Genomic DNA, 72,089 nt, shown 5'->3' on the forward strand with positions numbered 1-72,089 from the left:
TGGAAGCTTCGAATGTGAACTGCACGCTGGCACATCGTAGGATCCATGTTTTCTTCATTTGTTGCCGGAATTTCGAAGTTCCAATCGGGAATTCTACCATGCAACAACAAGTACCATCACCTCGCTTCCACCATCACCGGCAACAACAACATGCCACCTACACGCTCCTGACCTCCTCGCACACCAGATGCTCGCTTCAACTGAAACGGAAACACTTCAGGGATGGCCTTTTACTCATGACCGTTTGACCTGAGTGAACCTCGTTTCTGATGCTACAAACGTTACAAGTTGACGAACACTACCCGCTTCCTGTTAATGAGCCCGATCGCGTTACCTGTAACAGGAAAATCGTGCCTGATGGGGCTGCCCAGATTGGTAAATGGACAAACAAACCGAAGTTCTCACGCAGCACAAAGGGACTGGACCTTGCAGGTGCATTTAGGCGGCCTCAGCTGCTACCAATGAAAGGAAAAAGGCTCTCACTGGGGAGTCATTCATTGGGAAACACGAACTGAATTTACAGACTATTGAACAAGAGAGCAAAACTCTCATGTGCATCTTGTTTATAAAAACTGTGTATCCATACTTCTCGAATAGGTCTTTTTGGACTTTTCTGGATACTCATTGACTATCAGTCAAACGTGAACGAATGCCACAGAGCGATTCCACAATTTTTGTAATAAATCTCACTTTTCAAATGACGCGAAGTGGACTTACGAGAAAACCACATATTACTGGCATGCCTCATCAATAGTATGCACCGTTATACCAGGTGTCGTAATCTGTGACCTTTTGTGTGCTGATGTAGCACATAGGAGATGACTTCAAAGAGTATCTTCGGGTCCACAGTGTTGATCAGACTTTCAGTTACCGTTGTTTACGAACCATTCCTCTACTGCGCTTTAATCATCAGCACGTAACAAAGTTCCTTGTGTTCTCCAGAAAAGAAGTCCCGGGGTTCAACCAAGCACCCATCGTCACAGTCATTGGTTTTAATTCCTATGGGCAGAAGTTTCTGTTGATAAACCCACCGGAATTATTGTCCCGTTAACTGATCGCTTTCAGAGATATCGGCTCACATTCAGTTGAGTCGGAGGAACGTATCCTACCGGATTTCAATGAAAGACACCCGAATGGATTGTTTGCCTTGAAAAGGAAATATCATCATCATCATCATCACCATCATCATCGACAGCATGACAAAAGCATCGGTGTTCAACACCGATGCTTTGATGCTGTGACAAACAGAATGGACCTTATCATGATGTGACAGTTTGCGCACTTCGGTGACCCAGTGAGCTATACTTGGGGCGTCCGCTCGACACTTTTTAATTTGTCTATAAATATGTTAGCGAGTAATGAACCAGTGTGTGAACCCATTGGACATGAACTCTGAGTTCGTGGCGCCTCGAAGCATTGACTCCTTCAGCTTTCCGACTGGACTTCTCGTTTCCTATCTATTACTCTTACGTGAAAAGGTCCTTTTTTAGAAGCAGAACGTTCAAGAACCAGGATGAAACAATGAATGAAAACAATTGTCTGATGATTATAACGGCATTCTTGATTATGTCAACAAACTGGAAAGTAGCACAAAGGCCATTTGGACTGATTCCAAAAGACTGGATAGTCATTGCTCATGGGGTTGCTGGAGTCCGACTCAAATTGCTGTTATAAGCTTATTTGCTAGTTCTGGGCCGTGAACTTCCTTTAGGTAGTGCCACTGAGATTTTTGAAACATTTGAGAAGTTCTCTCTCACTCTCTTTAAGCATCTCTTTAAACTTGGTGGTGTAATCTATTAACCTGATGAACCATGTCAAGCCTGATTTATCTTTTTGGTTGTATCTGCGCGTCCACATTTGTGGACGGAATTGCGAGGCACGTCGAAACTTGGATCGGCACAACCATATATCGTCAGTCGTGGGAGCTATTGGCACCAAGATGCGCTCACATGCACGTCAAATGTTTGCATTGATCTTGTTTGGATTTTTTGTTTGTAAAAGGTATCAACAATCTATTGTTTTTTGTTGTCCTCCACAACCTTTCTGGTTTATATTCGAAACGCGGATCATGCTAATCTGCACGTCTATGATCTATCGATCTTTTGAAACTGGCACAGCTGTTTATTGATTCCACGTTGCCTCTTTTTCTTGCTGTCTTGTGTACATTGTGAAGCTGCTTCCACTTGGCATGTACTATTGGATGTCCACCGTTCACTGTTTAGCGTATAATTTTTGCTTTTGAAATCACGGGAGCCAGCACAGAGTTATGATCAAGATGTCAAAGCCTCAGATATAGTACACTACAATATTGGACCTTTACAGCAATCCAAAAAGCATTTTGTGAGTTTTCTCCTACTTAGCTCAGTGAGTACGCTGAAAAATCAAACAATGAACCAAACGAGGGTATGTTCTGAATCAGCTTGTTTACTTTACAGTGATTGGCAGTTAAGGGCAGATCGTTGTTACTGGTTGCTGACGGCCTTGAAAACTAAAGGGCTCGAAGGTTCCCTAGCTGCGGTGAACCTTAAGTAGAAAACTCTCGGGTTCGCTGTTTCTGGACCCCGTACTACTGAGAAACAATGATGTTCGGTAGAAAATTGTGAAAGGCGCGCACCAACACAAAGAAGTATCCTAGTTGAATAGATGCGTCCCACTGCTGCGTTGAAATCACCAATTATTACGGCCAGAAATGAACTTCGTTTTACAAAAGTTTCTCGAATTTTGAAAGCTTTGGATGATGACAGTGGAAAAAACTAAGCCGTTGTAAATAGATGCGTTTCATCTCATTAGGTTTCTACGACATGAATTCCTGACCAATACGTCCACAGATGCATACCATATTAAGGCGTTGAATATGATTGGATTTGTCTCTTTAGAGGCTAGCGAATGCAATATTATGCAACTCCACAGAATCGTACGTTTCTAGAGCCAGCTGTTGTCTCTTTGAGGCTAGCGAATGCAATATTAAGCCAACCCCCAGAATCGTACGTTTCTAGAGCCAGCTGGGTATGCCATCGTTTTGCGAGTATAATTTTGCCCACTGTTCTGCCATCAACATTCCCGACTTTAAAGGCTGAGATAAAAACAGGAGAACGATGCCTGAACGGCGGACTCAAGGTGCTTATATGAGCGGTCACCTTCCGGCTGTCTGGCTAACGTACTTGAAACTGAGATCTGTAGAAGAGCGATTAATAAGTAGGGACAGCGGTGAGCAATGAATCAACGTGCGAGATGTCTTCAAGCGTATGCTATCTGTCATCCGCTCTGCCGTGAGCAGCACTGCGGCCGATATGGCATAAAGATACGGTTGATGGCGTACTTCACGCGTGTTCCTGAGTTGCGATAGTACCACTGCATCCAGTCTTATACGGGAAAAAGTTCGGAGTCCTGGCTATAAGTTAACGGTTGTTGATCCGGTATGTGGCCATCCGGGTAGCCCAAATTTCAGGGACTGAGTTGTCACACCTTGAAGTCAGAGGACTGTGTTCAGGACTGTGAAGTCAGGACTGTGTTCGTCAGATCTCTATGCGTAAAACACTCCGATATTGGAGACTACGTGGACCCTGTACGGGCATCTATCAGTATAGGTTAGTGGGTGCCCACTGTCTTCGCCGAGCAGCCGAAAAGCACTGTAAAAGCCTTTGTCCTAACTGGGAACCGCTATTCAAAATCGAAACCAACACCTCACGATAGTGAAACTTTCGAACGTGTCACTGCTTCCGGACATTCAGATGCGGTCAGATAAATAGATCGGGACCATGAATTATGGTGCCATTCGGTCAGCGGTTCCTCATCAAGGATGTTTAGGTTGTGTAATCTACTCTTGACCCATCTGGGTGGTCTGTGTCCTAGTTATTATCCAAAATGTGTTTGGCTGTCAGGGCTGAGGTTAATGAGGTTTAGGTTAACCTGATTCATTGGTCGAACAGCTACACACACATCCGGATGATCTTAATGCTGAAACTTGGTTCTCATCCTAAAACGTTTTGTCCAAGGTGCCATGCGGTACTGTATCTGAATGTAAACAATACGACTGATGCATTGTCATCATCCACATCATCCTCCTCCTCCTCCTCTTCATCATCATCCTCATCGTCATCACCATCATCATCATCGTCATCATCATCATCACCATCATCATCATCAACCTCACGATAGTGAAACTTTCGAACGTGTCACTGCTTCCGGACATTCAGATGCGGTCAGATAAATAGATCGGGACCATGAATTATGGTGCCATTCGGTCAGCGGTTCCTCATCAAGGATGTTTAGGTTGTGTAATCTACTCTTGACCCATCTGGGTGGTCTGTGTCCTAGTTATTATCCAAAATGTGTTTGGCTGTCAGGGCTGAGGTTAGTGAGGTTTAGGTTAACCTGATTCATTGGTCGAACAGCTACACACACATCCGGATGATCTTAATGGTGAAACTTGGTTCTCATCCTAAAACGTTTTGTCCAAGGTGCCATGCGGTACTGTATCTGAATGTAAACAATACGACTGATGCATTGTCATCATCCACATCATCCTCCTCCTCCTCCTCTTCATCATCATCCTCATCGTCATCACCATCATCATCATCGTCATCAGCATCACCACCATCATCATCATCATCATCATCACCGTGGTCGTCATCATCATCATCGTCGTCGTCACGCACTGGAATAACCAGTTTCTTCACTAGTTGGTATGGCGGATACTCACCACTTTTGCCCATTCATGACCGGGATCCACCGGAACAACGTAGCAAAATGGTGTAATATTCCCCAGTCTCTGTCACTTTGAGACCTGACATAGTGTTCCGGACATTCGTGTCTAAAGTTACCGGTCAGGAGGTTTTAGCCTCCGCCCCACTACCATGTCATACTGAACCAAAATCAACAATTACAGAACTAGAGCGCTGCCGGATTTTGTAGCTGCCTCAGGAGAACCCGGAAGACCGTCGGGTTACAGTACTATTGTAAGCTTGCTTGCCACCTTTTTCAACGGTCAAGTTGCATTGGCAAGAATCCGTCATTTGACTTCACAGATCACATGAACAACCGACTTCTTCAGCCTGAGCTAAGAATGTCTTGTGTGTCAAGCAGACTTTCACGTAGCCACCTATTTTGTATGTTTGTCTCAGACGAATGCCTGCTATTTTTTATCCAGAATGATCCACTGATGTGACAAAATGACTTTCCAGCAGGCTTCATTATACAAGTCATTGATGGTGGTATGTCGGTAATAGATTTGAGTTAAAGACATATGGCCCTCAGGTTGTGGGAGTGAACAAGTCATCTGCGATCCTGAGAGGACTGTTTCCTCAGAAAAGAATGCCAAGTTGGCGTAAATGACCTAGATTTCTTGGCTTCTTTTTTGGGAATGTCCTTGAGTGGAGGAAGCGTTTGCGAAAGCGCGGCATGCACTTTTGGACCTGAATAATCTTTCCCCCTCCCTGTGTGCTGAAGAACCTTGTGTTTGCTATCCTGATAATTTTTTTCTAACGGGCTGGTGATCTCCTGATCCTGACTTTATTTCGTAAGAACTGCCTTTCTACTTGCGAAGGGAATCGAGGCAACCTCGATTGTATGTAGGAACTATCCGATATATGGAGGCTTGATAAACTATGCAGTTCATCAATTAGCCATTTCACGTTAGTTGTCATGGTGTAGGTTCTGAACCAGTGGTTGACAAGCTTAGCTATGAGAAATGAACACGGTCTCGTCAATTGGCAAGTCGTCATGTGTGGTACCCAGCTTCATTTTTTTTTCGTCATGGGGGTACCCAGCTTCATTTTTTTTCCTGTAAAACAGACCGGCCACCGAATCACCTTGGCGCCAAATTTAGATATTCATTCATATGACCTCGCACATGTGCGGTTGGTTTGCAACCTGGCTGAATAAAAATGACGGGACAACATATTGCTAATCTCCTGTGAATACATGTAAACAGGACCTTTAGGAATGTTGATTTTGCTGATGGACTGGAGTAAGGTTCTTAACTTTGAGGTTTATATGTTTGAATCAGTAACTGACACAATCTTTATGCCCGAGTCAATCGCAGTCTGGTTACAAACTGACCTTTTGAACCATGTTAAATATTCTATCTGCGTGTCAAGCCAACCAAGAAACTGGGGATGGATGTGAGGAGAAGTAAAAGATTTCAAGTGGTTATCAAAAGGACGGGTGATGATTGCCATTCGATTTAGAACTCACAGTGTTTGCATGAAAGAAGAGCGTTTGCGGATTTGTGGCATCATTGGCCTGTGAGCAGACCTACTCAGTAATGCCAGTCGGAGCATGTGGTTTGATCCTCGGTCGCGCAAATGGGAGAGACGATATCAGTTACAGCACTTTCTCTCATGAAAATCATCCTTGGGGGATTGTCAAAATTGGTGGTTGCCTTGGTGTTTGTGGACATCATAGTTGTCCAAGTTTTGTGTGATCTTGTGTCCCTGTTGGTTTGGCTACTTGTTTTGTAGTAAAACCCATGGATTCAGTGTCGTTTATTGGCATTTTTTGCGCGACTGCATTGTTCTTTTCCTCCGATTAAATAAGACCTCTTTACAAGGTGTTCTTCTTCGACAATACTTCGAGAACTGTTTGCTTATTTTATTACAAACCCCTCATTTCCGAGGCCAGTAAATCCATTGGCAAAGACAAAAATATCTTTGATTCATGGGGTTTGACTAATTCGGTTAGAGATGGAGCCTCAAAACCGAAAAAGTCCAGATTCTTTCACCAACAGGACGGTATTCATAGACTCCCCTCCTGATTGAAACGTTTTCCAATAACGTTCTGATGGGATCTTTCGTGCTGGTGGTATTCAGAGCTCAGGTTTTGCGGATTTTTCAACAAGCTGGAACAAACATACCTGCTTTGTTTTTTCGTCTGTCTCAGTGATCCTCACATCGTTTTCCACTGAAAACAAAAATCGTTCTTTTTTCTGCCAGGTATTGGACAGCTGCGATTCCAATTCGTAAGCATCGCGCGTAATTTATTGCGGAAACTGAGTGCCACACAATAAGGGTAATCCCAGGGTCATAGTTCTTCCTGAAAGATTTTTACTCTGGGCACCGTAAGCTTTCTCGCGACCGCAACCAATTGGTGACAACTGGTGTAACGGTGATACTACTGATGGGGAGGCACGCGAGTGGTTGTTGTTAGTGGAATTTTGCTTTGTGTCTTTTGAAAAGGAGAGATCTGTTGCGGAATTCGAGGAGTCACTTTGTGACATTTGCTTGGTTTTGAGCGAGGAATGATTGGAGTCAATGAATCTCCAGGAAAGTTAAATTGAAAAGGAAGATCTGTTGCGGAATTCGAGGAGTCACTTTGTGACATTTGCTTGGTTTTGAGCGAGGAATGATTGGAGTCAATGAATCTCCAGGAAAGTTCAAGAAGTTGCCCCCAGGAGAAGATGGATATCCAGTTTTTGTTAATAAGATACAAATTAGAGTTTTGCTTCCCTGTCCAGTGGTCTTCAACCGGTCAGTTGTCATTTCCTAATAAATAACTACGCAGCGAAGGCTTTTGTAACGCATTTGAAACTCGAATGTATCTGCTTGCCCGTTTCTCATATGACCTTATACGTGCCCCTCCCTTTCTCTCTTCCCCCATTGCAGGTACCACGGACGAATCACCACGGGCCCTGGACAGGGAAGAGTACCCCACTTGTACACCCCCTAACTGACCTTGACCCGACCCTGGACACACCCCCCGCTTCCGGGTTCGGTTCGGGTTAATACACGTGCGTTGTTGCTACACTCCGGTCTTCTTCCCTGTACCACCCGACCTGTGCGCATGTGTGCTGTGTATACTGTGTGGATTCATTAATACCAGCCCGTATATCTGCACATTTCAGAACTGACGTGTGCCGTCCTCTCGAACGTCGAATACCGCTGACTTCCTGACATCCCGCGCTACATTGGTGACAGAGGTGGGATACAGTCAGTCCCGTGACTTGAGTGGCTACCTTTGAGACAGGTCCTTTCAATTGGTAGTGATGGCTGATCACCCTCAAGATTTACAAATGGATCACAACTGGTCTGCGTTTGTGTATTGGAAAACAGTGCGGTTGACAACTCATTGAATCGCAACTACTCCAGCTAACTATAGAAGCTGTTTCGCAAACTCCGTCCGCTAATTGATTAAATCCATGAACAACGATAGTCTTGGCGAAACACACTAATTTTTCGAACCAATTTGGTTTTGACGGAAGACCTACCTGGAACTCAGCTGAATCTCTCATTTATTACGTTTGTGAGCAGCTGAATGTACTGCGCCAGACCGCCTTATGTTTCAGTTGGTACGATATTCGAGATATCGCGATACGTGTACAGACATAACACACTACTCATAAGATTGCTAAAAACTGTGGTCTTGGTTATTAACCCAGTGGTCGATGGCTTACCAGCTGGCTCGCAAACGTTTTGGCATTAGTCTAGGAGTTATCATCGGTGAGGAGCTGAGTGAGTGACACGCCAAATCCACATCCATCCACTCCTCGCAAAACAAAATCTTTGTCGCTCTAGCCTTGGTCGACCGAAACCGGCGTGGCATAGGCAGGGGTGACGACCATTACAAAGCTTTTAAGGCCGATTGTTCAAGCAGCTGTTCAAAGGTGTGTACTGACCATGGAGATTTATGGACTGTTTCATTGTCATGACTTGTTCCAAAATCTGGAGATGGACCGGTGCGCACGAGGTGAGCCAATATGTGCGTAATACTGTAATACCGAGGCGTCACAAGTGATATTATGTTCTGTCATCTCATTCGAAAAAAGGAGTTTACAAATAATGCGACCATATTTTGCGCATGAGAATCAGTGGATACACCAGAATTGACAGTCTTAGTTCGATCTCTCAACCATGTGGTGAGCCCTGTTCTAGAACCTCTTTGTGGATTGTGAAAATGCGAAATATATACTACTCATGAGTAGGTTAGAATCGATATAAAACTTCGATGTAAGTAAGCACTCATCCATTGGATGGTCAAGTGAGTGCAGTGAATAAGACGACGGAGCAAGACAACTGATTGTTTGAAATTTCAGGCACAATTTCAGACCATGTTTGCACTGCCCTTATGAGAATAACTAAACCATTTCTAGCGGACTAAGAATTATTCACCCACTCGTAAGGTACTTCAAAAAGATATGAAAAATTTCCGGTTGGATGTCAGCTGATATCACTCTCAAATTCTTTCACTAATTACTGTGTGCCCATTAGGTCTACCTTCCATTTCATTGATTCATTCTGCTCGCGAACCGAAGCAATTCATATATGTACTCTAGGTGGCCATCATTTGGATGGCAACGTTCTTTGTCGCTTCTCTCCTTCAACCGCCAACGCATTTCCAAACCACATACATTGCCGAGCGCAGAAATTTAAGGTTACATCGCGGTGCCGACGCGTTATTGATCGACACTCAGGCGACCAGCGTAACTTTGCTCGCTGGTACACGTCTTGTCGTTCCGAGGTTTTAGCAACTTATAAAAAGAATCACTTGAGCCAGATTTAAAAGGTTGGGAAGATCTCACGGCACTAAACGAGATTATGTCGTCATATTTCGCGTTGCCACTCCCTATCCTGCAGCCTCAGCAGGGGTTTCGTAATTGAAAATTAGGCTTACTTTGGTAGGTAGTGGTTGAGCATGTGTGGGGCTCCTGAATTTTTGTTCCTGGAAAATGTACGACAGTTTAACAGCAAAGAGTTTCAGCAATTCACTCAAAGTTGTTGATTCGAGCACCGTTTGGAAGTCGGTCATAGAGCCATTCAAAAGATGATAGAAAGTCTGCCGTGAAAAAGAGCGAGACTTATCTTGACGATCGCGGAAGATGTCGAAGAGGACCATTATCCGGTGCCATAGAAGCACCAACCACAGTGAATGGACGCTCACCTGCGCAGTGGATACTTTGCCGCAGAACGCGCACATCACTGGCGATCGCTTTGTTGCCGAGTCATTTTGGACTCCCAAGCGCCAGCTTAAAAGAACATGGCTTCAAAAAGGCTGTTACGAACGGAAAGCCCAGCAGTTACCTGAGCCACAGGAACTGGATAAGGAATCAGTTACACATGTTCCGAAAATCCTGGATCGACGGTGACAAGAAGGTCGATAGATGTATGACCACAGTCCATATAACGTAGATGTAGACGGGACGAACAGGCACATGATAAGATGTATCTCATAGAAGACTGTGATGAGCCAGCAAACCCGGAACTTGCCAAGGGGTGGAACATTTTTTCGGGAGCCGAAGGATGTGGGAGTATAGGCCTATGGTCGGGCCAGCTTACAACCTTCCTCCGGTAAATCAGCGGAGCCTTTTCACTGCAAGCCAGCGCGGGCTTCAGCTGTTCAATTAGCACCACCAATTTGCTTTTTTTTAAATCATTACTAAAGTTTAAGCTAATTAGCGTCTTTGAACAAACGAGGGTCAACCGACTCCAACTGCCACGGTGCCGTTCAGATGGTGGACCGACCACGATCGAGCATCACTGGACATCCGACGAAAGGTGTAAAGAATGGCGAATAATGCCGATACAATCCTCAGGTTTTGGACTGATAACTGTGATTCCCCCGGAATGGAGAGAGCATTTTTGAGCGGTTTCTGAGACTAGCACGTTGATCACCGTGCAATCTTCTGCCGGCTTTCTAAAGCAACCCACAAAACAGCCTACAAGCGGGATCTCGGCGACCGAACACGATCGGCTACACTCCCGCTAGATTCCGTTATTTCTGCTGAGCTTGGTCTTTTTACTTTCACTTCGGGCACTTAAACACGCGATTTACTGGGTAATGGCACTTTACTTCTTCCGAGTATCCAAACAAGACAGTGGAGACAAATGCCCATTACAGACACGCAACATCAGGCTTTTTGTTTGCCTCAAATCTACTTGATTGGTTTATCTTCGTACTGAGCACTCCGGCTGAGCACTTGACCATGTTTGCAAGCTTCACTCGGTTCATACTCTTCCACTAGATCAGCCGCATAGAGCACCTATCCATCCAACAGTGTTCTGCACGCCACTGGCAGTCGTGACATATCCGCCGACCAGTTGCTTCGAAAATAACTGAACTATTCCGTTGCGATGTAACCAGCAAGATAGTGATCAGCGGTTTGCACCCGGAATAGTGCAAGAGAGTTAAACATGACAATCACCCAAACAAATGCTAATTATGGCAAAAGCTATAATCCTTACTTTCACACCACTCATCTTAGGCCAAAGTATGAGCATTAACGGTCATGCAAAGTGTTGATAAGAGGCGAATGTGGATAGTCACTGTACGTGTCTAATCACCTTGTCTGAAGAGCCCCAGGGAAGTGACACGAGAAACATACAGACCAAACGCGTAAAAAGCCCCAGCGATGACATGTTCCAACTGAGCAGCCAAATGCACTCCTTTGAATCTCTATTTGATTTTCACAGGGGGTCCAAATAACTATCTGCTTTATAATTTCAGCAACTTTATGAGTAGTGTGTCACGTTTTCTAACTGAACAGATTTCTGTCTGTGCGCTGGCGTGTTTATGCATCGCACATCATCCTTCCGGCCGAACGAATGTTAGTCAAGCGCGCGCACACACACAATAGCCGAAAATTTTAAGCACGAAAAAGACAAACAGACGATTCTATTCCGAAATGGAAGTGAACTCAGCTTTCTCTGCCTCCTTCCGCCTTCTATCACACCTTCACTTGCCGTGAAAGTGAACCGCATATTGCAACTTAGCCCATGGATAAATGAACTTGATGTTATAGCGACTGCATACGCATGCATGTCTGTAAAAGAGGCGAAGATCCTATGAACCAGTTGAATCTTGCCTATGCACGTGCTGCGTGTAAGGTTTAGATAATTGTGGAACGGAGGTTTATCCCTAAACACAATTGAGTATTTGGCAGACGGTTTTGTGTGGATGGGAATTATCTGTAAGAAATTGAAGCCAAGTCACTGGACGTTCAGTACAAGGAATAAGCATTGGTATTGTTGACAGTAGTGATCAAAAGTAGTGATCTATGCAGTGCAAATGGAGGATTGACTCCAACTAACGTATGCATTAACAAAATTCGAAATGTCGTTGCTGATAGTCAGAAGGCTGCGTTAACGTCGTTAGGTGTTCCGGATACCGTATACCTTTTTTTTAAAATCAAATAACGGTGTAGTACCGCCTGATTTAACTTAAATATACCTGCAGGTGGGTGGAAAACTCTCATTTAGACAGAGACTGTCGTAAATAAGGGCGTAAGTCTAAGCCAGTCAACGAATATGTTTTTGCGTAATCAAAAGTGTCATATCAAAGTGTCATATCAGGTAGTACAAGAATCGGATACATGTTATTACAGGCTGGGTAGGGAATCGGAGTGTCTGAAGCCAGGTAGTGAATAAGAGTCTTCAGGGCCGACTGACTGGCCTTGAGCTGTTCCTTGATTAATCAGCACAGGGTTGAACTGGTTAGATCACAGTGAGCACGGAACTTGGTCAGTCGGTTTTGAACGCACGGCTGTGGAGAACATTCCAATCCTGGATCTCTGTGATAATTTCAGACTATTCTCGTGGATAACTGTGAATGCCATTGCAGGATGCTGCGTGTCTAAGAGAAGTGCCCACAACAAACTGTCAATAGATCTTGCAACTCTGTTAGAGAGCCAGGAAGGCATACTTTCAGAGGAATTCGCCCAAATGGGTAGTCTGATTGACTGCATTGTTTTACAGAAGGCCGCGAGTGAAAATGGCAACGAACTAACCACGCGTAGCTCATTGAATTTGAACAATCCCCGCTTCGTAAGAACGGGCTTTCTACCCTCTGTCCTCAAAATTTTAAGTTGTTGCTTCATCATTAACCACAATTGAGCCCGAGAGTCAAAGATGGCAAATGGCCAATAACTATCCACTCTCCCGCGCCAGAAATCCTACACGGTCGCGATAACGGAGGAGTTAGATACATGGAAGGCGCTTCCATTCACTATGGAAAGTTCCAAATCCGGACTGACGTCCAAAAATATTGTTGAAGATGGCGAGTAAAAAATATTGATAAATCCAAAGGGCAGGGTTTGGTAGTTCGTGTCGCATAGTTCGACGTTTCGTCTTATGTCAGCCGTCTAATTTATTCGCTTTGGGAGACTACTCTCACTTTACCAGGAATTTAGTTCTGACGGAAAACTTGCCTGAATCCTGCTAAATCTCTCGTTTACTGGCCCGCTTCCACTGAATGTGCTGCAGTTGGTACGATATTCAAGATGACGCGATAGTTGTCGTCTATATGCAACACACTACTCAGAAAACCCTTCAACAACCGATTTTACCATTTTCGGAGCCCATAAGGTGGGTGCGGGTCATCACAACCGTAGAATGAGTGGGATGTAGCCGAGTCTTTTGTCAGTACCAAATTCATGTGGAAATGACAGTGTTTGTGGAAATATGTCTAATTCAACCAGGACATAAGGCTGATGGAAACTTGGAGACTGCGCCTACCTGGTAAACCCTAAGAAGGGTGAAACCGGTCGTGGCTGTCGAATAGCAGCGTGTTACTGTTAGATGATTGGTTTGATTTAGACAGGACAGCCGGAGGCACATAAAGTAGCAAGTGGAAAACCGAATTGGAACACTAAAACAGACGAAAATCTTGTGTAAGTCAATATACCAGAACCAAACATTACAATCTTTAGCAAAGTGATCACTTCTCATAGACGTGTGCAAACCACTTATGGGGAAAGTAGTATCTGTATTTACGCTCGCAATCACGTGTTAGTGTGTCTGAAAACACGGCCATTCGGTCACTACTTGACTGGACAAGAGCAGCAGCTTGATTAACGGTTCGATTGCTTACAAATCGCTCCACAATCGGCTGTTAGTTTCATATCAAGTTCTTGTAGCATAAAGATTGACAAGTCCAATTAGTCTTCTGTTTTAGTTCACGTGTTCATAATCACGCAAACAATGAAGTGACAGACCAGTTTGCCTAACCGTCCCATTGGTTCACACCAGACTGTGGGGGTCAAACTGTTTTACCGAAGAGCCGCATCATGAGGGCATCTATATTTTCTCAGTCTCACGAGCTGTTTTGTTTAGGACAAGACGTAAAACACATTTACTTGGAGCAGTTTACCTAACCGTCCCATTGGTTCCCACCATACTGTGGGGATCAAACTGTTTCACAGAATTGCCGCATCATGATGGTATCTATATTTTCTCAGTCTCACATGCTGTTTTTTAGGACAAGACGTAAAACACATTTACTTGCACATCTAGTGTCACTGCATCTCATTCAGTTCAATGGACTAAATCTGCTCCCGAAAGATGGTAACAGAAGCTGACAAAATGTGATGAGCATAATCGTGGAACATGCAAATATTTGTTTATGGTATCCACCTAAACAGTTTTGTGCCGAGACATTACTCGTAGCTTGACAGCCAAATGGACAGAAAGTGCCCAAACGTAAGCTTCCACAGTATTTGGTAAACACCATTCGATAGGAGCTATAAGAGTTAATAACCTCAGGCTTTCTGATAAGTGAGAGCGCTTCTCCTGAATATACCGAGGCGTTTGTGACAAAATGAAAGGAGTCGCTACTCGACGACAGAGTTTGTCGAGTTCAGGCTATCAGATGCTGTTTGAATGGTATGAATCTGTGTAGGAATACCATAATGACTATTAATGACACACGACTTCGTACATTCTTTGCACACCAACTGATTCATGTTGAAGGTAATGCGCATGGTTGTATACTTCAACGTTCCTGGATGTGCAGAATCCTCATTCGCTAGAAAAGTCGTTCACAGAACCTGACCGAGGAACATTCTTCGCGGACTTTGTGATAATCTCTGTGGAACATATATGACGGTGCGTCACGTGATTTCACATCTTATTACTGATCCTGTTGAGTAGAAAAGTTGTACTTTTTGCTTGTCCCATCGGATGCGATATGCGACATAACTGGCAGCGGCTGTTGATCATGTGATGTTCCGATTACACTCTTCCTTCCTGGAAGGCAATGCGATATACTGAAATGCAACAGTGGGTGGTATTTTCTTAGTGGCATTCTCTCCATAGGGATGTAACTGTAGTCCACTCGATATTTCACTGGTTTCCCGAAACTGACATAGCGGATCATCCCCGGCTCTTCTCTGCTAACTGAGTGATTGCCAAATGACGGACTAACCAACTGACCCAGTAGTATATTTACCCAGTTGCACTCATCGTATGTCTGTATGGATGCTTCATTTTTAGTCCTAGTAGAATGCCGGTGGAAATGGCACCATACACCGGATGTAGTTTACTTTTTGTACAATCATTAACTCCAGTCAAAGGCCGGTTCACATGTAAGGTATGGCAAACTGGAGCACCGTTTTGCATACACTGAGGGGCTTGATGTAAATCCAAGACTTTTAAGTAGTTTTATCGTTATGCAGCTAAGTAAAGGCAACCTAGCTAGGCAAATTCATTTTCAAATACGTGATGTAACCTAACCACCATGGGCGTCTAAGTACCCAGTAACCCTACTAAAATCCAAATTTAAGTGAAGTTGTTTCCCTTCATTCGGACACGCCGTTTGTGTTAGATATAACTGGAAACACCAGTTATAGGACATTTATTATCATATCTGATGACATGAAAGAAAAGATTTTCAAGATGAAAATTGCCGGTGCATACGGTACATACTACTGCTGAGGCATGCCAGTAGTATGTTCCCCCTAAATCCTCTTCGCGTCTCGTGAGAGGTGGGATCTATTATGGACTTTGTGGAGCCACTTTGTGGCATTTGCTTGCATTTGAGCAACAGTCAACGAATATCCAAGAAAGTTCAGGAAGACGTGTTCAAGGAGAAGATCGATGTTCGGTTTTCGTAAACAAGATGCATACGAGAGATTTGCTTCCCTGAACAATAGTCTGTAACTGTTCAATTGGAGTCTTCTAATAAACAACTCCGCAGCGAAGACCTCTTTCTTCGCGTCTGTGAGAGGTGGGATCTATTATGGACTTTGTGGAGCCACTTTGTGGCATTTGCTTGCATTTGAGCAACAGTCAACGAATATCCAGGAAAGTTCAGGAAGACGTGTTCAAGGAGAAGATCGATGTTCGGTTTTCGTAAACAAGATGCATACGAGAGATTTGCTTCCCTGAACAATAGTCTGTAACTGTTCAATTGGAGTCTTCTAATAAACAACTCCGCAGCGAAGACCTCTTTTTTCTTCTCTTTTTTTCACCGGTAGTGAGGTTTTAGCATGGTCAACTTGCCACATTCTCATGATTCACCTTTGCCTGTCAGCTACCTTCACTTACAGCGCTAGTTACTATTATCACAATGAGCATTTGAATATGTGAAAATATCCTTATATCAATCCTTAGAAAATGAGAATTCTCTACGTTCGTATTCAATTGTCCTATGAGACAAACACAACAATAAAGTAGAAATCTGTGTTAAGATATCACACGCTATTGTCTTATTGCTGGAAAGAAAACAAGGGCACTATCTACTCACTGCGGGGAGTTTGACTGATTAGCCAAGGTAGCGTGTCTCGCTTATGGGTAAAGAGAAGGGTCTTCATTCCTAATAGCCATCGTTTCACATAGGAGGCGAATCGCTTGACCTAAGTAGTTCACTGGACGTTCGTAGACGAGTTAGTAAATAACCGGAGGGGAATATTTAACTCAAATTTTATCTATGATGTTTGTATTGAAGAATTGGTCACCATCGAAGTGCATCCTCGGCTGTGCTGCATTGAGCTCTTTCCGTAGATGGCCGGCTCGGAAATGAATCACTTTTTTGAAATTAACGTCTTTGTCAATTGGTGGCTGACTGTATAAGAACTTTTTTGGGAGTGTTGGGTTCCTTCCTTGTGCCACTTGGTTTTGGCTCAGATGTCTCAGCATCTGTAACGATTTTTCGTATGACTTCGTAGATTTTACCGTCTCTGCAACCGAGTCATTTCGCGAGATCTTTTTGGCTCATATCTACAAAGCTTCGGAAATCGACGCATTGTATCAGGGTTTTTCATTTCTATTCTTATTTTGAGTCGACTCTCTTGATTGTCAGTCCTTATGGCTTCAAAAAACTGGAGTTGTCATTAGACGTCTCTCCTCTGCTAAAGTGCAGTGTCGGGTGTTCACAGTAGTTTTAATTTTTTGGGTTATGGTCTTTTTTCTTTCCCATAAGCTACGCACATGTAATACTTCTGTAACGTCTGGGTTAGCTTTCCTATGCTTTCCAATTAAATTCGAAGTTTACCAAGTAACCCTGGTTATCGGACAACTCAGACAATTAATCAAATCAATATCAGACCTCCAGACTCACCAAGAGCCCAATGACAACATTTGCCATTGCAACCAGTATATTCGAATTTATTCAAGACCATTTGTCCTAAGACATAGAAAATTCCTACAAAGGTGCCATATCACGTTCTATGGTATATCACTACGGCGACATGCTGTCCCTGTGAATGCGGTCGAACTTGAACGTCTCGTCGGTCAGAATCGGTGCTTGTGCGAGCAGTTGTTGGGGACATTTTTTTATCACCGAAGTCAGTACCTGAGGATCAAAGCGACAAATGTTCATACTACTCTGAGGGCATACTCTCAACGTATAATACTTATTCAGCGGCACTACCAGCGGACGAAGAGATGGAGCGGTGAGGGTCTCCTCACTTGGACCCATCTCAACTGCGATTCCCATTGATAAATTGGACCACGAGACCCTAAGCAATACATAAAAACACGCCAGTTTACAAACGATTTGATAGTCAGGTTCGTTATATCTGGCTCCCTCTGGAGACTGGTTCTCCTTCTGCATGCTTCTTTCAACGCGCGCGTTTTGAACTTAAGCTGTCCGTGCCGCACATCGATCTAGTAAAATGGCTGAAGAAAACAAAGTCTGATCAAGATGCGTTCGGCACTTTTTTGTGTTCACTGAAACTTTGGGTGTTTTGAGTGTAGCTAATTTAGATTCGGATTCCATTTTGACTATGAGTTATACGGAAAAGACTGAAATTCCTGCTAAATATTGTAGGATTATTAATACTCAGGTAAAAGCTGTATAAGTGAAGATCCGATTATTCTCCATTTATTGGTCATGTCTGTTCCTGATGATGAAAGTTTTTTGTGAATCAATGGTCAAAATTAGATCCTCCTGGAGCTAGAAAGTTCTGTTTCAAGCTTGCTAGGAAGTCGAGTGGAGGATCTCGGGGAAAGTTGTACCTAAATGCGTACAAATTTGCACCAGAAAACTGTATGATTTCCGTGACGGAAAGAAAAGAAAAAGAGTCCCGGGACCAAATTAACGCAAAACACCAAGGAAGATAGCAATTTGTTGACATCTCTGAAAGGTTAACCACTTACTGAATCACGGCGTCGTCTTCGGTAACAACCTTGTTTGACTAATTGGTGCATCAATAAACCTACCACATTGGGTCAATTCCGTGAAGAACTGAATATGGTTCTCACAGCCTTTTGTAGGAATACTGTTAATCTCGTCATTTATTGCATGCAGTACGCCAGCAACTTATGTGAACATACTGGGGGAACCACGAAGTAAGGAAATCCAAACCACCCCAGATGATGTTCGAAAGTGAGTCTTGTTGAACTCCAGTTGTATTCGCACGTTCGGTTTTATTGTCAACTTTGTCTGCAGCTTGATATGATGAATTAAAAGATGGTGCATCCTGGTGGTGTAATTGATGTGGATAGTTGAAAGCGCTGGTTTGGGTTTTCTTTACCTTAAAAATGGGCGTCAAATCAATAGTTTATGAATTGGACAGAGTAGTTTCAACAGAAGAACCAGATTTAGTCAGCGTTTGAAAGATACTCGAGCCATGGCAATAAATAATTACATTCCAATGGTAACATACATTCAGTCTGTTTTCAGTCTCTCCTAAACAAAGAGTCGTTTATCGTTGCACTGTCCCATCTTGCTTCATTTGATACGGTTCCTTGCGGTGTTTATATCGACCGAAAGAACTTCAGCAACAAGATTTCTACGCTAAATGCTTTCGCAAATCCATCTGTTTGTCCAACTCGACTGAATGCAACCAGAAAGAGCGGAATGAAACAGACTTCAGCAGTAAAATCGATCACCACGACAATTCATATTCGGGTATTTCTGTTGCTCTCTTGTAAAGTTTTTATGGGTGGGTCGCAACAGCAGCGAGGATAAGAAAAGAACAGAAAAATCGTACGGTCCATTGGAAGTTCACAAGTAACCTTAGGAAATTAATGCAGATCGGGGATCATTGAGTAAATACATTCATTCCATTTATATGGTGGATTTTGGTCCCTTTTTTACCGAGATTCTAAGGCTCACATTTGGGAAGTCAGTTTCTCACTGATCAGATGAACGTGGATGTACAAGTTGACTGAATTGTGACGTTGTTTGCTGAATCACCAAGGACGTAAGGTTCATCGCTGTGCAGGACCTGTTTCCAAACGGGCGAAACCGTGACCAAACCACTTAGGATGCTACAGCACACATGAAAGTGTGTTTTTTGTGAGAACTTTCCAGAATCATTCCCCGGCCACCCGCACATTATCGGTTCCTCATTAAGTTTCAATTTCACTAGAATTAATTTATTAAACTCAGTGAGCAAGACTGACTGTTGCTCTTGATCCATAGGTCTTTTTTTATTTCCAGACTACAGTCGTTACCGCTCGAACGACATATCGGTGTTAAGTTCTACGAACGTAACTGTGATGTTCCGCCAGGTAACGAAAGGGTCAACATCTTCGCAAACCCACTTTGCTCTACCGGTGAATCTTTCGTTGCTGATTTTCATTAACCAGTAGTACGGCACAGTTCGTACGACATTTGGGATAACACAGTACACTGTTTTGACAACGCACATAAGTTTAATGAAAATTTTTCGGAAGCCCACGACGGGTTTCGTTGACTGGGTAGGTGCGGCCTCTTCTATCTTATGTTTTACTTGGATCCAGATCAGACATAATTCGTGGAACACGCATTTACACACTGATTTGGTTTTAAAGGGAGACTAAAACCGAATCCAAGTGACCGCAATTCTGAAGCAAACCGGTGACGTAAGCATACTATTTTCGTCTACTGTTACTCATCCCACAAGTGATATTTTCCATGAGTGCTGCCCAGAATGCCAGGGGTTTACTGGATGATGACCCCATTGAACCGATATACACATAAGTGTGATGGGAACTCCTCATTCAGGCGGGGATCTCAAGAAGAGACGTTAAAGATCAAAGGTCACATCCGAGAATGAAGTGTAGGTTTATCAGCCTCGAAACGGCGAAGACTTCTGGCAACAACTACAGGGATCTCAAGAAGAGACGATGAATGATAACTCAAGGCAGAAGTGAAGGAACGTTGACGATCAAAGGTCACATCCAAGAATGAAGTGTAGCCTTATCAGCCTTGAAACGGCGAAGAGGGCTGGCAACAATTTCAAGTCTTTGTAACATCGAGAGGCTGCTGCTGTCGCCATATTATGCGACAATTTAGAGAGTTTTGCACTCTAACTGATTCTCTGGCAAGCAGTGAAGTTAGGGAAGTGACGAGAAATATGGCCTGATGTCATTCAGTTGGAGCGCGATGTTTCTGAGAACATGCTCGAAAGTTCTGGTAGACAAACGCAACTCTATCCAAAAGGTAAGATACTCGAGGAGGCAACTGAAAAGCTGGATTGCATTAATTGGTTCCTGCCAGCATTTGTTAGCTGCGAAAACAGTTTTAAATGTTCTGATTATTTTTAACTAAAAGTAAAACCTTCATCGATTTTATCTTTTCTTCCTCTTTTTTTATGATGCTTTCTCGTACATTGTTTTGACTACGAGGGTAAGCTCCATCCTGCAGTAAGTTAATATAACTTCACAGCTTACCTTCGGAACGGAATTCCATGGTTCTGACAAAAGACCCAGAATTTATGGGTCCCGTCCAGTCAAGTTTGATATAATTGTAGGTAGTGTGAGGAGATTTGGGAGTTTTGTGGAGGTTTTGTACTGTAAGTGAAGCCAGTCTATCCTGAGCAGCCGAGAAGCACTGTACAGCTGTTTCATCCTTATTAGGAATCATCAGCAGTGCGCATCTCACGAAACTCCGAAGAGTCTCGAACCCGCGACCTCCCAGCTAGTAGTTTGAACACGTAACCGTTCGGCCACGAGTGCCTGATCAGCAGTGTGATTAATTCGCACTTAGGTAGAATATAGCGCCACTCATCCTTCAATCTAGGGATCCACATCACGCGATCACAAGTGTTGACTGGCTCCCCAAGCAACGACTTCTCAGATAGAAGTTTCACTCATCGGGTGAAGTTTATTCTTCCACTGAGCTACCTATATATTGTGGGTAGTGTGAGATTTGGGACTTTTGTGGTGATTTCGTCGAAATTTGACATAATTGCTTAGCGACCGATTTCCAGGCCATCGAGTGAATAACCGATACCCTTTGCCGCCTGTCCAACTCAAACCCGACACCAGCTTAGGAAATGTGTGAAGAGGTTTGTATCTTTTGTTCTTGTTGAATGCCATGCACCCCGACAAGAGGACTGCCTACATAATGTTTGGCGCTGCGAATCCCTGGTGGTACTCAGGAGGCATTTTTAGTGTTATTTTTGCTGTGAAAAGGCTTGCTTTATGACCCAGTACATTCCTAAAGATTCCTTTGGAGACCTAAGGATGTGTTCTAACCCCTCCTTAGGACGAATTTAAAAACAGTTTCCTCATGTGTCGTATTACGAAAGAAATTGCAGCTTCTCTGCGGCCCTTCTGAACCAAGCAATCAATGATAGCTATGCGAATCGTGAACTTTACACACAATTTTAATTTGAGCATCAGTAGAATAACGTGTCCTCGACGTACTATTTCAAAATATCTCTGGGAGTATTTGACGGAAGTTGCCAGTTAATCAGTTCTCAGGACTTCAACAATGTTGGGCAATGGCCAGGGTTCTGTGAATCGAGATATCGTCATGTTAGACCGTCATATCTCAGGCTTGATTTCATGTATGAAAAGAAACAGGAATAGAGCGGATATATTGGTTACATATCTCAACCATTGCACAAAACACTGCAGAATCACACCATAGATTTACTCACCGAAATCTTGATACTGTTATCGAAATGTATTCATAGATCAGAATAAACCTGTTCTTTCCAATGAATATTCTCCATTCTTGTGCATCCCACGTTGGTAGAAACGTGAGATACTTTACTTTACTTGATTCTTGTCTCGGTCACCGTCTTATCTTTGATTAGTCTGGCGCTGTGACGAATACGGCTTTTAATAGCGTCGTTGTTTTTTCTAGAATTCACATTGCATCTTACACTGTGCACTACCTTTGGGAGAAATCTCGGCATTTGGGACAGACATTTATAGAAACCTATTGCTAATAGTTTCCTGTTCCTTAAGAGTTGTGCCTTATCAATCTTGACGCGTTTTTATCCAAAAAGAAACAGTAAGAGCTAACATGTTATTTTCTAGCCATATTGGATGGTTCATTCATTCGACTGCTTCAGAAAAAAAACACCACACAGCACACATTAGTTGAAATCGCTGGTGAGTTAGCGAAGATAACTCATTTTGGATTACTGATCTGAAAACAAATTACACTTTCCTGCTGTTTGACGGTAAACACAAGTTATTTTTTCCAGAACCGGACATTTTAACATTGTAACCTGCGTACATTACTATCTATCAATAAACTCGTCAACAGGTCCCAAACTATTGAAAAAAACTACTCATAAGTTTTCGGAAAATCGTTAACAGCACACGAGGCTCATCAACTACGCGCAGTACCCGAGTTTCCAACAACAGTATTTTTTGTTTGAACCCAAATGTGCAAAATTCACGAAGTATGCTCACTCGCAACCCCATTTGTTTTTAACGGGAGAGTCATCTGAATTCCAAGGAAATTCAAAGGAAGAGAGATTCCGCCGCGATACAAATGTGCCTTCCCTTTTAAAACCAAATCGGTGGGCAAACGGGCCCTGAATTCCTTCATTTATTTAAGTAGTGCTCTAGAGCACTTCTGATCTTCAGAAATTTGTGAGTGACGCGTTGGAGTTCTAATGGTACTGCTATGAACACAGTGCAACTTAGTTTATCAGACTGCCGATAGTGTGGGACTAGGATTTTTTCATTTCTGTAACGAGGAGGCAAATTAACCATCAAATTGTGTGTGAGGATAAGCAACCTTTGTACACACACATTTCTGTACATAACTGGTGACAGAATAGGAAAGAGTACAATAAAGTAACACTAAACAACGCGGGATAAGTCCATCACAATTGGTACTTGGTGTGGGCATTCTACTGCCCGGTAGACTCAGTCCAATCGATTGGGCATAATTTGGAACTTTTACGCGGTCCGTTCCTTCGGAGCAAGGCGTACTGGATATACATGTGGCGTTATTTGAATATACACGGGACCTGTCACTTTGCAAGGTATGCATAAGTTTGGCGTGTATCTAAGTTCTTCACTCCTCTTGATCACCAGATGACGACATGGAGTCACTGTCAGAGTGCCGATACTGCCTCCAGCGATTTTACACAGACCGACGCCGTGACAACTAATCCTCTGAGTTAATAACCATTTACTCACTTCAGAAAATTATTTGCTACGCTCACCTTGCAAGTGTTCGGGGCTAGTTCAACTCACAGCCACCCAGATATTAGCTGGTACCAATTGTGTCAACAATGCGAGTGGTTTGCTTCCCAAAGGGATGTGGCGCCACTCATCTTTCAGTAACACCACGTATTGACCGGCCCCTTGATATGAAGGGTTCACATCTAATGCGTATTAGCACTTCTTCTGAGACACTGATTGGCTTTTTGATAGCATACGAATAGGAAAAATAAGAAGACAACACCGAAAAAGAAGACTGATGATCACCGCTAGCGGCCCGACGGTTTAGGTTCTGGGACTCTCTGGAGGTTCGTCAGACTTGCCGCCGTAGCTTCATTATTATTGTCTGTTTGGTCATGTGTCAAACGGTGAGACTAAGCGTACACTTGTGATGTGGTGCAGCGTCCGCGGTAGCCCGGCCGCAGTAACATTTACCTGGGAATCGAAAATTGATTGGGTTTGCTTTTTACCTCTTACTCCTGTCTTCTTGTATTAGTACCCGTTTGCATTTTTAACAATGGATCTTTGAATACCGGGAAATTTATATCGTGATGCCGATTGTCTATATTGCTTTTATTTTGTAGGAACCGGTTTGGACGCAGGAACTTCGAATTCAACTAAAACTCAGGATAGGCAGAGCTAGCATAAGATTCCCATCGAAATTTTACAAGTTTTTGAGCTCATGTTAACCCTTGATTACTGACCGGGACCTCGACTATCCCTGTGTAGATTTGGACAAGCTGGCAGCTCTCCTGCTTTCTCCGGGTCACGTGTCGACTAGGCACCGAGAGAGCTGTTACACCTGAGTGATTCGTTGTTTATTCACCCCAATTTTCTACGGTGGTGATAAGAGAACAGGATGCAGTGCGAATAAATCACAGTAAGTGCGGACACATCTCGACGTCTTGAGAGTAACAAACTGGGACTCCAGGGTAAGTCATTTAATGCAAAGGAATGTAGTTCGTGAAGCTCCTGCAAGTTAGGTTCAGATGGAGGGTTCAGATCAGGGGAAATCGGTAAGTGCGCCTACCTGATGAGCCAGAAGGAAGGCGGAATAAGTTATGGGCTATAGAAAAACGTTTCAACAATCTTACGAGTGTGTCGTGTAGAGAAGCTCCCCGGGAGTATATTTGTAACACGATTACCTAAGTGTTCGGGGTGTGAGACCGAAAGGTTAAGTGTGCAAACTAGTAGCCGGGAGGTCACGGGTTCTGGACTCCCTACAGGAATTTCATGAGATGTGCACTGCTGATGTTTCCCAATAAGAATGAAACAGCTGTACAGTGCTTCCACTTGTTTCAGCATAGATTGACTTCACTCGCACGACGAAATTTCTATAAAAAACGTTTATCAAACTGTTCATTTTGGCTGTCAATATCAAACAAAATTCGGCATGCATCGAGTAGGCTGACAGGGATGGAAAGACGGTAGGACGCATAAATACACCACAGATGACAACAACGTATCTTACCTGATCTAAAATATTAAAAAATAGATGAAATGTGGATTGCTTTTGGATGTCGAGTTGTAGGCCAACGTTTGGAAATAAAATGTCCATCCATTATACCGGTTGTCGACGCCATCAAATTTACTGTCAGTGAACGAAGCCCTCAATTTGGCGTCATGGATGGCTTCAATTGACGTATCATTGAAAACAATGCACTGTATTTAAACGAACGGAACAAAGACGAATGCCACCAAGCGCGCTTTGCGAAATGATATATTTCTTAGTTTACATACACAAGTTTGTGCTCTTTTGCGCAACGATTTATGGAAAGTAATTGTCCTCTTTTTGAGAAAATGTAATGCTGCATGCGACTTGGTCATTGTGGCAGAACCAGCTCCCTCTGTTTTCATCATAAACGTGGTTTTAGGTGCAAAGTTGTGATTTGCACATGTTTGCTGAATGTTCGCATTACATCTACCAGCAAAACACTTCATCGCTGTCTTCTCATCTGCTTACATAGGCAAGCATATCATACTAGCAGGAACTGTGCTATACTTTACTACGCGCTCCAACTTTTTTATGCAGTCGTGTTTAAATCTATCTTTTTGTAAATATTTCATGATTTATTCTGAAATTTGTTGATCAGCCTGACAGCCTTCAATCACTAGCTATGATAGTTTACTTTCACGATAACTTTGAAATTTGGGTCTACTAGACTGATGGATCCCTTTGTGTTGCTCATTTTGCCTAAATCCTCAGTGAAGTTGGGAATTCCTGCTTCCGTAGGCTTGCTTGCACCTAGGCGAACGTTATTCATAATTAGCTTCATATTCGCGCTTCTCTCGTCAATTTTCCTGTCGTCTTCGATCATAAGATATACAGCAGTCACCAAAACCTCCACATGAAATTCACCACCGCCGCGTGTTCTTGAGAATTTGGATTGTATGTGAGGTGATTTAAGAACCTTTAATGGAGATTTCGTCCTCTCAGCGAGGCAAGCCTATACAGAAAAGGTTTTCACGAAACTCCGTATATCCCGCCCCAATGCGACCTAGTCTGAGTGCTGCTGACAATCCGGTCGTGGCTGAACGGTTAAGTTTCTCAGCTATTAGCTAGGAGGTCGCTTGGGATAGTATGAGATCCGCACTGCTGATGAGTCCTAAAATGGACGAGATGACTGCAGGGAGTTTTCGGCTTTTCGGCATAAACTGATTCCACTTACAGGATGAAACTTCCATTGGAATGGCACTATTGTCTGCGTACCGTTTGGGAGACCTAGTCTTATCGTACGAAAAGACATCCGCCTGTTAAACGATGGTATCAGGCAGTGAGCAAAAAATCCTTAATTCATTAAATTGGCTTGATTTGTCGTGACTGAGTAGACCGATGGGGGGGATTTTTGTGAACGGAGGTAACTTCGATGCTGAGAGATCTCAGGAACTCAACAAATATTTGCAGTGACTAACACATAATGAAGTGCAATAGCGATATTTTAGCGAGTAAGGGCACTAAATATAGGGAAAAAATAGCGTTCCCTATTCTCTACTATAACTATCACGGACTTATGACGAAGTATAGAAAAAACGCTTAACTTATTGAGAGAAACAATTTTTTTCCTTATGACAGAATCATCACGGATGCCCTGAATATCCCGTTATTTCAAATGAGGTAGTTTACAATGCTCATGGTTGCAATGGTAACAGATAAGGCCAGCTTAAAATGACTAGAATGAAACGAATTTCGCAATATTTTAGTTTGGTATTAACTAAGCTTGGTTTCTAAATTACTGTAGCGCGTGACTTGCAGTTCGCAAGTGTATAACCAATAAATGAAGCTCAACAAAAGTAAAATCCTTCAACGCTGTTTCTCAGAGACGACGATCTTGTTGCACAGGCATTTAACACATGGATTCATGAGACTGTCAATCCTTTCACTCCAGATGCCTATCCCACCAAGTTTTAGTGATCGGCAGCTACTGTTGTGACAATGCGGGTGACTAGCTGACAAAACACTCATCAGTTTGTTATTATTTAACTTCCAGATTATCATTTTATGGCCGAGATTTCGTCCTGCCAGTGGAGCTAGTCTGTGCTTTACCACTGTTTCGTCACACGAACCCCGGAAAGTTTAGAAATTGCGACTGTCCAGCCAGTGGTTGGATACAACCTTTCGCGCACGAGCAACTGACCGACATTGTTAGGCGTTTAACCACTAGCCGAAAGGTCACGGGTTTGAAACTGCCGGAGGCTCATGAAGTGCGCACTGCTGATCATTCCCAACAAAGATGAAACAGCTGTACAATGCTGTTTGGTCAGTATAATTTGGTCTTCCTGACAGGACGCGACCTTGATTGAAAACTGCCAAATCTTCTCACACTACTATTATATTATTCCACGTATTTTCCCATAGAGGAGTGTCCGGAATTCGTCAAAACGGAAGCAGTGGAAAGGACGATCGTCAGCAAAGGGGTTTCACAGTTATTCTTTTCAGGTATCACATACATTCACGATGCATGTGCTCGGAGTGGTGTAGGACTGTGCTGTGGTCAAATCGGGACTCTTCCATGAGCGTGAACGCAGAGTGATAGTAATTGACAGCTTCCAAATACCTGTTATGTACCTGTTTATCAGGGGTGCTCTATTCAAAGACAGTATTGCCTGATAAAGATGAAATTCATCGCAGGAATCACGATCCCATGGAATGTCAGCGAGCAGTATCGATATGTCACCGCTTGCATTCGGATATAATTGCAATTCAATAGTTCTTCACCTGGCCGTTGTGTGAGTTCAGTTTGGACATGAACGCTTGTGGCTCGTGCGGAATTGACTAAAGGAAAATGTCGGAACCACCGACCGCGAGTGCAACTGTGCCAATATATGTACCTATGACATTGGACTGACAACTATTTGGGGAGAGATATTCAGTATTTAGTTTGATCTGCTGAGCCTTTTGCACTTTAGCGTTTGCTATTTGACGTAGCCTGTTAGCCCTGGTCGCATAACAATTTTCCAGCTTATCATTCTCTTTGGTTTGGCTTGTGGGAAAATCAACTCTCCAAAACTTGACTCGCATGCCGATAACGCCCAATGGACTGAAGTTTTCCACTATTGGGTTGGACTAGTTTGTGTTCATTTAAACAAAAGTTATTCGGTATGAAGAGAAGAGGAATAAACTGAGATTTTAGTGAGAGATGGAAAGTGGTACAATTTGAGTAATGATAAGTTACGAAGAAATTACAAATGTACAATGGTCAGAAGGATCACCATAAACGTTTTGCCACTACTTCGCCGGTGTACTCCGGAGGCAGCTGAATTTTCACGCTTGAACAGGCGAACGTGTTCATGCATGAGCAATGCGATTGGTTTGCTCAATGGCCGAACAACAACAACAACAACAACTCAGTAACTAGTGATCGACTGACCCGTCCGTCAGGAGTTCTCAGTCAGGTAGCACCACGGACGTGTGAAACCTGCCAGACAAGTTCCGGCCAGTCGCAGAAACCTGCGGGATTTGTAGAATTCAAGTGCATTTATTGTGGTAAATCCACTTTAACAGCGGGAGCAAAAATGAGACAATCCAGGCTGTCTTGTTGAGCTAATTTTATTACTATGTTGCTTTTGCTTAATGACTACATCTTGTAACGTCCCAAAGTCTGGACATGTTGCCGGAATGAAACGTCTCTCAAATTCTTCATTCTGCAACTTATCCACCCGGAATCTCTGAATGGCTTCGTAGATTCCGCAGTATGTTGCATGCACCTGATTCACTCGTGAGCCATAAGGGTTGAACTCCAACCTCAGTTTTCGTCATGTATCTAGAAGGAAAGTTGACCAAACAGACTATCCATCCTAGCTTCACTGAGAACATAGAATTCCCTCATTCGGTGATTCACTCACTCTTTTATTCCGGGAAAATCTACATCATTGTGGTTCACTGTTTGTGTGACCTCCGGTAAAAAAAGAAAAGAATAAAAACCCCGGATACCAATCTGAACGTCTCCACAATCTGAGACAACGTCAAATTACTAATAATTTACCCAACCAGTCTGGCATCACACATATTTTTGGAACAGGCGTATTGATGGAATGAAGGATAAATGAAACATTGGAAGCAACTCATTGAGGCATGCAGATTGGAAAGTTGATTCGGTTGTCCGCAAGTCCAGTGACTTTTCCTCCTGGGGATTTGGTAGGAAGGTATTTTTAACAGTGGTAAAAAAGCATTCGAAGGCAAGGATTTAGAGACATACATGAAAAACTCCAAAGGTTCTGATAAACGAAAACAGATTGTGCAGTTGCATAGACGCTTAAAAATTTCCGTGATTTTAGATTTGCCGGATAATTGGGTCTGAAACATGCGTAAGTACTCTGTACGGATAAGGTCGTACAATAAATCCATCGATTCCTCACCAAGTAAGCTTCAGTCTTAGGGGATAGCGGCACTCTTGACAAATCGATCTGCACATAGTTATGCCGTTGTTTCAAAATTATTTGTGCTCAAATAGCTTTCACAAGGATTTACGTAGCTCCCATTTGGTCCACAGTCCAATACTAGGCCAGCCTCACTTGGAGTTTTGCTTTCTTCCTCTGCGAGTTACGGACAGAAAAATTAATTAATTATGTAGAATTTTTCTCGTGAAGTTAACAGTTTAGCGCCAACGATTATACATATTTTAGCGTGTAACTGCCACACACAAAAAAGCTTCTGTTAAGAAGCAACTACTTTTTGGAAGCCAATAAGTAGTTTTGTCACCAGTGTACAAAAAAACGCATGCTGTAGAGGATAAGTTAACTTGCGGTATCATTTTATCCTTTTTTCGTACGGTTTTGAACTGAGGAGTTGAAATTCCGTCCACTTTCCGAGGAATCCTTGCTTTCTCTACAGCAGAGGATGATAAAATTGTCTCTTGGGGTTTAAATAATTTACACAGACCGTCTGGTTGAATGAATTACTAATGAAAAAATCATAAGCTGTCACTCGTGAAGAACAAACGGGATTTAGCATGGATAGGTGAGACACGCCGTTGCAAAGTTGTCATTCCTACAGATATGCTAAAAAGGGTTTCGTTTATAACAAACTTTCCCCAACACACTCAATAATTACACTGGTTCCGGTCGAACCGCATACATGCTAAAAAGGGTTTCGTTTATAACCAAATTTCCCCAACACATACACTCACTAATTACACTGGTTCCGGTCGAACCGCATAGTCTGGCCACCTACGGCATCAAGGGCTTCTTTTGGGTAGATGCTCAGGTTACTAAAGATATATTTTTATTTTTATGTCTCACTGTTCTCCTTGCACCTGAAATGCTTAGTATAGCCCCAGCAGAGTGCTCTGTTTCCTCTACTGTCCAAGCGTTACTGTTCTAGTTCTTTTCCTGCGAAAATTTGAGTGCTTATCTGGATTCTGGGCTGCACGTGGTCTCGCTATGCCAAGAAGTCAAGGAACTCTTTCATTTTTCTTACAACTAGCCAGTTTTTAGAATCTTAACAATCTCTTGAGAGATTCGGATTCACCACTTCGTGGTTAGCTGTTGAGCACTGTGTCATCCGGTAGCGAGAAAATTAATTAGCATTGCGACTAAATTATACTAAGCAAGACTGAGCACTAGTCATACTTTCATGGGTTCAGATCTTTCTAGAAATTCGTGAGATTAGCACCGATGGTCAGTTTTAGAAACGGTAGAAGAGTGGTACAATACTTCAGCATAGTGACTTTACCTGCAGGGTAAAAAACCTCGATCGAGATTCCTAAATTCCAAGCCACTGTTCTGATAACTCACTTTTTACAAGCGCGCGTGGAATGCAGCCTACACAATCCACTTCTGGCTCCATGCTTATCCAGTTTTTAGTAGACACATAATCTGAGAAGTTTAGATCAATCACGTGGGAATACTGTCAGATTCAAAAGTTAGACATCCCACAGCTAAATGCAAATACCAAAACCCAGATAAAATAGTGATTTGCCAAAAGAACCTAATCAGCACGGTGAAAGTTTTTTGCAGGGAGCGTTTTATGACGCACAAAAAGCCTGAGGCACAATACCATTGTTTCCAATGAAGCAAAAGAATCTCAGTAATCAGATTCCTGTCAGTGATACTTATGGATATATGATCATGTGACCGGTCAATAAAAACCAAACTCTTCTTTGGTAAACGAATGTCTAAGTCAATTGCAGACAGCAGCAATCTGAAAAGATCTTGATAATCATCACATGATTGATAAAAAAGCAACCACAGTGTTGTAAGTGGTATTTGCTAGGGTTGCTAATGCGGAATATTGTTTAATTTTTACAACAGTAAGCCTTTATACAATACATCCCGGTGGAATCTATCAGAGGAAAATGGGTAAACAAATCGCAGGTCAGCATTTCTCTTCACCTCTGTGAGTCAGTTAGAATAACCAACCAATCAGCTCTGACAATCTGTTATCCATAAACTTCTTTCTTATGCCTTCTGATATTCTCTCATTGGTCGACGCATCCGTTCTTGTTAGCAACGTCTGAAAACGATTGTCATAAGTCCCTGTCTTAACTTTAAAATTTGGGAAGAAAAAAATTGAACCGTCGGCTCGGCTGATACAAGTCCAGTTGGATGTATATTTTTTGTTTTGGGATGCATACTGCACCAAATTTACCCAGTATGGGCCGAAAGACTGATTTTCAAAAGCCGTCCGTTATACACTACACTATATGGATATCGTTACCGCTATCACATCTAAATTGCCCCGAAAAGTGTCGGCGATCTACCTGCATGCTGCAACTAGGATACAAGGTTTGGCTGACGCTGTTTTAAGGAGCGCATAACCATAGCATCACGCAAGACAAACTCTACGATGAGCATAGTATTAAAAGCCATAATCAATAGTCGTAACTGAATGGATTCCACATCCAGCTTACTGGAGAGATTCTGTCTCTGTCTTCTTCGCCATAGATGCACTTTAGTAGCCCCATGGCTGCATAACAGAACTGCAGGTCGGAGTTTGGCCTACATTCAAGCTATAACCCTATGCGCTGCTAAGGGACGATGAGTGGCCTGGCTATGTTGTTGCTTTAAATTTTTGCGCAGACCATAGATCCACCGGTTAATTAGACAAAAAACAGAGCAAAGTGGAGAAGGCAACCAAAGAAAATAATTCAAGCCCAACAGCAGAATTTTTGAAAGCGTCTTTGTACTCACTCGGTATGAAGCTTCTAGTTTCCAGTTGAGGATGAGTATATAGCGAAGCATTCGAAAGTTAGCCTTCATCTCTTGGAGCTACATAAACGCTTGGTTGAGTAAAAACCGGGATAAAATTATGCGCCATTTAACCTAACCAGGTGATTACACGTACCCTGGTGGTTAAACTGACACAAAAGTGCGGTGGAATCGTGTCATGCCTAAAGCTAAACAGAGGTCCCTGGTGAATAGTTGAGGTGTATTTTTTAATAAAAAACCCAGAGTTCTCGCTTACATTGTAATAGACAGTGAGCTGTCTCTTCGGTGTGATGAGTTACCAGCTAATTTTCCGTGACAGAGTTCTATGCAGACAAAAAGGGTTGACACAAAACACTTGAAAGCTAATAGATCTTACGGAAATGCCGACAGTTGGGTGAGCTAGATGGATAAAAATGTAGATCAAACTCAGGGAAGGTTTATGGCATTTTGAGGGTATAAGGCCGGTTTAGGCAAGCTGAGCAAGAGTTTCCAAGAAACTGGACGGAAACAAACGTTAAAAATCACTACAACTCAAATTTGAGCACTGGTTAGTAACATACTACTGCCTTTGAATCAGCTGTAGTGGTAGAAAATAGCTTGTTGGTTGACGGGCAGCCAGTTTGCCTATGCACGCATGTCAAGTCTCTCGACTGGTCAGTTAGCACCAATTGGCATTAAGTGCCTACCGCAAAAAAAATCGCAAGCATTTGCAAATCAATTTGGTTTTTATGAGAGAATCAACTGAATCTCTCATTTATGATATTCTGCAACCGAATGTGCTGCACACAAGCCGCCTCATGATTCAGTTTTCCCGATGTTCGAGATATCGCAGTATATTTTCATAAAGGAAACTACTCAGAAGTTTGCTAAAAACTCTTCGACAGCCCACGACCGGTTTTGCTCTTCTCCGAGCTCATCAGATGGGCGCAGTCCCCGAGTTTCCGTCAACCTTATGTAGAATATCATAAGCGAGAGACTCAGTTGAGTCTCTCGTGGAAGCCAAATTAATTTGCAAATAAGTGTATTTCTCAAAAACAATCTAATTTGGGTTGACGGAAACTCGGAGACTGCGCCTACCTGATGAGCCCCAAAGAAGGGCGAAGCCGATCGTGGGCTGTCGAAGAGTTTTTCAGCAACTTGTGAGTAATTTCCTCTAGGAAAGTCGCAAACATGTTTTACCTCGAGTTTTATTAATCGGGTGATTATGATTGCATCAAAACGTGTTTGAGAAACCAAGCGTATTAGATAACGCGTAGGCAGTACACAAAAAACGTTCATTTCAGTGTGTTCAGTTGATGAAACATCGTTTTATACGTACATGAAAGATCACAAAGTGACAGGTCCATTAGCGGAGTTATCAGTGCACTGTGGTAACGTTCCTAACCACGCTTGGTTGCATTCCGAAGAAGGTAGTTTTGTCAGCAGACGGTGGTTGTACTTCACACGTCAACAGAAGGATTTTTTTATGAGTATCCCAAGTATGGATCACATTTATGATTTATCATCTCAACGTGATGTGTGAATTATATTGCAAGATAAATGAAACAGAAATGGAAGCAATTCGAAGTGGAGTCAGAGTGTCAGGTTAGCCAAAAGTGCAGCAAAAACGAACAGTAAGGAAGTGGGAGATTACGGTCAATGTCAGCTAGAAGAGAAACATTCTCAAAAGTCGAAAACCATAAGTATGCAGGTTTTTGGCCGCCACACTGAGCGTAATGCCTACCCGCGATTGTTGCGTGACTACAGCTGGCAGCTGGGTAACTCAATGGAAAATTCCAAACCACGCCGTCTTCAAAAATGTAAGTTAGACTCAACCATGAAGTGAAATCACTTCGGTATAAACAACGGTTTCGGATCACTATGGACCCTTGTGAGATGCCACCTAACAAGTTGAGAAAAGGCATTTCTGATACTCGAGAAATACACTCATTAGCAAGTCAATTTGGTTTTCACGAGAGAATCAACTGAATCTCTCGTTTATGATATTCTACAACTGAAAGTGCTGCATACAGACCGCTTCATGTTTCAGTTAGCACGATATTCGAGATTTCGTAGTATCTTTTCATAAAGGAAACTACCCAGATGTTTGCTGAAAACTCTTCGACAGCCCATGACCGTTTCGCCCTTCTTGGGGCTCATCAGGTAGGCGCAGTCTCCGAGTTTCCGTCAACCCAAATTAGATTGTTTTTGAGAAATACACTTATTTGCAAATTAATTTGGCTTCCACGAGAGACTCAACTGAGTCTCTCGCTTATGATATTCTACATAAGGTTGACGGAAACTCGGGGACTGCGCCCATCTGATGAGCTCGGAGAAGAGCAAAACCGGTCGTGGGCTGTCGAAGAGTTTTTAGCAAACTTCTGAGTAGTTTCCTTTATGAAAATATACTGCGATATCTCGAACGATTCACTTTGAACCTAAATCACCGTCTGCTTTTCCAAAAGAGTTTTTTATTAGAAAACGCCAACTAATCTGTTACAGACTATCGGACAGTGAAGCAAACATGTCATATGCACCTTATTTTAAAAAACTGGACATCATTTTCGAGAAATACGCTTATTCCCAAATCAATTTGGCTTTCACGAGAGACGTGAGGTGGCCTGTGTGCAGCACATTTAGCTGTAGAATATCGTGAACGAGAGATCCAGTTGAGTCTGTCGTGAAAATCAAATTGATTTGCGAATGAGTGTATTTCTCGAAAACAGCGCAATTTGGGTTCAAGTAGACCATAAGTTTGACGGAAACTCGGGGACTGTGCCTACCTGATGAGCCCCAAGAAGGGCTGTCGAAGAGTTTTCAGAAGCCTTGTGAGTAGTTTCCCATATGAAAACATTTCTAATGCTCTTGTAGTGTCGCATCAATAATCTTTCCGCTACTGAATAACATTATTAATCAGGGTATCAATAATGATGTTAAATGAAGTCGGCAGTGGAAATTAGTTTAATCGCAAAACTGATGAGAAAGTCAAAGGAAGCTCTGTGTACCGAACTTACAAAATATCTGAACATCTTGATCACCATTTGAACTAAAACACCGCGCCAATTAGTTGAAGAATATTAGAAGTGAGAGTTTCAAGTGAATTTTAAGTGGGTCGTCCGTCAACATCGAATGAACATGATGAATGTCTGGCAAGAGTAAAAGAGTTCAGCCCATTGTTACCGGCTGCGGAACTGTGAAGAAACAGACAGCAAGGCCATGCGGACGAACATATTTTCCGCCCTTTATATTCACCTCCAGTGTTCGCACTCTCGAGGGAATTATCCAAGCCAGGTCCGATACACCTGTGGGTGAACTTTTAGAAGGATTTGGTTTGGTGTACCTTCAGATCAAATAGGCGCTTGGGACATTCTTTGATGTGCGTTTCAACTGGCTGGAACGTGTAACGGTTTTTCGTGCAGTGGAGTGGTATTAAACAGAGAACGATTCATTCAACCGAACGCCGTATTGAAGAAGCCTATGACAAAACCCATGTCTTGCAAGGGGCAATTTGTCTAGGGGTTGTGTACCTTACGAAACCAGACATCAGATGAGGTCAAAAAACCACATTGAAGACGTAATTCAGTAAAGCCTTCGTCAAATGATGCTGGAAATTAAGTATTCATACATGTTTAGCGTACCGCAAGGCTAATGAGGGCTTCTTGTTGCGAGTCCAGGAGGCAGTCCTCTGATACTCAGTAACTGTATCAATATGCCTAAATATTGGTGGTTATGGTGGCTGTTGATATTTTAGTCAAGCTTGGCAATCGGCTTTCAAACGTTTCGCCCCAACCGGAGAGAATTTGGTATTGCGCATCTGATGATATCTCCTCCACCGGGATCGAGAATTAAGCAAGCCAATTAGCAAGCTCATCAAACAGCTCAACAGCCAAATGTTCAACCATTCATTCCTCCGGTCTTACTAGGAGCATTGTGTAGCACCGAACAGAAATCGGATTAAATCTGCTTGCCCACTCATTGAACGTAACTGGTTAGAATGAATACTGGTCAATAGGGGACTAAGACCTTGTGCTCAACGCCGAATTTGTGGCCTGATGAAAGATGGTGCTGGTGGTGAATTAGAGTTGCTGTTTTCTTCTAGTTGTGTGACGCCTGTGTTACAGCTATTTTAAGGAGTAATCGAAAGAGCTCTCTGGACTTCTTATTGCCTGCAGGTTGTATCATCACTGTAAACACTAAGATGGTACCAACAGGCAAATTGCCAAGACTTTACGGAGCTTTCAGCTTTCAAGAATGATGTATGGTGATTAGAATGTTAATTGGCCTGTTGGTATTGGTATGGAACTTAGGACGAATGTAATCTAGGAGTTCTAGACCCTTAAATCAACCAATTAACGATGGTTATAGAAAAATCCAGGAAAATTACCTCAAATTTCGTGAAAATGTACGTACCAGTAAGATTGAACGATTTTTAGCACTTTCTTCAAGATTTTATCTATTAGGTTGGGTTCAGAATTTTTCACCAGTAGTAGGGGGCACTTGGTTGAAGAAGGTTACAGGCCACTGATGCGAAGATTTCAACAAATGTATTTCGGAGAGAAAAGCGTCTGTGTCCCTTGCAAAAGTACTGTTCGTAAAAAGTAAATCTATCGAACAATCAATGATGGGAGTCATCGCAGAATGCAGTTGTACCATCGATGGTAGGACTTTACGATTAAAAGTACGCACATAATTTCTGTTTGTTTTCATCGCGAGAAAAACCATTACTCAGGGAAGATCAATACTGATCAGTTTCCGTAGGTATTCCCGCAAAGATAAAAATGGTTGTAATTGTGTTTTAGGGGACAAAGAAGTTGTTTGCAGATCTGATGGCACGAATTCCTCAATTTTAGGCGCCTACCTACAAGAAACATTCCGAACTAGAATTTTCTAAGGTCGGCCTCTCCTGAAACCAGTTTTTAGAGGGGAAAACCATAAACAAATCACTTTCAATAGTGGCTTACACCACCCAACCACTTCCGATACACATCTTTCCCCGAAAAAGTGCATTTGTTTCTTTTCTAAAATACAATTTACCTCGATCGAGTTTTGCAGCAGGTTCCTCAAAGCTACTCACGGTGGTTCAACTAGAAAGTGAGCACAGATGAGGTTTTGTAAGATAGCCGGTGACATTTCTGACTACTGTGGTGTACGGTGTACGGTGCGCAGTATTTTTTGTAAGTTGTAGTGACTTAGGTAGCTAGTACACACCATTCAAGAATAATACATCAAGAATTAGGGCAAATAATTTTCAATGTCCATTAATGCAAATCGAGAATGCAATTGCATGAAGGTCACATACTGGTCTAACAGATAGACACAAGCAAAAAGAACCAAAGAAACGACTGCTGTTAGTAGGTTGAGATATGAGTGTTCTTATCTGAGGTACGAAATGGCTTCAGGGCTGAATGTCACCAATTGAGCATAACACTCCTGTTTTTAAGAACACCAAATTTGAGGCTTATGTATATCATCTGATCGTTCGGGCGTCCAGGATTGATCAAAGTGAGTAGCATACTGTCTAAAATTTCGCAGCGAGGCACTTGAAGCTGTAGTTTTTGTTGAGTTTCGCTTCAGTATAAGAGCAGTTTGCGCAGGTTTCGCTAAACTTTCCCTGCCTACTTTGTTTTTTTCGGTGGATTCCAGATCAATGATTTATGGCAAGAAAACTCCTAATAATAAAGGGAAAATCGGAAAAGAAAAAGAGTAGCTTAGAACGCACTCAAAATCACACCCTGGCATAGATTAGGAGTTTTTTGCGGTTGAATACGGCTCTGGAGACTTCCTTAATTAAAAAATACGGTCCAAATGGAACACTAATAAAAGTTGTTTGAATATAAGTGAATGATCTTTTCTCTGAGAATATTATAGAACATAAATTCAACAAAGAAGATTGCACGCAGGATTAGGGATTGACGAAGCGTACAAAACACATTCTGTTCCCCCATACACACGCTGTTTCACAATTCCGTGGGATATAGAAAAAAATATTGCATTCGTTATTAACGCCAAGACGTAAACAAAGGGCATCGTTGCAAGACCTAGTGTTTCTTAACAAGACTTCTACTCTTATGATAAGTTACTTCTCCTCAAAAAATTCACCGCTCAACAAACGTTACTCCAGAATACTACTCTAAAATGCCCATTTTAAATAAGGTTTTAAGAAGTAGACATTAATTTGCTGATTTCTGTTGGTCCTCTGTGGTGGTCTCTAGAGTCTAACCTTCGAATCCGTGTCAACGATTAACCACGTTTTAAGGCGACTTTGAATCGTCATGTGCAATTTGGCGCAATCAAGGTCACATCAGTGGCCAAAAATAGAATTGGAGAAGATTTTGTGATTATATGCGCTCATATGACAAAACCTATAAAGCTGAAAGTGCCGACACACTTCGAGGAGTCTGACCAATAATATTTTAAATTCTCACCGGTGAAAAAACGTCAGACCATTCCAACACAAAGCCACACTCCACTCGGACTGGGGCTAGAAAATAAATTTCGGGTACGCAAACACCAAGCAGCTCTCTGCGTACGGTCTGCCAACCTAAGTTTATGCAAATATGAGAAAAAGACATTTCACAGAATGCTCACGTAACGTAAGTTTGGGTTGTTTTTCACTTAATCCCTCTTATCTGATGATGACCCTGTGTATCGTAAATCGTTGCAAATTCGCATGCTGGCATTCGACGCTGGATGCATAAAAATTAGGATATGAATATAATAGTTTGTTTCCGGTCGATTTTGGTAAATTAAAGTTATCATTTTGGGTATTCTCATGTCACAACGAAAAATCGGAATACTAACGAGAACGGAAAAGTTCGGACTACGAATGATCGTTTAAGTCCAAACAGGATGTAATCAAACATACGTTCACCAGTACCTAAATATCAGTTCGTATGTCACCCCGTTCGTTTTGGGAAGCGCCTTGAGAAAGTCGCGTTTGTTTCCACATATTCAAAAAATTCACCATGTATTTACTTAACGAAATGACACGAACTCTGGCTTCTTTTCGGGCTAAAATGTGTATTGCTTAAGAAAGCAAATTGAGTACCCTCATACATACACGTAGAATCAACAGATCCATCTGATTTGCAAATTCTTCGCACTATGTTGCAGAGAATCCTTTATTGAAACCAGCCATGCGATGATAGTGCAAAACGGGTGATCGCTTATATATTAAAAATATTATTGTACAAAACTTAAAAAACTGGTTATTTCAGCTTATAAGCAGTTTCAACCAGGCCGGATGAAGAATCGATTTTAGCTAGATTAAAAATTATTTTGACTTGGTACAGTGCACCCTCAGATAAAATCAATGACTGCATGTTGAGAAAAATCAAGGTTTACTTTTAAACTTTTCTTATCAAGCTGACAACTTGAGAAAAACTGCCAAAGTGAGCCATTTGTCATGTTTCTTTTTTTCTAATTTGCACTTTACCGGCCAATTTGAAATTGATTATTACGAACTTATGCAGAGATGCAAGAACTGAAGCGTACATTTTGGATTACTACTCACAATTGCTTAAACAGGATCAAATTGATCTTGAAATCTGCTCACGTTGGGCCGGGTTGTTCCATGGAAAACTAATACATTAGAAAATGTTTTTAATTCTCACTATGTGAAATAAAATGTGATTAACATCTGCTGCTATAAACTGAATCGTGCGACAAGTTCCGAAAGGAAAAAGCATCCGTCGATTTATGACAAACAAGTAAAGAAAAAAATTAATCAACATTCAAATGAAGCTAAGCCTGAAAGTCACCTGATTGGACGCTGATCACGTATCAGCTTTCAAAGTGCATGTGTGTCACAGCATCAAGGCCCTTGTTTTGCAAACAGATCATCTTGCACGCTTAACGGTTGTAAGTTTTGGTAGGCTACCTCGTTCTCAAGTCTCCGGCTTTTTCAGCCGTCTCAGATCATGTGTACAAGTGTCGTGGTCAGAACGAGGTCTAGCTTTCCAGGGTACAAACCAACATGTATTCGATAGAACGAGGTGAATGGCCTAAATGAATTGGTCAGGTGATTTTTACTGCCACGTGCTCAGTTTGTCAAATTCCAGGGCTGGCTCATGGACGCTGGAAGTTTGGCACAATGACTACCACACTACACTGAATCCTAAAGGGCACTCTCCGTAAAATTGATGTGTCATCTTGCCCACCATGTTATAAAACCACATCTTTTTTAGGAAGCCTCTTTCTGGGATAAGCGTCACAGGAGTAAACAATTTTGAACATTCAAGTTTTCTGATTCAAATTTAATCAACATAAGGTCTAGAAAGTTCTTTATCGAGCCGACAGTAGACGCTTCACTCTGTGGAATAGTAGTTAGTAATATATAAAGAATCCGCGCGTAAGCAGATTGTCGTTTGATCTATCTTTATGATTTTATATCGCTGGCCAAACCGAGATCTACACACTCAAATAAGCAGAGACTATGATCATAAGTTTGTGGGTAAATACTACTCACATCATCCTTCAAGCGCGTGCCACAAAAGAAATGTGAACTTAATTGTCAATTCTCCGGTGGTCCAGTTGCCTTTCGTCAATAGATCAGTAGTATTCATTCCAACTAAGCTGGACAGAATAGCTTGGTCTGCGAACACTGTGATATTAGCGACCACTAGATTTGGCGTTCATTTCAAGACATAAGCAAACAACAAAATGAAGGCTTCTGTGCCTACAGAAATAAAGTTTGTGCATAGAGTGCTCTCTAGCTGGAATCAGAAAATAATTTTTTGACGGATTTTACAAATCCATCAAGGGAATAAACTAATTGCAAAAAGGTAACTCCAAGATTTTGTTGAAGGAGCTGGTTTGTTGGCGAACTACAGCCGGTCACGAGCAGCGTAATGTAGAGACCCGAAAGAGATAACTACAAATGTTCTAAAATCGGATCGAGAATAAATTTTTATTTAGACTTCCTGTGGGCCAAAGTTAGTTTATAACTTCTGTAAAATAGTGCTAATGCTTTGCTTTCTATTGGAAGTCCTGTCCAATCAACCACTATGTTCTGGAAAGAATGTAGCCAAGCTGAAGTGAGAGAAACTCAAGACAAGACTTAATTTTCACTCTTTCACTAAATGTCGGTTGTATGTTCTCTAAAAAAATGCAGAAGCCTAAGAAATACCTGATTCCTTGCACCGATGCGGTAACAGAAAGCTTGCAATGAGGGATCGAAATATATTTCCACTGCTGGACAATTGAGGTGGTTAGTGTGATGTCGGATCGAGTTGTATCAAGCAGTTTTTTCTCTCGACACAACTACCACACTGGAACCTCTGCTTAGAGTTCAAAATCTAAAACCAAGTTTCAGGAGGTATTTTTCTAGACACTTGCTAAGTCCTGTCTACTAGGAAAAGAGAAGGGACTTCGTTTAACATCCTGCCATTTTCGTGGCTTCTGATGCAAGGTAGAATGTGGCCTAATTTAGCCTGAAAAAGTATCACTAAGGAGCGGACCAAGTGGTTTTTAAAGGTTGTATTTTTTTAATCTGTTTAACGGCAGTGATACCAAAAACAGAATGATTATTTAGAAAACTTTCATTTGGACGATGGAAGAGCTCGCTAAATCAATAAAAGTGAAGCGAATATTGATTGAAAGGGCTACTGGTGATCAGACATTTGTTGCCTAACGTTACAGTGGCAAGTTGCTAACCAAAATCTTTCAACGACCAATAAATGCACGTTGATGACGATTCAGTGTTTATAGACTGTCATTTTAGAAAGACTTTACTTGCTGGATGGACGGATGGATGAATGGATGGATATAGTAGTTGGTTTGCCAGAAAGCTGGCTAAAAAACAGTCAGGAGCCAAATTGGCCGTTGAGGTTTCCAGAATCGGGTTTTATCCGAGAATTTGCAACGGACAGCTTATCAGACCGTATTGTATTTTGATGCGGTTACATTAGAAAAGAAAAGTCAATATTTTTCCCTAGCCACGCTTATTTCTACAGCGTTCTACTTCCCAGAATCCCAGCTAGAAGATAACGTGATTTAAAAACAGGTTGAGGTTCTCGAACTGTGATTTATTATTATACGAGGTAGTCCTGTATTGTGGCGCAGGATTTGTTTTCCTCGCTTGCTAGTGGTTTCACCTAAGTTTCAGCTGGAATCTTACAGAACCAGATTTTTCACAGCATCTCCAGTGATTGGGGATGTTTTATTGTCTGCTATGATTGGTAACAAAGTCACCTTGTTGTGGAAAGTCACAAAACTAAACGTCCCTGTTGTAGATGATTTTATTGCTTCGTGATTGAACAAACCAACCGACTTACTAATATTTGGTCGTAAGATGGCGTTTTATGACGTATGCGATAACGAAGCGTCGTTTTGCATCCCAACAGGGAGTCGTTTGCCCCTAAGACTGTTGGAAATCGGACTGCAGCCAATTCGGTCAAACGACGGCTTACCTGTTCGCTGAACGGGAAGAAAACATACTACTAATGAAGGGGAGAAGGCCTTTGCTGCGGAGTTGTTAATTAGAAAATGCCAACTGAGCAGTTGCATACTTTTGGACAGCGAAGCAAAACTCTTATATGCAGCTTGTTTACAAAAACTGAATATCCATCTTCTCCTTGAACGTGTCCTCCTGAACTTTCCCGGATATTCGTTGACTCTTGCTCGAATCCAAGCAAATGCTACAAAGCGACTCACAAATTCCGCAATAGATCTCACTTTTCAAGAGACGCAAAGCGAATTTACAAGAGTAATACATACGCATGCCTTACCATCAGTAGTATCACCGCTACATTGATAGGGACACTTTTCAGGAGTTCGAAGCTGATGCACCGCATAAATCTCCATCCACAAACTAGCTGATGACAGGATACACTCGTTTCTGCAGTCACACTATATGAGACACAAAACACTGGCAAAAGTAATTTCACAGACTAACTATCCTCATATTATTTTTGAGCGCTTGAGCACTCTCCTCCCTGAACTACCCAATGTCTTACAGTATCTGGGGTCACCCTTGAAGTCAAGTTCGGACATTACATAACGCAATTACTAGCATGAATTCGTGGTAGCGATTGCCGTACAACGACTGGGACAACTCGCCATATTTGGGGTTCCACGGATTATGGCTGTTGATGGGCGCGACAAATTATCAAAAGATTCTGTGGGAAATTTCTCACATAACTACCACCGTAAAGCTGTCCATTTTCTTGACAAATGGTCGTTTGATCTCGTACAGTTTATCACTTATTTTGGAGCTCTAATGAAGGAGGTTGATTTTGATCATCACCAACTGCTAATAACTGAGGAAAAAACTGTGCATAAGGTTTCAGAGCTACCGTGGCGCTACCTGACCGGGAAGTCCTAACAGGGGGGTCAAGCGATCGACACAACCAAGGTATGTCACTGGGTCACCTTCGAGACGTTGGGCAAAACCAGTCATATCTTCCAAGCGCAAAGCTGATTCGCCTGTTCGGATGTGAAAATTCAGATTCGTCCAGTATGCGCTGGTGGAGTGACGGTAACACGATTGCCTCGCATTTCAAGTGTTCGGCGCTCAAATCCTGGCACGGACAAGGATATGCACTTCTGTTTAGCTCAAATAAGAACGAAACTTAAGTTTATCATTTTTCCCTTGGGTGTGTACTCACCAGAACAGTTGCGCCAGGGCAGGAGGCGACTGTTCAAGATAAAGTGACGTGAATGTAAAGCAACCTCAATTCATTTTGGTCTATGCTGTCTCCGAGAAGAGGGTGATATATGCAGTATGCTGCATTTACGAGAATACTTCTGTATGCACACACGTTTTGCTTCTTGATGTGTACTCAGTTTTGTCAGTCAGACTTTTTATTTCGATGTACAGAGACCTTTTTCAAGGAATCGTTGATGAGTGCGATTTATAACGGCTGCCATGGTATGGTGAGCGATGTAGATTAGATGGCATCGCAAGACAACATTATTGTAAGTGTTGTACATTTGGGCATTTAAACCGCATAATGTGGCACTATTTCATCCTCTAGAGTGAGTTACTCAAAGGCGGTAAACCGACTGACAAGCTAAGAATGTCCGGAAACACCCACTTCTAATAGTCGCACTACTGGAATTCAACAGGACCGTGGTCATCACTGGATTAATGCGATTATGGCTTAAGTACAGTTGTGTTGCGGTGCGGTTGATAGGGGTCTTGAGTTGGCGGAATTAAAGAATTGCAACTGAGACCATTGGTTCACTTCTCATAGCCGGTGGACATAAAAGGGGAGACAGAGGAGCTGTGGTTCAATGTGGTGCTTTTTTATGATACAGTCATTATACTTCGGCAGGAACTCTTTCAAGAGTAAACCTTCGTGGGAGAAAATACGTTTGTTCCTTCCGATGAATGGAGGTTGAAATAGTGATTATGAAACTATGAAAACAGTAGATCGTTTTCTCCATCCAAATCGGTCAGAAGGGGCCTATATAATACGCGCAAAGCACACCGAGCCCATCTATGAATTGGCCTGGTGGACATCGCATGAACTTCAGGATCTGTGACGAGTTTCACCAAGAAACAGATACTGAGTGCAGGGGGTAGGCAAGATGTCTAATATTGTTCACCCAGAATATAGCTTTGCCACTATAAGTAGCCCCTGTTTTTGGGAGAACTGAGTAAATTTATTGCAACATTTATTGTCACTTCATTTGGGTATTATCGCCCATCGGGTATACACGGTCTCGATATTCCTTCACAGAAAATAACTAGTTCTCAATTAATTCCAAAATTTCCCATACTGTTTATTCGTTTCAGTAGTAGTATCGTCAATCTGGCCAGGAATTTGCAACCAGTATAGCGGCTGATATGATATGCGGGAATCTTCGCACAAGAGACATTTTGCCAAATTCCACGGACTACAAAAGCAATTTGGTTTCATAATCAGTCGAGGTGTTGTAAGTAGAACTTCCTCAGTTCCGCTCTTAAGGCATTGGTGATGGCAGCTCGACTGAGGCTTAAATGTTTGCAACCGAATTACTCAGTTCAGCTAACTGAACGATCAGTTTTTCACTATCCGGATGTTGTTCTCAAAGATAGTCACATTGTTTTGTCATCAAACTGATCACTAGATTCTCCTGATGATAAAACATTACTGCGTTGCTTGAGGAATTAGGCACCTCAGGATAAAGTTGCCCAGCCGATTGATGAACTACCTTCCCCCGTGTTCTTTCCCGACGGTACTGGGGAATAATTTTCTAACACCTAATTTCACTAACATTTGAGAGTCGTAAACACCAGTTTGTTGATGAGTTTCATTTCAGCCAGATACGGTTTCCACTGACTTTGAAGGAAATACATTTTCCGCACATTCCAATACCCTTTCATCTCTTGCAGTTCAACATTTCGCTTAATAATACTATTTTGTATGAGGTCTATGGCCTAAGGTGAGTTAGTGAACCAATAGCAAAGAAAGCAACTTGATGAATGTCTGCGGAGCGGATTGAATTAGGTTTTTCTTTCATATTTGAAACCTAAAAAGTTTTTATCTGAGACCAATCTCAGCCTCAGCAAAGCGGGAAAACACGAAGGCTTTGTTTATTTGGAACCAGAATAGAACATTTAGGTACACACTCCTGCAATATCTATCGATTTGCCTTTCTTACCTGGATATCGAATTTTCGGCTATCCATGATAATTCGTTCGAGTACAACCTCAATAAAAAATGCTATGGAATATTTCATCACTCCCGTCTTGGCGTCGATAAGACTATAAACCTCAGAATCCCCTGTATGTGTGCTACGACTCACAAATCTGTGCGTTCTAGTGAGGGCGACTGGATGGACGGTTAAACGAGGACAATCGCCGAGCAAAGAGCGGTGAACTAGCGACAGACATTTGAGCTAAATTTGAGAAGTTTGAGATATTTTAGTCGGTGTGTATTGACAGGGTTGACAGATACAAACGAAATTCGCTTGGGAAGGTCTCACAAAACCCTTCGTGTGAATTTGAATTTACGAAGGATATGTTTCCCGTGAAAACAGTATGAGTTAGACGTTGGGAACTGTTTGTTTTGGCAAGATTTTTTAGATCAGTAGATGGGGTAGATTGCCTATAACAAAAAGGTTGCAAGAGTGCTTTTGGTAGAGTTTGCATAGAGCAAATACTTCACACCAGTCTCCTCCCAAACGTGATGATAGGGAATACACAAAAACTATCAGAAGTCGGTTGATTCCACAAGAGTGTTTATGTAATTACGGACACTGGGGTTACTTGCAATCGTTTTACATGCAGGATATCATGGTGTGTGGATGCCACAAAGCAATGATCGCCTGTGGAACGCAATTGGTGTTCAAAAATCCCACTAAGCTTTGGCATGGACCTTCTTAGGTCGAATTCTACTGACGTATTTGCTACTCTGTGATCGGGATTATTCGGGCATACGGACTCTTGCAGAGAATTTCAACTGCCTTGAAAATTCCCGAAAATTCGAAAGTCACTTCGCTAAACCTTTCACTGTGAAATCCAATCCTTTAGGCTTCACACACGCCTCAAAAGTTCGTTTAAAAGTGTCAAGTTGTTTTGATATTGAAGAGGTTCTGATTTGAGTAGTATGTTCCCGAAAATCCTACCCCAAAAGTTTAGATAAAATGGTGCTAGCAATCAATTTTTACCTCTGTTTACAAGTAATTTGTTCAGGAGATAGTAAAATGCGGAAAGCGGTTAATTTGCGATCATCCGTCATGTAACCTTTTGTTTTTACTTGGTCATTGGAACAGTCACTGCGTGTAATACGTCAAGTGCCCTTTATTTTACGGTTCAGTTCATTTGTTTGCCACATGTACATTTGAAGATGACATCCCTTTCATCAAAATGAAGACTGGTGCCGTTCACCGGAATTTCGGTTCCCTGCTTTTTAGCACTGTCCCAAAAAGACCGCTCGTCACATTTTTCACCGCATTGCTTGTGGTTCGTGCTTGCTCCCCCGTCAAAGTCGCATCACGTGATCCACTTTCAACAGGCAACAGCTAAATCACGCACATCTTCAAGATGAACAGGTTTGTTCACCAGAATGTCACTAAGATCCGCGAGTTGTCAGCTGAGCCACTCAATTCTTGTGATAACTCCTCTTGTTTTTCATGAGTGTCAGAGACTTAGTAGTTTACTGTGGAATATTGGAGAGATGGCAGGCGATCGATTAGATTTATCTGACCGGTGTTTTTATCCAGAGACATATGTCAAACCCAACAGTTGCTCTCAGTCGGAAGAATCTGAGTGTGTAGCGCAGAACGTAACTTGTCAGCCACTTGAATAGCTCACGTAAATCCAGTCGGCTGATGGAATTCAGGTAATCATAAGGCTTACGCTGAAGATCACGTGAACACGCACCTCTTTGTCTCGCTTGCGGACTTCCTGTTATTCTAGTTTGAGGGTAGCAACCATCCGTATACTGTTTTTGATTCCAACGGAATCGTATCGTAGTTCTTTCATTTTATTCCTTGCTTTTCGAAGCCCCAAGTATATCGTATACCAGTCACTGGAAACATCTGTAACCTGTATGTTTTCTGCAAGAAATCCTGACCTAAACGATTGATTAACTGGTTTGTTTAGATTGCTCTCGTGTGGCAAAAATAACTCAAACAACTGCTTCTCTGTACGCACATTTGCAAACAGAAAGTGATATAATTTTCTGGTAACTATTGGAATTCCTATTGTTAGAGTAAAAAGTAAGTGAGGAAAGCATAATATTGCGAACAAAACGAGTAAGACAACTCCACAAGTAATCCCGTTCAACATAGCTTCTTCTGGTTCATTACAATGGATGGGATAACGTTGGGTGTTGCTCTAGACATCCTGGGGAAGAGATAAATACTGACTCAAAATCTAGGAAAGCGAATCTTGGATTGACAGTCTTTCCAGAGAAGTCTATGATGACTTTCTGTGAACTGCACAACTAAAAGTGTTACGTTATAAACTTCGGGTGGAATCTTGCAGCTTTTAACAGAATGGCATATGTTTTACAACAGCAATGCATCGAATGCATCAGGAAGGTCAGATTCCTGAAAGTAACCTCTGGACGCCCGAAACCTACTGAGGCCCTAAAACTCCGTCGAAATCTCAGTAGGAAAGCCAGCAAGCATCCAGGTCAGTCAATCATTCAATAGATTCAGCAAAAGCCGATGAGTGTTCATGCATGCCACAGAAGCACGACCGAATGTGATCAGCGTTCAGGCTTTTCACAGAGGCACGATCGATGTTGATGGGTGTTCATTAACGCCTATCAGACAGCCTGGATCAATGTCAGAAAGTCCCCTTTAAATAGCTTGAGGCCATTGTGACTTTTGCTCTCGCACTCGCAAGCACTCGCTCGCTTCTTCGGAATATGGCTGTTGCGTTGTCTTCTGTGAGTCTTTTCCGGCACTGGACACTGGAGCGGGTCAGCAGCAGATGCCACAGATTGGCGAATCAGCAGATATTGTGAGCGTTATTTGTCCACATTACAATGAATGATCCTGAATTAGGACGCACGGTTAACGAAGAGTGAAAAAGATTATTTCCTTCTTTGGAATGCTCTGCTTTATTCCCAAGAAAGTTGAAAGTATACCCAGGACGGACGAGAACTGTCGGACAGTATTCTGGGATTGCCTTCGGTGGTTGGCACTTCAAGGAAGGGAACAGGTTTGACTAGAACATCCAGCGGAAGGTTCTAGACACCTTAGTGAGACTTAATGAAATGACAAGAAAACTAGAGGTTACCTAGTTAAAAGCCAGCATTTTAAGAATAATCGTGGATTTTAGATTCCTTGACAGAATGGTTTTTCAAACAGTACCGCTCATGTTTTCAGTGACCAACAGAAAATTGTAAGCGGTAATACATTGCTCATGAAGTTGCTGAAAGCTCTTTGACTGTTCAGTCACAGTTTTATCCTTCTTGGGGCTCATCAAGTAAGCGTGATCCTCCGTCAAACTTGTTTCACTTGAGCCCAGAGGAGAATATTTCGGCGAAATACATTCCTTCGAAAAGCCTGGATTTTGACGAGAAATCAAATAAATCACATGTCAATCTCTTATTTTAATTTAAGGAGGAGTTCAGGGTTGGTAGACAGACTATTGGAGAGTTGTTTTCAAACTTCAAGGTGGGTTACATTGGTTGTTCTCAGCGTTTCTTGAAAGTGTCTTCGACGGCGACTTTTGTTTTCCATATGTGATACCATACACGTTGTCACTTAAATGAATTATGTGTGTAGTGAGGCCAAAATCGTTGGTTATATACGAGTTGATATGCCTATGGTTTTGATGAGTTCCTATTATTTCAAATAACTATTGATGGACGCATACTGTTGTTCGACAAAGAAGCAAGCAGGATTCTACTGACCAAAACAGTTGCTATCATAGTGTGCAACCCTATCGTGTACTGATGGAAGCGATTGGTTTGCACACTGGAAATCATTTACTCTCTTGTCCATCAACTATGTGAACCAGTGAAATTTGGTTGCACCGGTTTTAGTCATTTCGTTTTATGCATCCAAACATGTAAACTCCAACAGTTGTACGCCTAGGGGAGGACATTTAGAACAAGTGAGACCTTTGAGAACACGGCTCATCCGTCCAGCAACCCTAGCTCTTCGAGACTGTTTGATCGCTTAAAGGACAGTGGAATGTTGTGTAAACACACAAGGCAATGCTGAGATTTAAGGACAACGCATGACGGATCGAATTGCAGAAAATTCCGGGCAAATCAGAAAATCCGAGAAAATGCAACCCCGTTTTAAGGCTAGGAAATCGGTAGTGGGAATAGGTTGGAAAATGCCAAATGATCCACGTAGTCAACTAAAATGCCTTGCTTCTGTCAACCTCAAGAAAACAGATTTAGGCGAAGTTTTTTTTCGGAAAAGCCTATTATGCTCTGATGGAGAAAAATTTTTGTGAATCGTACAAGATAATAATCTAATCCGACAGCACCTTTTGAGCATTTCCACAGCGAGTTAAGGAGAAACTTTGGCAATTAGCAAGGTGGCATTGTGCTACTAAGAGATGAGTTTGATTGAAGGGCGGTGAATGAACAAGATAACAGTCGAGGAACGGCACTACTGCATTTGAGACCACTTGATCCACAGACTGATATTAGCCTTGCCGTGGCTGAATTTAGGACCTAATCGCATGCACAAAGTCCCTACAAGTATTTAAATATGAAGCGGTAATTTGCAGATACAATTATCGGCACGTTTATTATTGGATAGGGCGCAAATTTGAAATTCTTCAGAGACGTATAGCTGCGCAAAAAATTGGTCAGTTTTTCACCGCCATTTCAAAGATGCTGAGAACAATAGGTACAAAACAAAAACTGATACAATAGACATTGAAAATGGTATTCATTGCAAAATCGAAGTGACCCGAATTCAACGAGGCTTAGTGTAGTAAATGCTTTTGGTCTAGTATAGGTGTATGCACGATGCAACATGGTAGTGCTTATAGCATAGTATAGTATAGTATAGTATAGTATAGTATAGTATAGTATAGTATAGTATAGTATAGTACGGTATAGTAGAGTATGGCATAGCTACAGCACAGAACAGTGTGGTGTACAGTCTGAAATTGCATAGTACGGTATAGTATAATATAGTAGTGTATGGTATAATATAGTATAGTATAGTGTAGCATAATATAGTATAGTATAGTATGATATAGTATAGTATAGTATAGTATAGTATGGTATAGTACGGTATAGTTGAGTATAGCATAGGTACAGCACAGAACAGTGCAGTGTATAGTCTGACATTGCACAGTACGGCCTGGTATAGAATGGCTTGGCGTAGTGTAGAGTAGTGTGGTTAAATAGCACTGCTGGATAGTATATTCGGATATGGCATAGTGGAAATAACATTAGGATGGACCACTTGTGGCCAAAAGATTCATGGATGAAGTAGCTCCAGAATTAATGCAAGACCGTGATCATCAACTTATCGATAGTATGATGCACTCTTGAACACAAAGTTGGGGCAAACCCTACTGGCAAGAAATATCATACATACATATAGAATTTGATCCATGTACACGAGAACAGAACTCCCCTCACCAGTTCACCATGAACGAAGCGTGTGCCTAGGTAGATACGCAATTTTCACAGATCAATGCTCAATGGAATCGCCTGTATTTTTCAGGATACTGACGTTCTTTGGCATACCAGGTGGCACTTAATGTCTCTCGGAATTTTACTGGCGCGACCACTTTCTAATTTTTGATACGAATGATAAGACATAATACGATTGCTTGAAATCAGCAAACACCCCAGTGACAGTTTTGTCCTTTATGTGGCTCATCGAAACCAGAAAGTATTCATTAAATATATTCACATGGAAATATCCCGCGCTATCTGTGTGTTTCTCGGTATGCTGTGAACTGTCAGTGCAGTATAGGATAGGATAGGCCTGACGCAGATCCAAGTGCGACAAAACTGCTGGTCAAGTTGACGATTGTTTCAGATTGGGGGGACTCTGCCAGAGTGACGAATCCTCGACCGGAAAAGATCGATCATGAACCGTCTGAGGGTTCTGAGCACTATTTGCATACCCCTCCTATCAGAATCTTCATTTAGGTTTGCATGTACTATTTATTACGCTGTCTGTAAGCTGCACAGAGCTACTACCATGCACGCAAACAGGAGACCTTGTGGGTTTCAGCATGATCACAAAGTTCCCCGATAGGAGGCATGTAATCCCACTAAGGCCATAATCATCATCAACATCATCATAATCATCATAATCGTTGTCAACAATAAACTGACACTTCATAAAACGAAAAGTTTTTTCCATTGAACTTTGTACACAAATGAACCAGGGAGTTGTGATGTGAAGAAAGCGGCCAGGCTTGTCTGGTCAATACAGATTGTTCGAATCGGTTGAGTTTGCCTGAAATGGGATCGATGTACGAAAATCCTTTATGCCTCATCACTGTTTGTGTAGCATAAAAACCTGAGTCTAGTTCAAACTTCCTGCCAGAATTCAGCTTCTCATTGAAAGCTATTTTTAGAGGCTCTCTATGATGTGAAACCCAATGTCTTTTTCAAAAGCGCAAAAAGGAACGTGGCCGATAACCACGTTTGACGAATTTCACATAGTTCTGCTTTCATCGCCCGAATTCATTCAGCCGATAAAGTGAAAGATAATCTTTCAGCTGTAACATTCCTTCTCTGCTTAGCTCTCAGGCTAGCTGATTGCGAAGATAGTGCCAGGTTGTCCGAGCTTAGACAGGAGCGATCGAGATGCCGGAATTGGTTTTAAACATCAGCCGGCAATATGGGAGGCTTCCACGCTGTCACATCCAATTATTCATATTACGGAACAAGCATGTTTTGCCGAACAGTCTTCTATTACCCGGCATCGATCAACAAGCGCGTGACCTGATCTAATAGAGTGAGCCTTTTATCAAACAATACTAACGATTTGAATAGACATGAAGTCATGTTCTTGTGCGACAGGCTGCGTGAAGTAAATGGAGAAGCGTGCTGAATCTATTACATTCGTATATGGTTGTGCACCTTTTCATGCATCGCGATACATCAGTGATGTTTTCAAGGCTGGTATCCTTCTCCATCTGCTAAAACACCAGGTCTTGGTCAGAAAACCATCCTGTTACATGATATGCCTTCTGAAGACAGTGATGTTTCAAGGATGGTATCCTTCTCCATCTGCTAAAACACCAGGTCTTGGTCAGAAAACCATCCTGTTACATGATATGCCTTCTGAAGAATTAATAACCAAATTTGTTAGTGGCAATTTAAATAGTCTCTGTACAGAATGGACGCTTTTTGAGGTGTGCGTCTGGCTAGTTTAGTTACATTAGGCGATTACTGGATTTTTTGGCTGGGTAATCATGATGAAAAATTTCCTGTTTTAGTTCCCTCAACCGGATGAAAAACGATTGGTTGTAAATTTGAAAGACAAAGGTGTATTTTTCACGAAGTTATGGAAAAACGAGGCTGTGTTTTGTTGATCCTGGTGGGGACAGAATTCGTGCTTGAGGGAAAAATCGGGTTGACATTCCTGGAAGATCCGAGGGGAAAGCCATCAAAGAGCAGTCTCATTTTTCGAGTTAGTGGTAAATATTGAGGGAACCTCATGAAGGAGTGAGATACACTCTTCTCAGCTAATTCGTACAAGCAGTCATCCACGGTGTCAACGTTGGTGTAGTTTGAACGTTTGTGTGAAAGGCTGTTGTTCAAGTATGTATCTTTAGTGACTATTGAAGTGGAAGTCAGCTGACCGTCGGTTACTCCTTAAAAATTACCGTGCACATCAAGGCAGGTACAACAAATGCTTCTGTCCATCGTTCCGATCAAGCTCACAGTACTCCGTGTTTGTCCAACTATCTCCCACCATCTAGGAATAGTAAGGCAGCACAGAGAAACACAAAAATCAAGCTATCTATTTTATCAGACGTAAGTGTCATGTCTTAGGCTACTTTTGGCAGCGAAAAGAAGTGAACCGGAATGTATGGACACTCAGACTACTTCACTGCTCAACTGAGTCGATTGACTCTGGATCACCTGATTGGACCTTTTACAGTTATGTACTATGTGTAGATACTCGGCCCCAGATCATTTTGTCTTACCGGCGTCTCAGCAAGGACATCACATGGGAGTCGATGGAATAAATGTGCGAATGTTTTGTATAGCTGAAAGTCGCACAACTGAGAGCAAAACAACTGCAAAAAGATAGTGTTAGCAAAAGACAACTGATGACAGTGAAAGTAAAGCTCTGGGAAGAGAAGTCCTGATAAATCAAGCCCCATTCACTAAACAAGGCGGCGAAGTTTTGTGGCTCTACCTACTATCTTTCACTTGGAGCCACGCTGGACAATTTTCGTGACACAGGTAAACACTGTGGTTGGGTGGCACGACAGTAAAATACACAACCGGCTGAGCTGTGTACCACAGCCAGTTGGACTGATATAATTATTCGGAGAATCTATTAGATTTTCCCCAATGTGCGCTAACCGTAGTTAACTAAAATAAAATGGAAAAATGACACCAGGTCTCCGGTGAATCAGTTACACTTACATGTCGTCTTAACCCACAAGAAACGTTCCAACCAAGACAGGCGAATATCGGCTTTCCGTTATTTATGGGTATTTTCCTGTTGAAGGGTGTATATAGTTTGCAAACAGGCAAGTAACCATTATGGACAAACTATCTAATAGTATCCCTCACAAATTTCCAATTCTGAGCGATATTGCCCCTAAAACTGATATAAGAGTAACCCTATAATCTGGAAAATCTGGAAAAATTTTCAAAGCGAATCTTCGCGGTATGGTATTACATAACAATAGTCATATTACTCAAAATTACTGTTCCTTCCAAGTTCGTTTCCAAAAAACTGTCTTATTTTTCTCCACATGAACACTATTTGGTGTTAACTCGTTCGACTCATTCACATGCACGGCTAGGAGAAACGAGCCCAACCGTCAGCTGCGTTGCTTAACTTTTTATTTCCGTTTGTACGCTTTGCTTCGCTTTACGGTGAAGGCCAAGAAAGAGCTTTTACATCCAAGAATGCGAACTTGGACAGAAAAAATGACCAAATGGTTAAGATCGTGAACAACTATTGTGGTGACCTGGATTCTCACATGGATGCCGTCAAACTGGTTATCAGCGTCCATTCTGCTACTACCTATTTTTTTCGGACTAGAGATGCAAAACAAATTAATTTTCTTGCTTTGAGTATGTGTGCATTCAGTTTATGGCGCACCAAGCGACGAGACCCTGTTTCCAATGGCTTAGCTTCCGCAGTCCCGAGTTCCGCGAGCACGCGGAGAGCGAGACTACAACGAAGCACCAAATTCGGCCTCCCTCAAACAATCGCTGTGACGAAAATATATGATCAGTCCAGCAAGAGCGTTTAGCTTTCACTGATTCTCCGATGAATATATTAGGAGTAGAAATAAGCTTAGTGTCGAAAAGTCAGTTTTTTCGAACGTGTGCATTTCCAAATGATCATAGAAAGCAGACTGTTTCCTAGGCGTCCCGTGGAAGCTCTCGTCAAGGTTCGATATAACCACAGTGCGTTATTGCAATCGTTATAAACCAGTTAGTAACACACAATCCAAGTTACATCCAAAGTTGCGAGCTAGCGTAGCTTACCTGTATAAGAGAGAAGATGATAAGAATGATATCTCAAAACCTTTGATATCCGATTGTTGTTTACTCTTTGGTTTGCTATGTGTGATTGTCACATGAACAATAGGATATTTACGCCACCTAGCTGCTGTCGTGTAACCAACAATCGGCTTCTAAAATTTCCATGGCTGAAGCATCACAAACGAATGTACTTCTGCAGTGTTTGCTAACCTACAACATTTAAGTTTTCGACCAGAAAACTACGGACGGTTTTCTCGCGAAAAAGTCACAAAGGCTATAAAAGTTAATTGCGAAATGTTTAGCAGCCAATGATGACCTCAGGGAAGCGAAAAAATGTAGTTCCTTCTTGATTAACACTCTCTCTTGAAGATACTAACTCCTTTGGGGCATAATTCCATTGGCTAACAATATATGGTTTTCTGGGCTTATAAATCATTTAGTGAATGACTAAACGGGAGTGGAAGTCCGGTAGATTGTTGCCTATTTTCCCGGGCTGATCTTTCGAGAACAGTGGATATCATGGAAATAAGTTCGATTTTTTGACAAACAGAAACAACTTACGATCAAATTCCTAGCGTAATTTACGGACAAATTCCACCTTCTTATAGCTGTTTTTCGTTCAGAGGCACTGAGTCAATACTGGCCTCGCATACTTTGTTATGAAAAATTTGTCATACGAGAACCATAAACGTGCTTCCGGTAATTAAACTGTTGCTGGAGCGACATAGATATTTCCTACCACTGACTGTCTCATTGAAGTGGGTAGGTTGGGGTGTATGTGATTTGGTACCCTACCAGAGTGTTTAGTACAAAAACAAACCGGAAGTATCATTGTCTAAGCCATAGATTTTGGTCACTTATGGTTGATGTTTCATGCCATTGTGCCTGTAGAAATCACGCGGGAAATTTGCGAACAGTTTTCTCTCAAAATGTTCACTAGTCTTCGTGCGTACCCCCAAAAAATGACTAGCATTGCTTTTTCCAGACAGTTATCTCAGTCCATTACTACATTAGCCGTTGCACTGTGTCAGATAAGACATGTTTTTTGGTTTGAAAGTGGTTGTATTATCGATCAAAGGCTATAGAGAAGGTCGAATGAGTTAGTGAACGATTGTTTGTGCCACAAGTGTTCTCGTCAGGAAGTTTGGTCTGCCGCGATCCAATGGCCGCATCACGCCGTGTACGCGCGGTCTGACATGTTGTATTCCCTTGATTGACTGTGATTCTCACGTTGCAACCTGTTTCTCCCCTCTTCTTCAAATTTCCGTCTCCTCTTAGTCAAATCTAATCAAGCGCACCTTTGATTTCCGGATGAGAATAGCATCTGGCCTATTCTAAAAACCGCAACTGACTGACGGAAATCAAAGGTTGGTACATCGAACGGAAATGTGTCGAATTGGCAAAGAAATCAAGTACTCATGTGATATGGTGGGTAGGTGAGATATCGACTATTCCTTTAATGGCGTTCAGGCTCCGCCTCGTCCATTTCATCGAGAGTCATCAGTCCCATGGTCCGGTTACCAAGGCATTATTGAGTCCTCTTGTCCCCTGCCGTCCTAGAGCATTCCGCTTTTCCTTTCAGTTTTAGGACAGAAAGAGCACTGCGACACCGCATGACAAAGAACACACAAGTTTGTGGTCGTGGCATTTCGACGGAGTATTCCAGTTCAAGCCCAACTTAGCGCTGACCTTGAACTTAAGCGCATGATGGGGATCACTCTAAAGGTACGGGACCGTTTGTTCCGCTCATCATCAAAACAACAAGAGAATGTGTATTTGAACAGACTGACGAAAAGCTGAGTGAAGTAAGATAGGTTGCCGCTGTACTCCGGAGAGATGGGGATTAGATTTTCCCGGTGCGACACGTCCGTGTCTGATGGATCGTTGGTCCGAACTGTTTCCAAGTGTCTTCTGGACAGTCAAAGTGTGTAATTTTCGTAAGACTAATGATTCTTTCTGTGTAGGTCGGGACTACTAAACAGAATTTCACTCAGAACATCCGAGACAGTCTTTGAGACAGTCCTGAAGATATCACCACGAACTGCGACATTACTTATTGACGTAAATAAGTCTAGAGTGCTTGTGAAATGTCAGTGTCAGAATGTTGGCTGTTGGTAATCGTTCCAAATGAATCACACCGGTATAGGATCGTATTTTGGATGGTTAATCACAATACTACTGAATCTGTGCATATTACGTTGTCTCAATTGATGAACGAAACCTCACAGTGTTACGTGCTTGTTGATATTGATGCGAGTTTCATGTAACGCAGTCAAGTCTGCTTGCATTGTCGACATTTTTATAAGCTTGCAGATAGCAGGAAAGATAACAGTAGAGAATTAATTGGGTTAATTTCTTCCAAACTAATAAAGTATTAGGTATATCACGTCTATTTGTCCTCAGTTGCTTCCAAGAACTAAAATCTACTGATGGCATCTTTTAAGAAAATAGAAGAGTAGATGCCCTGTGCTCACCAATTTTATAAAGCAAATGCTTACCAATATCTTCAAAATACACCGAAATTTTTCCATTCACTTCATGCTAGTTGAAGCCTAGCTAATACCATACGAATCAAACATTTAGTGACAAATGGGGAACTTGTTTAATAGAATGACCTCTACTACTGGTTCATTAATCGTGTTAATGTCCAGAATATACGCTTGGATGCATCGCTGTCTAAAATCTTTGTGATCCAGTGGGCCCACCTCGAAGCCTCTGAGAGAGGGTAAGAGAGAGAGAATATACGCGCATGATCAAGCGTGTACGTTAGAGGTAACATCATTGTGTTTATTGGGCTATATCCGGAGCAGCATTTGTGTGTTGCACTCAAATTAACCCGGTGGCTTGTATCGGTGTATCGATTACTGGCTAAACTAAAATCAACGTCGAACATTGTATCTGTCATCTTTTACCAACCGAACTCACACCTGTGATGGGTTACAGATTTGTTCTGTGAACTATGCCAGACTTCAAAAATAGTTAATACATTCCCATACTTAAAAAATGGAACATATCTAAACGAAAGACAGGGTACGATGTGCTTACGCACCTCAGCTTGTCCCCCTTCACCACTCACCTCTTACCAGGCTTTACCATCTTAAGATGTTATATTTTTAATTAAAAGTGATTTCTTCTATCTCGCATTCCAAGAATTCTTCCTGAAACCTCAACGCTTGATTAATGGGATGGTGTATATTTTATCCAGATGCGGTCACCTGGCCAGAACCAATCCGGATGCATAAAATGTGTCTTTCTATTCGTTTGAGATTCCCAATTATTACTTAGAACTAGCCGAATGAAAATTGATCAGATTCCGCTCATCTGTGTTTGATGATTTTAAAATATTCCGGCGTAACTGTATTCCGCAATAATCCGTTCCAGTTAGAGAGAGAAAACTCGTGTTTGGTGCGTTTTAGCCGAGGTAACCACGTGTCACCAGCCCCATATTGTAGCTTAGTGCGTGAAAGTTTGTTGCCAGCGCCATGCATACCTAGCATATTGGTCTTCATTTTTTCCAACCCAGAACAGAGTTGAAAAAACGTTCCCTTTAGGTATCCAGTTGACCATTGTTTCATTTTGCTACACTAAAGTGCACCAGCCCAAAATCAACATCACTCAAGTAACTGCATCGTATTATAGACTTTCTCATCCCCCGTTGATACACAATCGGGTGCGTCGATGCGTCCAAAACCGGTACACATATTCTGAGGGGAACGTTTAAACTCAGCCGACATAGCCACTGGTTGAAACTGTTTGTGACTCCGCTAAGGCTGTCCCTGATATCGTCCGATCTTCAGCTTTCTGTTATTAGAAACTTTTTCTCACTTGTATCAAAATTGTAAAATTCTCTGTTCAAGGCCCAGGCTGTCGGCAAATTGATGGTAAGGCAGTAAGCTGGCTTATTCATAGGACAGGAAGCGACGCAACATATTAGTAATTTTTGAACTCCACCTATACAACGCTTCTATGGTTGCTGATCGGCGTCGAGAAGAAATACTTTTTGACTTCAGTTCACTTCATCAAAACTTCAACTTTACTCTCTTATCTTTGTAGGCATCATGTAACCAAGCAACAACGGTTTGAAATAAACCTCCCCGGACTAAACAATACCAGAACAAATACAATACCTGGTTTCAAATCCATACAACGGCATATCATCCTGAACCCCGGATGAAACCTTCTTTCAGACACGCTGTATCACCACAAAACGCACCTTATAGCCAGATTGAAATAACCTGAAAAAGAATTGTTTATTGCTTCATGTGCCGCAAAAGGGAGTGTTTTTATTAGTGGGATGAAGAAAACTGAGAACGTGGAGCTTGAAAGATCATGTAACATTGTGCTCCTAATTTTGATGCTGGAAACAAGAAATTACATTGAAAACGTCACACTAACTCTCGACGCCAAAAACCCTTGCTTGTTGATTGCGATTATGACGAAATAAAGAGAGATGTGAAGAACATAAGGCCTGGATAGAAAAACTTGTCTGTCTGTACATCCGGAACATTTCATTTTAGAGGAATCCCTTATATTCTACCGCCAAACACCTAGTCATGGTCACCAGGTTTTAATTTTTCCAGCATTTGAAACCGTCAAAACAAGTAAGAAACTTTGGTTGATGACTTGGCTCAGGTCTTTGTTGATCAGCGTTTGGCTAGACGCTGCATGGTTCACGTGACCAGGCTGCACGTTGAGCCTATTGGCTTTATTATGAACTTGGAATTTAAAATATTGATTTGAACATTCGTTCACTCATTACTCTTGTTATTGCAGTTAACAAGTGCATTCCAAATAATGCCCTCCCGTACAAGCTATCTTCCTCAACCCTCGCTACTCATATTTGAGACTGAATTAGCAAAATTGGCTTTAATATTTTCGGCTTATGAAACATGCTTCGCTGAGGAGTCCTCACACACCTTATTACCATTCAAGAACATGAGAACCTCATTCCTGATCGCTTCCCCAAACGACACTAATTTTTGCGCGTGACTGTTCTCCTGGTTTACTTGTGGCATTTTTTGTGAGTTTTGGTGGAGGTAGCATTTCGTAAGTAAGGCCACTAAAAGACCGAGAGGAATTTCACATTTCGTTAGTAAGGCCACTAAAAGACCGAGAGGAATTGCGCATCTTACAAAACTCAAGGGAGTCTCGAACTCGCGACCTTCGGATGTGTGAAAGATTGAAGGATACTCTCTATGGGTGAGCTATTCACATCAATGATCAGCTGTTCGTAGCCAAACGGTTGAGTGATCAGGATACTGGCTGAAAGTTCACGGGTTCGAAACTCCTTGTAGCTTCGTAAGATGCGCACTGTTGATGGTTCTCAGTGAGAATGAAGCAGCTGCCCAATACTCCACCGCTTAGTTTTAGCTTAAATAAATTTCACTTACAGTAGGAAATCTCTACCAAATTTCTAAATTCTCCCCACACCACTTGCATCCGCTTCGTCAATGGTAATTCTTTCTCTACTACGATGTAGAGTACACTACGATGTAGTGTAAATAACGAATGTTATAATGTATAACTTGGCACATCAAGGCATTACGAATGAGGATTGAAAACCAAATATTCTAGTATGAAGTTTTGGGGCAATATCATGGTCGAGAAATAGAGGTAATTTTTTGAATTTTCTACGCTTCCTCAACGAAAGTTGATACAGTTTCAACGTCACCACAAAGATTATTTGGACTCCAAATCATCGTTGTTCGAAGCCCTCAGTCGATGCTTGATGTTTACGTTTTTACTGAGTCTTCCAATTAGCCTTGAGTTTGGTGGCATGTCATAAAGTACTTCCTCGAGAAAAGAAATTTTGGCTGCCCAGCAGAGTGCGGCATAACTTCTTCAAAGACGAAACATCATATATGAATCTCGTATGTAGGTCTCTGTGATAAATGGCCTGTATTCTAGGGGATCATAAAATGTCCTGATGCAAAAATGAGAATTCTCTTAAAGAAAACCCTGTAAGCGCTTTTGTTCTATCAAACTTGCTGCTATAGTGAATTTATTTTTCCGCCATAACGAGTTTAGCATAAATATTTTGTTCTCTTACATTGGAAGGACAGTAACTTGAGTGTCAGTAAACTAACATTTATTAGGGAAGTGTAGAAAACTAATTTTATGGTCGGTTGAGATGCATTCTACCATTAAAAAACCCACGTGAGACTTTATTCTCACTATATCAAAATACGGGTGATTTCAATTTAGAATTATCTAGATACCCACCGGCCTGTAGAACTGGATCAAAACAAAATTTTGTGCGGCACCGTGTGTGCTCAAACACACTGCACTGTCCCACTCTGGAACTTGAGTCACGAGAGCGACATTCAAGTGGAGTGAATGGTGGTACAAAATGTTAACTTTGAGCCCAATGAGAACAGCGCATGCCAACAATTATTTTGGTGACATGCAGTCAGAATGCGATGAGAAGAATGTGGACAGCAAAAATATGAACGTTTCCAGGCGTGCTGAACTCTCTCCGTCAAAGGAAATTAAATGTGTGCCGTCGTGTGTAACTGACCAGAGACGTCGACATTCGTACTCGTACAACTTTTAGGTAGTAAAGCGTCACCCCGTCCAAATCCGAAAGTCTTGGCTGCTTGATCAAATGGCTGAAATTTCAAGCACCATTCATCACCAATCAGCAACGCAAACGTCTTCGGAGTTGCCGACCCGTAATAGTGTAACGCCCACCAAATATGAAGATCATCCACGTCTCAAACACACCAATCGATCAGTCGCACACCGAACGCACACGTGAAAAAGCGCACATATAAGTGTAACGGTGTATGCTACTGATGAAGCATGCGAGTAGTATGTTTTCTCGTGAAGCCTTTTCGCGTCTCTTGAAAAGTGAGATTCATTACTTCTATCCACCATCCCAACTACTCGTAATAAATAAAGTAGCACTTGTGGTTCAGTGTGCTTATTGGTGCAACCCATTTAGCAAAGTAATCAAATTCGTGTAGCCGATTTTTACGTGCACAAAAATACTCGCACCTTTGAATAATTTAACGAAGCAACCTCCAAGCAATATTTTTCATGTTTTCCTTGTTCCATCAGGGGCTTACACAACACCAGCACATTTACACTTGAGTAAAATACTAAGAATAGCCCAAAAACTCGTCAGAATTCCGGAATCGAGTAGAACATATCTAAGACTTTGCAGTCGTGGACAATTGTTCGGATACATTTGTAACAATTTCCAGACTCTATTATCCATCCAGTCACTAGCAGTTTGATCCGAAACAGGAAAGTTCTTACATCATATTCTTTCGCCTGGAACAGACAGCAAATAGGCTACCTGTATGGAGGTGTTCTCAAAACTTGTTCTTCGCTCTGTGCCAGTCATCAGTGTCGGTCATGGTTGAGGCCCCTTTTGAAATAGTTGCTAGGCAAGAACTGTTTATTCCTTCATAAGTTCGTTTACTGTGAAGGGACAGTATTGTGTGATGAGACACTTGGCGTAATCGTGGGTTGTTTCAAGCTTAGATGTTAGCCGCACACGCTGCTGTCAGAAGTTATGGTACCATTTGAGTATTCTAGGCGCACTAGTCAAGTTCATTCAAGGGTATGTGCATGTTCTGGATGGTAGTCGCAACTTTGATATACAACGGCAAAGTTGACTAACAAATCTTCAGCTTATCAGTGTAAAAAATGAGCTGTTCATTTTGGGGATCGCAAATGGCATCTATTTGGTTCCTGAGCATTTTTTGACACAAATTCTAATGCAAAAAACACTCTCTGTAGGTGATGAATTGTAAAAAAGAACCAGTGTGCATCACCACCTTTTCCAAGAACACTGACAACAAAGTTTACCCGAGTTTAGCTTGAAAATTCTAGATCGTTTCCATGAATTTATACACGAACGAATTTCTGGTTGCGTAGATTTTCCTACAGGATATGGTTAGGAACATTTTCGGACAACTGGAGCCAACTTTTATATTGTTTTTTGTATTTATGTGATCCCTTTTATGAATTGACTGGTTTCTCTTGTCACATAAAACCTGAAAAGTTGGTCGTTTGGCACACGGTGATTTCCTGACAATACTGATCCAGTGAATCCATTTTTGTATCTAAAGTGTCGAAACATTTGTGTAGAGACTTAGGTATTTCTGCAAACTTTCTAATTACCTTTGCCTCATGGCCTCAGTTTGGTCTTTTGTATGCTGGTTGCACCAATCATTACGGTAAGCTTAATGTAGGCCATGCATGATCAAAAGTTGAATGAGTACCTTGTGCGCGCATGAAAAGTACTCAAAACAGCAAACGTTATTCACCAAAATGATATAGTAAAGCACTGTGTTGTGTAATAAGACTCGGACGGTTTCGATGTGTCTCGTCTGGGTTTATCCATTTAGAGCTATTTTTATATCCACTTGATCCAATAGCTGTTTGAGGCAAGCATGGTACCGAATGTGCGCACCAAGACTTGAAGAACCACTGAAACGGCACACTTTATTTAACAAGTGCTGAATGTTTTCAGTGGGGTAGAGATGACCATCATAGGATACTATACTATATTTCCATAATTGGGGGATGTGCTAGTTGAATCCCTCCTGGAAATGCTGAACTCATCCAGAAGATTTGACACATAGATAACCAAGAGATTCGTTTGGGCACAGTGACCCCTCTCAAGTATTTCTTGTTCCTAAAGATACTTTTTTCAAATTGTGGGTTCTGTTACAGTAAACATTATACGTTATCGCCTCCGTTTTCCTTGCTGGAATTTTTTTGGAGCGAGTTACCGCCTACTCTAATATATCGTGATCTATACAGAAATCAATCTTATCAAAAGGTTTGCATTTCTGTCCGTGCTACGCAGTACAGGTTCAGCCTCTCAACATTGCCTCACCTATGCCAGCATGATGGGGGAAGTGTGAAAATGATGTATCGGAGGTACATAAGTCCGAAACAATATTTTCTATGGATTTTCAAACCAAATCAACAAGCCATACAAAGTCCTTGTTACCAGAAAAACAAAGAATGCCGCTCGACGTGGAGCTGTTTATTGATCAACACGATCTAACCTTTTGCCCACTATTAGATACGAAAGTAAAAATTTCATCTGCAGAGAGTGTTTGAAGATTGAACATTCTCAACCGTCCCTTGAGACTTCGTGGACCTTCCTCGAAGGTTAACCAGTGAAAAAACAAAGCATTGCAATGCGATCCTTGCTAAACATCCATCAGATGCGTGAACGGCGCTTTGGCACATGGCCACGCACTACTCCCATGTTTCATCAGTAGTACGTAAAGTTACATTGGTAGTGAGTGGCTGAACCAGATTAGTCCATTTCAGAAGATACCTAATTCTGACCGATAGTATTCGCCTTTTACCCAAAATGCTTGGTGCATCGATCAATGTTGGACTAAAAAAATAACGGGCGAATTTTGTACATTCATCCTGAAAGCCGCTTGCATTTTATTAGGCATGGAAGATGTGACATGCGGATGAGGGTTCACATTAGAAATGTGCGGCAGATGTATATTTACTATATTCTAATTTCGGAATCTCCATGAGTATATTTACTAGTAATTGGTACGATTATTTGATAAATGTTCCCGTTGTATTTCACCACACTACCCGTTGTTTTGTGGGCTGGTCTCATTAGGCTCTTTATAAACCCAATCGAACTGCACTTATGTAGTTTAGTACAACAGCGCTCATCACGCACATTAGTAAAGTGTACTGGGTGCTCGGCGCTTGCTACATATTGAAGTAAACGTGCGTGGTGTACTCGGAGGGGCTTAACCACAAATCAGTTCTTCTAACAATCAGCTGACATGATCATCACATGAGCGCATCCGCCTATAGGCATCCTAATGATTGGTCAATGCGTCAAGGTGAGCGTTCAATCCGATTGGTTTGTGGCAAACGCAGGAAACATCTACTGCGTTGCAGCAAATTCAGCTTCACATTCACAGGATAGTCAGCCTGCTTTTCATTTCGAATAACTGTGCTCATCCGGGGCTTGGTTTCTCTGCGCAATGTCCAACGCCCCAGAATATGATGGCTATTTGAAGGCTGGTGAGTCTGTCTCTACTGGCAAATGACAATGCAGTACATTTTACACCTACTTTTCACACGCTTAAAAAGGGATCCAAATAAAATTTACGTTCCGCACTGCCGGGTTTTTGGGGCTGTACCTTTTTGAGATATTTCATCACGCTGCCTACTGTAATCACGAATAAACAATTCGGTATAATTAAACGAGAGAAAGTAGGCATGTGCAAGAGCGCATAATTTGGGTTTTGTCATCAGGTGGAAATTGGAATGGTATATATATATATATATGTATTAGAGGTTTACTCCGTTATAGAAAACGCATTCTCCTGGGAATCACGATCTACCCTGTAGTTATAAACTTCATTGATTTTACTCTGCCATACATGAAAAGAAGAAACCGATCGATGCGACTCTGTTGATAAATTAACGGTTGCGAATACTTGATAATGAATGGGCTACCCCTAGTCAATATAATTAACTTCTTGGTAGCGAAGAGGTTACGGAAAGCAAACAAGCCGAGAAATCTCGATTGTGTTGCTTTACTTTCGTTTTTCTTTTATGTTGTGATACAGATCGACGTCTTAGTTACGCATAGCTTACTAGAGCGTATCCTGGGACCACTTGCCAAAATCAGAGCACTTCATTCAAGCTGGCATTCTGTAGAAGAACTATGGGGATTATCGTGTAAGCATGGTTCCTCCTTGGGGTTAATCTTGCACAAACCGTATCATCATGAGAAAAAGTCGATTGTTGATGGTGATGACTCGGATGTGTACCTAGGTTGTTCACGTGAAAAGACGTAGGGACTATGGCGATTTGGTACGGGAGAGAAAAAACAATATTAATAAATTTTTTAGAACTGTTCCTCATGACCGGCAACTCCCTTCGTTGAACACGTGCCAGAGGGCGTCTTTATAATCCAGTTTCGTCTAAAGGAGAATGTGCACACCCAATGGTTGACGATTTTTGAAAAAATGTCGTGTTTTTGCTTGATTTAGTGCGACTGTAAGTAATACACATGATCATCGAAAAAGGTGACAATCTTTCGCCTTTTTGTTAAGTAAAGTCAAAGTTTTAAGGGCTTTTGAATCATTTATGCGTTTCTGTTTGGTTTATACTGGAGGTGATCTCCTCTTCTCCACCGTCAAGAGCAACAAATTTCCTGCAGCATCGTTTCAAACCGTTGTTGCAGTTGGCTGATCTTCGGGTTTTCTTCTACCCCTGAGGGCAGCTAAGATATAGATGAACGCTTGAAAAGGGTTGTAAGCTGTCTTGTTACTCTATTCCGGAAGACATGCCAGCTATTCAAAGAAAACTCTGCCCGATGGATGTGCGCTTTCCACGGTTTGGTGCACAAGGACTCATGCTAAAATCTCTTGGAATTTAAACAACCATCTTGTGCTCGCATGGACTCCTTGTTTACTCTGCGCTGAGTTTCTAATTTCCATTTTATATAGTGTACACTTTGCTGTGCACCTTCGTGTTCACTTGTTTCATAGTTTCCGGTCATAGAGCCAGTTGTTTGTGCATTGATTTCTGACTGAATCACCCTTGAATTTGTTGGCACAAAGTGGCTTCGATGCTGGCTCACGTGAGGCCTAGTGTTTTCTTGAACGGAATCAAAGGTGAAAATAAGAATACATTCGATCGTGTTACCTGAGGACTAGTGGGAAAACTGACGCACTAACCAGGCACTTGCGAATGTGATCAAACGTGTGCTAGTCTCGCCCTGTCACTTAAGAAACACACTGTAGTTAAATAATTATGGGTGAACACAGATAAACGCTATTATCGGTGACCACAACCACTCAGTAAATACAGTGGGAACCTCTCGACAGACACGGCATTTGACTGTCCATGGATTTTGATCCTTTTTGGGAAATCTATCTCTTTTAATGCAAGTAATTTGCAGCCGGATTGTTAAGGTTTTCTTTTTAATCTATCTCTTTAATGCAAGTAATTTGCAGCCGGATTGTTAAGGTTTTCTTTTTAAAGCGTGACCTTTTCTGGGGTACTCGCTTCGGGTTGGGGACCGCACATTTATAGTTTATTGTTTTTTGTTCATTTCGTCACATGTGTGTACAAGATTGTGGTGAATAGCATCCAAATAGAATCAAACATGTTTGAAAAGGGCAGCTGAGGGAGGTCGTACATGGAACAGTGGCGAGAATCCATTAACCAAGTTCTCCCCCAGGCAATCCCGTGTGTCTTCTCGATGAGCACAAGAACGGTGCGTTCTGCTCCTCGACGTCCAAAAGAACCCTTACCAACATATTTGGTTCTTGATGACTAATCTAGTAGAACTATCCGATAATTCCCCCTCCCCATCATCATCATCTTCATCATCATCATCTTCATCATCATCATCTTTGACAGCATGACGTAATTTCTGAACATCTTTGCTTATACGCCATGCAAACAACTTATTTAAGCAACCCTTCGTAGTTGAAGGATAGCAGGTAAGAAAAGACCTAGTGCCAGTCTATACAACCAGCTCATCTTTAGGCACTGTCTCAGATGATATGGATGGAAATATACAAAGAGAAAGGCGATGCATCAATCAGCATAAGGTGTCATAAGTTGCAGCGACTCCAGCCAATCACAGATCGAATTATTTGGATTCCATACTGGACGGTGGCTTGCACTGACAGTGTCCAGAATTTTCGTAACAAATTTCATGACCTTCTGTCTGATGAAAGACTGGTTGCCTGTGTGAAGTAAAATCAGATAGGTGCATGATCGGAATTCCAGAACTTGGTTGGTCCAGAACATTGGTAACCACTGGTGATACGATCGCTAAGTTACTAACTTCCGGGTGAATAGCACCCAGGAAACAGCAACTATGTTTGTGCTTTAGGCTCACAGTGTGTTAGGATACTCCAAAAAGTCACAAAGACCGTTCTTGATGCTACACAAACGGTAGTTCATTGACGCCTGAATTGATGCGATAGACAAGAAATAAATAAGCTCTCGTTTTTGGAATTTCTCCACCGAAGCTGCCAATCGGAAGAAGAATAGATTAAATGGCAGTTAGATCAGCGAAGGACTTAGATCTTGAATTTTCGTTTGCTACAAGCCATTGCCAAACGGGATGGTTGCACGAGCAAGAATGATTTGTTATTGCTCGTCACGAAGTATACGAATCATAAAGGCAGCCAAAACGACTGCTCATTGGAGCTTGGAGATGAGATTTGAAGTGTTTTGGTCTTCTGGCTTCAAAGGATGCGTGGATGTTATAGCTAAGGACGATTAAAGATAAGCGAAGAGGGGAAGTGGAGAAAAGGTTTCAGTGGCACCATGTTTTCGTCCAACTGCCCTCTTATAGCTGACAAGTAAGACCAATCGGCCAATGATGCCAATATGTCATCAGATTAATTATGGCTGTAACGACCATGGTCGGAGGTGTGTTGAATCAATGGCAACGAGCCCAAACATGGACAGGAGGATATTTAGGGTCCTCAAATCAAAAATTAAAATTCCTGACAGCAAAGAAGTGATGTTTTGTGGAAAACGAGTGATATTCCAGCTTTAAAAGAGCAAGTCGTCACACAATCTCAATTCAACAAACTGCAAGACTGAATAATATGTTATTCAGACATGTAAACAGAGATAAACAGATATGACACTCTGAGATGTACGCAAGGACAGCCGCCACGCAAGACTTAAGGATCACAGAGCGGGGGACAAACTGCCACACCACGGTGGATCCCAACTCTTCGTAACGGTATCAGTACCGATTTGCCTGAGTTAATGAAAGGTCGGTTAGAAGAAAAGTTGGGTTAACCATTTAACCGAGAGTTTCGTACAAATTTCCTAACGGTAAAAGTGTGCTACTAATCTACAACTGGGGATGGTTCATTCAAAAACAACGGCTTCTAAGCCGTAAGAAATCAAAATTCGGCATAAAAACCTAATTCTTAGTCACACCGCCTCTATGCAAACCAAAGAGAAACACTCTCATGACTAGATATTTCCCATTTTAACCGAACAGCTACCTGCTATATGTGGATGTATAAAACAGCTTATTAGTATACGCTCACCTGTGGTCTAGAGGAGTGACCTGGTGATATGCTCAACCCTATTCCCGGTTTTATTCCCCCTGTTTCAATAACGATTTACTGGAGGTACCTTGGGTTTCAGTGCGGGACTCACTAGAAAATTTCGACACCTTCCAAATCTCATAGATGGATCTGGGCAAGCCTGTGCTCTACGGCCACTGGGTGTCACACTGCGGTTTTAATGGGAACTAGAGAGTTTTTTTTACATACATTTATTGATAGTTGCATTTCCCGATTCAATGTCCCTCAGAGAAAAACATCTTTTGACGTCACACTGCGTTTTAATGGGAACTAGAGAGTTTTTTTTACATACATTTATTGATAGTTGCATTTCCCGATTCAATGTCCCTCAGAGAAAAACATCTTTTGACCGATACTTTTCTGGTGACCACATCGATTTCTTTACTGAAGCTTGAGGTCAGGAGAAACCCATTGTGTTCTGAGCCCATTCTTGAGACAAAATTTGAAAGTTTCCATCGATATCAGTCATCGGCTTCTCAGAACTTTAAGGCAGCCTTGGGGTGGTTGGGAACCTTTCCGTCATTATACCTTACTAGGAAGTTTCTTTTTGTTTTTTTCAATAGCTTTAGCTGGAAAAAGCTGAAATAACTTTAATCAGGCACAAGCAAAGTGATGTCAAGCCCTTGGATCACGCGTGCACTAGTGGGCACAAAAAATGTGATAAATTTCAGGAAAACGTCATGATCTCGATGTCCTTTCCTAATTACTTCATTAAGGTTGTATTCGTGTGTGAGTAAGAAGCGATACAGTCTGTAGAGGCTTCGGGTAAGATGATCTGCTAATGACTGTCCAAATCCAGTTCAGGGCCTGACAACCAATCATCTCAGTATTTCGCAGTGTACAACTGAAGGTCAACTCAAGTCAAGGTCATGCGATCAGCACGTTTTATTTGACAGCAATGCAGATAAGCGGTAGGGGAATTGTAAACAAACAACAGCCGCGTGGCACGAGCTACTGACGGACCAGTCAAGAACCAAGCTAATCAAACTCAGGCGAATTCGAACAGTAATGCAAGATACAGAACGCCTTTTGGGAAAACTCCTTGTATATTAATGAAAACACAGGGATTATGCTTAACGTAATTAGGATTTCCAGGAGTGAATCAGGGATTTTACTTGATCGATTTCAAGTGTCACAAAAGTTGCCATCTTATTGGAGCGTCAGACCTCATAACTTCTTCCTTCTAGCTGGTAGGAACGGGCCAACCGTTGAAGCTGAGAATTGACGATCAGTCTTGCTAATGGACCACTTTTGCTGCACTGTACATAATAACGAATAAATGTTAAGTGACTAAGTGAGGCAGATTGATCGATATAATTATGTTGCTCAGGACAGGTTTCTTACGCACGTCAGATCTAGGTCTGGCTTAAATGTTCTGACATGGAGATACCATCAGCTGTTTGTAAGAAGATGGCACCAGATGTGGCTCTGAGCAACTGATTGCCAAAATGTGGTCCGACCGTTTGCTGCCCCTCTTACCCCACCAAAGTCGGATGGCCATCTGAGTCGAAGAGCTGAACCTATGGGTCGTATTCCAAAATAGGTGATGTAGTTTCAAGTAGAACATAAGGTTGACGGAAACCCGGGGACTGGGCCTATCTGATGAGCCCCTAAAAGGGCGAAACCGGTCGTGGGCTGTCGTCAGCAACCTTATGAGTAGTACATTACAAAGGTGATGTAACTCGTTGCGCTGCCACCATGTATTTTTAGTTGTGGGTGCTTGGGACATCCATGTTTATTATACCCGGTCATCTAAAGCGCTGGCACTGCGTAGGATGTTTAACTGAGTGTAGTCATATGGAGGGATAACAAAATGATGCTTCAGGCTGGGAGGTTATCAGACAACGAGTGGTCTGGTCTGAAAGCATAAAAAGAAAGCTTTTGGACAAAATGTATGAAATTTAAACAGTTGAATATCCCTGTCTCTGTTCACTTGATCAAAGTTTGTGCAAATCCAGGTTCACTTGATATCATCTTTACAATACGGATTTCCTGTTAAAAATTTAGACAACTATAAGCCTCTTGTAGCAGTTTTCTCGCCAGTTACTACCTTGGTGTCGAAATTTGGTTTGACTAAACGACATTGAAGCACATACTAATTCAACAACGAATGTTATATCAGGGTCTAATTTTTCTTGGATGATACTGTCTCTGAAGACTTGCGATGGGAGCACGACAACTCCAGATCGTCGTTTCTCAATCCACATCCTGAATAGTTTGAACTCCAGATCGTCTCAATCCACATCCTGAATAGTTTGATGAAACTGCTAAGCAAGAAGGTCTGACTGGTGAAGTTTCCTGAAATAGAATTTAATTTTATGTCCAAGCATTCTGATAGTAAAACGTTCACTGGAGAATATTGCCTCCACATCAGGAAACACAAAGTGAATTTCTACCTATAGTAAGCAGAGACAAAAATTGTGAATCTGACAGTAGTCATTGTCAAAAGTGATTACATTTATGGATAATTAATGAATAAATGGTGACTATGCTGGTCAGGGGATCCTTTTTGTTCAGCCCTGTGCTGCATCGAGAGTGATCAGCCTGTGCATAACAAGAAGTACAAAAACGCTCGCCATTAAACTCAGTCGGGTTGGCAACTGTTAGCTTCCGGGATGGAAAACCATGGGCTCAACTCATCAGTGGTTAAAAGTGGCCCAATCACATAGTTATTGGAACTGCTGCATCAACGATATCGCCTTCAAAGCTTGGCTGTCTGTTTTCCTGTATCTTCAGGGAACTAGAGTGATTAAACATTAACTAACTGAGAACAATGT

The 72,089-nt window shown here is 41.9% G+C and overlaps 1 protein-coding gene across 1 annotated transcript; it reads right to left on the bottom strand.

Moving 5' to 3' along the window:
* Positions 1–9,561: 9,561 nt before the first annotated feature.
* T265_15463 (hypothetical protein) lies at positions 9,562–42,586 on the bottom strand (the record flags this gene model as incomplete). Its single annotated transcript, XM_009178251.1, has 4 exons — positions 9,562–9,768; positions 9,874–9,958; positions 18,480–18,679; positions 42,446–42,586. Coding segments are annotated over 4 exons (633 nt in total), but the record flags the coding sequence as incomplete, so codon positions are not given.
* Positions 42,587–72,089: the final 29,503 nt, after the last annotated feature.

The sequence above is a fragment of the Opisthorchis viverrini genome, assembly GCF_000715545.1.
Source record: "Opisthorchis viverrini unplaced genomic scaffold scaffold1619, whole genome shotgun sequence".
Taxonomy (NCBI): domain Eukaryota; kingdom Metazoa; phylum Platyhelminthes; class Trematoda; order Opisthorchiida; family Opisthorchiidae; genus Opisthorchis; species Opisthorchis viverrini.